This window comes from Bubalus kerabau, chromosome 15 (assembly GCF_029407905.1).
Source record: "Bubalus kerabau isolate K-KA32 ecotype Philippines breed swamp buffalo chromosome 15, PCC_UOA_SB_1v2, whole genome shotgun sequence".
In the NCBI taxonomy this organism is placed as follows: Eukaryota; Metazoa; Chordata; class Mammalia; order Artiodactyla; family Bovidae; genus Bubalus; species Bubalus kerabau.
In genome coordinates this window covers 3,232,036-3,304,124 of record NC_073638.1, presented here as the reverse complement: position 1 = coordinate 3,304,124, position 72,089 = coordinate 3,232,036, and the positions used below count along the sequence as shown (strand labels likewise).

Below are 72,089 nucleotides of genomic sequence, written 5' to 3'. Positions count from 1 at the left end.
AATGTATTTCTCCCACTTTCAGAGGCTAGAAGTAAAAGATCAGGGTGCCAGCATGGTTGGATAGTGGTGAAGTTCCTTACTCGGGTTGCAGACTGCCAACTTCTCACCATGTCCTCACATGGCAGAAAGGACAAAGTGTCTCTCTCTGATCTCTGACAGTGCACTGGTCTTGCCATGAAGGTTCTGCCCTTATGATCAATTCAACATCTAAAGATCCTGCCTCCTAATGCCATCAGCTTGGGCATTAGGTTTTGAACATGGGGATTTTGCAGATTCATTATATAGTCTCTGGAGAAGTTAAACTACTATGACCCATTCCCCCCACTCCATGGCTCTGGATTTTGTCCTGGGAGCTATGTGTCCCTATGAGCTTTTAGGAAGGAAGCTTCTTAAAAGTTCTAATGAAAGAATTTCCTACATGTTCTGCTTTTAGGAAGGAAATATTTTTCACTGGAATCAAATGTAACACTCTTCCTTTTTAAGAGCCTCTGTTTTTAGGAACACTGTAGACATAAAAGCACAAGCTCTGCACTCAGAATCTGAGACTTGACATTTTAACTCTCTGTTCTTGGGTAAGGTATTGAACTTTTTCATGCCTTATTTCCTTTATTTGTAAAATACTTTAATTAATAGGGAATGCCTACATGGCTTTGAGCATTAACTGAATGAAAGTGTGGAAACTTCATAGGACATTTCCTGACACATGATAAGCAGACAATAAGTGGTGTTATTCTTTTTAATGTAAGTATTTCACACTAGAAAAATAGCCAAGCTTAATTATCTGCAGGTTTCCCTTTTAATTTTGTCTTTTGTACATCTCACTTATTCATTCATTTAGAAAATATATATGGATGGCCTTCATATCAAACTGTTCTGGCTGCCAGAGTTGAGACAAAACAGACGATGGTCCCTTGTCCCTATGTCCTCACATTGAACATGAAACTCAACATGTGTAACCAGGGTGTTCAGAATGTTAGATGCAGTAAGTACTAAAGAGGATAAATTAATTAAGGAAGTAGGTTATGAATTTTGGAAAACTAATCAATACTGAAAACAGTGGAGTCTGGAAAGGCACAAGAAGTCATTGCTTTTGTAAACACATGTACAAATAATTATCCCAGAAATAAACTCAATGTGGCCAATTTGTTTTACACATATTTGATGAAAAAAGGGCTAGTAACAATACACAGATATTAGGCCTTCATGCTTATCACTTTACTTACTGAAAATACTTTCAGGGAATATAAATTGGTAGAACCACTATGGAGAACAGTATGGGGATTCTTTATAAAACTTAAACTAGAACTACCATATGATTTGGCATACTGTCCTGGGCATATATCCAGAGAAAACCATAATTTAAAAAGTTACCTGCACTCCAATGTTCATTGCAGTGCTATTCACAATAGCTAAGATATGTAAACAACCTAAGGGAAAAAAAAAAAAAAAAAAGGATGGATAAAGAAGATGTGATACATATAAAGACATGCAAACAACCTAAACAAGAAATGGATAAAGATGTGGTACAAAAGTGTTGAAATATTACTCAACCATAAAAGGAATGATATAATGACATTTGCAGCAACATGGATGGACCTAGAAGTTATCATACTATGTAAAGTAAATCAGACAGAGAAAGACAAATATCATTTGATACTACTTATGTGTGGAATCCTTAATGGGCCTTAGGAAGCATCGCTGCAAACAAAGCTAGTGCAGCAGATGGAATTCAGCTGAGTTATTTCAAATCCTAAAAAGATGATGCTTTAAAGTGCTGCACTCAATAAGCCAGCAAATTTGAAAAACTCAACAGATGCTGCGGGACTGGAAAAGGTCAGTTTTCATTCCAATCCCAAGAAAGGCAATGACAAAGAATGTTCAAACTACTGCACAATTGCACTCATCTCACATGCTAGCAAAATAATGCTCAAAATTCTCCAAGCCAGCCTTCAACAGTTCGTGAACCATGAGGTTCCAGATGTTCAACCTGGATTTAGAAAAGGCAGAGAATCCAGAGATCAAATTGCCAACATCCGCTGCATCATGGAAAAAGCAAGAGAGTTCCAGAAAAACATCTACTTCTGCTTTATTGACTATGCCAATGACTTTGACTGTATGAATCACAACGAACTGTGGAAAATTCTTAAAGAGATGGGAATACCATACTACCTTACCTGCCTCCTGAGAAATCTGTATGCAGGTCAGGAAGAAATAGTTAACTAGATATGGAACAACAGACTGGTTCCAAATCAGGAAAGGAGTACATCAAGGCTCTATACTGTCATCATGCTTATTTAACTTATATGCAGAGTACATCATGAGAAACTCTGGGCTGGAAGAAGCACAAGCTGGAATCAAGATTGCCAGGAGAAATATCAATAACCTCGGATATGCAGATGATAGCACCCTTATGGCAGAAAGTGAAGAAGAACTAAAGACCCTCTTGAGGAAAGTGAAAGAGGAGAGTGAAAAAGTTGGCTTAAAGCTCAACATTCAGAAAAATAAGATCATGGCACCCTGTCTCATCACTTCATGGCAAATAGATGGGGAAACAGTGGAAGACTTTATTTTTCTGGGCTTCAAAATCACTGCACATGGTGATTGCAGCCAAGAAATTAAAAGATGCTGACTCCTTGGAAGGAAACTTATGACCAACCTGGCCAGTTATTAAAAAGGAGAGACATAACTTTGCCAACAAAGGTCCATCTAGTCAAGGCTATGGTTTTTCCAGTTGTCATGTATGGATGTGAGAGTTGGACTATAAAGAAAGCTGAACGCTGAAGAATTGATGCTTTTGAACTGTGGTATTGGGGAAGACTCTTGAGAGTCCCTTGGATGCAAGGAGATCCAACCAGTCCATCCTAAAGGAGATCAGTCCTGAGTGTTCATTGGAAGGACTGATGCTGAAGCTGAAACTCTAATACTTTGGCCACCTGATGCAAAGAGCTGACTCACTTGAAAAGATCCTGATGCTGAGAAAGATTGAGGGCAGAGGGAGAAGTGGACAACAGAGGATGAGATGGTTGAATTTGGAATTACCAATGCAGAAAGCTGAACGCTGAAGAATTGATGCTTTTGAACTGTGGTATTGGAGAAGGTGCTTGAGAAGCCCTTGGACTTCAAGGAGGTCCAATCTGTCAATCCTAAAGGAAATCACTCCTGAATATACATTGTGTAGCCTGATGCTTAAGCTGAAACTCCAATATTTGGCCACCTGATGTAAAGAACTGACTCCTTGGAAAAGACCCTGATGCTGGGAAAGATTGAAGGCAGGAGGAGAAGGGGACAACAGAGGATGAGATGGTTGTTTGGCATCACCAACTCGATGCACACGAGTCTGAGTAAACCCCTTGAGTTGGTGATGGACAGGGAAGCCTAACATGCAGCAGTCCTTAGTGTTGCAAAGAGTCACACACGACTGAGCAACTGAACTGAACTGATATGTGGAATTTAAAACTGATATAAATAAACATTTCCAAAACAGAAACAGCCTTGGAAAGTAAATTTATAGTTTATCAAAGGGGAAATATGAGGTGCAAGGATAAATTAGGAATCTGCTGTTATATGTATGTGTGTGTTTGTGTGTGTGTATGTGCATGTGAAAGCTACTCAGTCGTGTCTGACTCTTTGCTACTCCATGGACTGTAGCTTCCTAGGCTCTTCTGTCCATGGAATTCTCCAGGCAAGAATACTCAAGTGGTTTGCCATCCCCTTCTCCAGGGATTCTTCCAGGCCCAGGGATTGAACCAGGTCTTCAGCAATGCTGGCAGATTTGGCAGCTTCTTTACCTTTTGAGCCACCAGGGAATCCCAGATATATGTATGCTGCTGCTGCTGCTGCTGCTGCTGCTAAGTCGCTTCAGTCGTGTCTGACTCTGTGCGACTCCACAGACGGCAGACCACCAGGCTCCCCGGTCTCTGGGATTCTCCAGGCAAGAACACTGGAGTAGGTTGCCATTTCTTTCTCCAATGCAGGAAAGTGAAAAGCGAAGTCGCTCAGTCGTGTCCCGTGTCTGACTCTTAGTGACCCCATGGATGGCAGCCTCCCAGGCTTCTCTGTCCATGGGAGTTTCCAGGCAAGGGTACTGGAGTGGGGTGTCATTGCCTTCTCCGAGATATATGTTTATGTATAACTAAATCACCTGAAACTAATGCAACATTTAAATCAACTATACTCCAATATCCACCTGGAGAGCTGCCAGAGAAAACTCGCAGGCGCCACCAAGGCCGAGGCCAAGGGGCCATCGATCCACCCAGCAGGGTAGGGCTGCGTCATGTCCCTGCACCACTGCTGAGGGCGCCAGGCCCACTCACAGCTGTAGAGCGCCTGAAAGCCACCAGGCCAGAGCACAGGAAAGAGTACAACCACCCAGCTCAGCAGCCACAAACATGGCCAGGGGCCAGGCAGGGCCTCGGCTTCAGGCTCCTGGCTAAAGCAGAATCTGAAGCAGCATATCTCCCAGGCTGCGTCCTCCTGGCCCACAAGCCTTTTTGGAGCGGCCAAGAAGAGCTATCCCACATCCGAGGTCAGGGGCAGCAGCCAAGAGGAGCAACCCCACGTCCAAGGAGTGGCAGCTGCACGGGCGCAGGAGGGCCGAGAGGAGCTACTCTACATTCAAGGTCAGTAGGGGTGACTGTGAGAGGATACCCTTGTCCAAGGTAAGGAGCAGCAACTGCGCTTTGCTAGAGCAGCCCTGAAGAGACAGCCCATGTCCAAGGTAAGAGAACCCAAGTAAGATGGTAGGTGTTGCCAGAGGCATCAGAGGGCAGACACACTGAAATCATAATCACAGAAAACTAGTCAATCTAATCACACGGACCACAGCCTTGTCTAACTCAATGTAACTAAGCCATGCCCTGTGGGGCCACCCAAGACTGGCAGGTCATGGTGGAGAGGTCTGACAGAATGTGGTCCACTGGAGAAAGGAATGGCAAACCATTTCAGTATTCTTGCCTTGAGAACCCCATGAACAGTATGAAGAGGCAAAATGATAGATACTGAAAGAGGAACTCCCCAGGTCAGTAGGTACCCAATATGCTACTGGAAATCAGTGGAGAAATAACTCCAGAAAGAATGAAGGGATGGAGTCAAAGCAAAAACAATATCCAGTTGTGGATGTGACTGGTGATAGAAGCAAGGTCCAATGCTGTAAAGAGCAATATTGCATAGGAACCTGGAATGTTAGGTCCATGAATCAAGGCAAATTGGAAGTGGTCAAGCAGGAGATGGCAAGAGTGAATGTCGACATTCTAGGAATCAGCGAACTACAATGGACTGGAATGAGTAAATTTAACTCAGATGACAATTGTATCTACTACTGTGGGCAAGAATCCCTTAGAAGAAATGGAGTAGCCTCCATGCTCAACAAAAGAGTCTGAAATGCAGTACTTGGATGCAATCTCAAAAATGACAGAATGACCTCTGTTCATTTCCAAGGCAAACCATTCAATATCACAGTAATCCAAGCCTATGCCCCAACCAGTGATGCTGAAGAAGCTGAAGTTGAATGGTTCTATGAAGACCTACAACACCTTTTAGAATTAACACCCCAAAAAGATATCATTTTCTTTATAGGGGACTGGAATGCAAAAGTAGGAAGTCAAGAAACACCTGGAGTAACAGGCAAATTTGGCCTTGGAACACAGAATGAAGCAGAGCAAAGGCTAATTGAGTTTTGCCAAGATAATGCACTGGTAATAGCAAACATCCTCTTCCAACAACACAAGAGAAGACCCTACACATGGACATCACCAGATGGTCAACACCAAAATCAGATTGATTATATTCTTTGCATCCAAAGATGGAGAAGCTCTATACAGTCAGCAAAAACAAGACCAGGAGCTGACTGTGGCTCAGATCATGAACCCCTTATTGCAAAATTCTGACTTTAATGGAAGAAAGTAAGGAAAACCATTAGAACATTCAGGTATGACCTAAATCAAATCCCTTATGATTATACAGTGAAAGTGAGAAATAGATTTAAGGGACTAGATCTTATAGATACAGTGCCTGATGAACTATGGATGGAGGTTTGTGACATTGTACAAGAGACAGGAATCAAGACCATCCCCATGGAAAAGAAATGCAAAAAAGCAAAACGGCTGTCTGGGGAGGGAGGCCTTAAAAATAGCTGTGAAAAGAAGAGAAGTGAAAAGCAAAGGAGAAAAGGAAAGATATAAACATCTGAATGCAGAGTTCCAAGAATAGCAAGGAGAGATAAGAAAGCCTTCCTCAAGGATCGATGCAAAGAAATAGAGGAAAACAACTGAAAGGGAAAGACTAGAGATCTCTTCAAGAAAATTAGAGCTACCAAAGGAGCATTTCATGTAAATATGGGCTTGATAAAGGACAGAAATGGTATGGACCTAACAGAAGCAGAATATATTAAGAAGAGGTGGCAAGAATACGCAGAATAACTGTACAAAAAAGATCTTCATGACTAAGATAATCACGATAGTGTGATCATTCATCTAGAGCCAGACATTCTGGAATGTGAAGTCAAATGGGCTTTAGAAAGCATCACTATGAACAAAGCTAGTGGAGGTGATGGAATTCCAGTTGAATTATTTCAAATCCTGGAAGATGATGCTGTGAAAGTGCTGCACTCAATATTCCAGCAAATGTGGAAAATTCACCAGTGGCCACAGGACTGGAAAAGGTCAGCTTTCATTCCAGTCCCAAAGAAAGGCAATGCCAAAGAATGCTCAAACTACTGTGCAATTGCATTCATCTCACATTCTAGTAAAGTAATGCTCATAATTCTCCAAGCCAGACTTCAGCAATACGTGAACCGTGAACTTCCAGATGTTCAAGCTGGTTTTAGAAAACACAGAGGAACCAGAGATCAAATTGCCAACATCTGCTGGATCATCAGAAAAACAAGAGAGTTCCAGAAAAACATCTATTTCTCCTCTTTTGACTATGCCAAAGCCTTTGACTGTTGTGGATCACAATAAACTGTGGAAAATCCTGAAAGAGATGGGATTACCAGACCACTTGACCTGCCTCTTGAGAAACCTATATGCAGGTCAGGAAGCAACAGTTAGAACTGGACATGGAACAACAGACTGGTTCCAAATAGGAAAAGGAGTACATCAAGGCTGTATATTGTTACCCTTCTTATTTAACTTCTATGCAGAGTACATCATGAGAAACGCTGGGCTGGAAGAAGCACAAGCTGGAATCAAGATTGCTGGGACAAATGTCAATAACCTCAGATATGCAGATGACACCACCCTTATGGCAGGAAGTGAAGAGGAATTAAAAGGCCTCTTGATGAAAGTGAAAGAGGAAAGTGAAAAAGTTGGCTTAAAACTCAACATTCAGAAAACTAAGATCATGGCATCTGGTTCCATCACTTCATGGGAAATAGATGGGGAAACAGTGGAAACAGTGTCAGACTTTATTTTTGGGGGCTCCAAAATCACTGCAGATGGTGACTGCAGCCATGAAATTAAAAGATGCTTACTCCTTGGAAGGAAAGTTATGACCAACCTAGATAGCATATCAAAAGCAGAGACATTGCTTTGCCAACAAAGGTCCATCTAGTCAAGGCTATGGTTTTTCCAGTGGTCATGTATGGATGTGAGAGTTGGACTGTGAAGAAAGCTGAGTGCAGAAGAATTGATGCTTTTGAACTGTGGTGTTGGAAAAGACTGTTGAGAGTCCCTTGGACTGCAAGGAGATCCAACAAGTCCATTCTAAAGGCAATCAGTCCTGGGTGTTCTTTGGAAGGACTGATGCGAAATCTGAAACTCCAGTACTTTGGCCACCTCATGCAAAGAGTTGACTCATTGTAAAAACTCTGATGCTGGAGGGGTTGGGGGCAGGAGGAGAAGGGGACGACAGAGAATGAGATGGCTGGATAGCATCACCGACTCTATGGAAATGAGTTTGAGTGAACTCCGGGAGTTGGTGATGGACAGGGAGATCTGGCGTACCACAATTCATGTGGTCGCAAAGAGTCAGACACAGCTGAGCGACTGAACTGAACTGAACTGAACTGATACTTCAGTATAAAATAAAATTAGATTAAAATTTAAATGAAATACTCTTGGAATTATTATCTTAATAAAATAATGACCCAGAGTTACCAAAATGTTCAGTGTGTCTGTGAATGTGCCTATGCATGTAATATCGAAAGTGAATATTGATAACTTGATCACTATTGTTTTAAAGCTCTGTACAATTAAAAACAAACTTGCTTTTTAGCATGTGGGCACCAGTTTTGCTCCCTTTAGTCTAGGCTGTATCAAACGTTTTATTAGAATAAAATTCACCATGTAGATTTTAATCCAGGGTTTCCTCAGTGTAATTTTTATTTTTTCTACTTTGCTTTCTTATTCAATCTAATTGCAGCACAATCTTGTGCTCCTTGACACAGGGAGACGTGTTGCAGAGTAGTAAGCAGAAATTGCATGAACATTTATTCTATTCAACATTTGTATTTATTTGTTTAGTTATTTCTTATTTACCTTAAGGGTTTAACATGAGGGTTTCTCCACAAGCCAGGGACACACGTCACTGAGCGGAAGCATGCTGATGTGGCATCCAAGCCACAGATACTCTTGAGAATGTAGATATTCTCAGATATGCTTGATAATGTAGAACTCTAAGAACATAATCTATTTGATGATTCCATTGATCCCCAAAGCTAAGTAGAGACTCACACAACATGGATCCACTGTTGTCTCAAAAAGGAAGATTCAAAAAACTCGAAATACCTCAAATGCCCATTATAGGAACATGTCTGAGTAAACAAATTGTATTTTATGCAAATACTGGTATACTACTCAACAATTAAAAAAATAATAAATTACTGAGTTTTATAATGAAAATAACCCTTATATAATATAATATATACCTATGATTTCAATCATATAAAGTTCTAGAATAGAGAAAACTAATTTGCTGTAATAGAAATCAAATCACTAATTGCCTGAGGAGGAGGTGGAAGGAAATTGAGTGCAAAGGCGTAAGTCGACTTTATAGGGCAATGGATGGAAATGTTTTGCATCTTGATTGGGATGGTGTTATATACTATAATATATATTTGTCATTAATAATCACACTTACAGAGTGTGATTAAAAGAGATATACTTTATTTTTATATAAATTGTATTGCAAAAAATTGAATTCTAAAAACTGAAATCAGTTGTAATGAGAGACTAGAAAACATTTTCTTTTCTTGTTTTTCTGGACATACTCTATCAAGCTCCACAAAAGTAAGAAAAAAAAAAAAAAAACTGGGAAAATAAAGAGGTTCCTATACTGACTGAATTGGAATTATCTGCAATTGGATTAGGATTTGTAGACAGAAAGGAAATAATTCATCGGAATAATTTCTAGAGACAATCAATTTAGAAACTAGGATATGTACCTAGATATTAGCAATGCTGCTGCTGCTGCTGCTAAGTCGCTTCAGTCCTGTCCGACTCTTTGCGACCCCATAGACGGCAGCCCACCAGGCTCCCCCGTCCCTGGGATTCTCCAGGCAAGAATACTAGAGTGGGTTGCCGTTTCCTTCTGCAATGCGTGAAAGTGAAAAGTGAAGGTGAAGTCGCTCAGTTGTGTCCTACTCTTCACGACCCCATGGACTGCAGCCTGCCAGGCTCCTCCGTCCATGGGATTTTCCAGGCAAGAGCACTGGAATGCATAGAATTTTAAATATATAAAATCATCTTAAAATAAATTCATATAGCAGTCCAGTTGTAAGTAGTGTTTTAAAGGAAGCATATTGATTTTAAAATTCTCCTGTGATAGCATGTGCAACAGTATCATTTTAATAAAACTAGCTAACACAAGAAGCTTCTACACAGAAGACAGAGGATCCCTGTGCTTGTGTTCTGGTTGTGCCATTTTTATCCCTTAGAAATCCATTTTCCCTCTCAGTTTATCTTTCTCTTTTCTTTATATTTCTAGGACTTTGTGATTAATACATCTTAGACCAGTAATCAACATAACATGTTATTTTATTTATTCTTTGCCTAAAACTTTCCCTTCTATACAGCTTATTGAGATTCATTAGCCTTGGGATCAACTTCTATTTATTAGCTGTCTATCTTGGATATTTATGTAATACTTTTTATCTTCGGTTTTCTCATATGTATAGAGAAGTTCATAATTATTAGTATTTTGTATGATAGCATAGTATGTGTAAAAACTATGCCACAATGCCTCCCATCTACAGTAGTCATGAACTATATATCAAAAGCAAAGTAATGTCAAAATACACTAAATTATTCACATGCTTTATATTATAGCCTGTCATAGCAACTGTATGTTAGGTTAAATAAGCATTGACTCTATTCTATAAACAAGAAAATCATGTAAACAGTTGATTCAGAGACTTGACAATAAATTGCAGAACTTGAGTGATGAGCCAGCTTTCCTTCCCATTCAATACTTGCTCTATGTGATGTATTTTGCTCTATTCTGGACTCCTTAGGAAATATGGACTATAAAAGCAGAGGATAGAACTATGACCTTATTCTTATGGGACTGAAGATAATTTGGGGAGATTAAATTATCACTGATAAGTGATAATAAATGAGGGCATAAGTTAAAATACTTGGCTGTATCAAAAAAGAGTCAATTAAATATGGCCTAGAACATTCAGGGCAGAGTGCACAGGCTGGAGAGAGAGAGTTTTCAGATTGGTAATGGAGGAGAGAGAATAAATAGCTTATTTATTAAGACATTTCTGTGTTTCAGGTACCAACATAGGTCCTTTCAAATGTTTAACAATACTGAAAAATTATTGCCAATTTTAAAGATCAGAAACTGGTGTTCTGAGTAGATAGATATCTTTGTCAATAGCAGAGCCCATGAGTAACAAGTTAATTTGATTTTTTAACTCTGAAGTCCATGATTTTTTTCAAAAAACTATAAAGAGTAGAAATGTGAAAACAGGGAAATCCAATGAGGAGAGGAATGTTAGTCATTCAGTAATGTCTGATTCTGCAACCCCATGGACTGTAGTGCACCAGTTCCCTCTGTCCATGGACTTTTCCAGGCAGGAATATTGAAGCTGGTGGTCATTCCCTTCTCCAAGGCATTTCCCCCACTCAGGGATCAAACCCGGGTCTCCTGCTTTGCAGGCAGATTCTTTACCATCTGCACCACCAGGGAAGCCCAACCCAATGAGGAGAATAACATGGATAAAATTTCAAGTCCAAAATCAAGAAAGAAGGGATTTAAAAAAAAAAAAATTGTATGAATCAAAGGGTTTTTTGTTTGTTTGTTTGTTTTATAAGCAGGAAGTGTGTTTTGAGAAATAGGCTGAATCTAGATATGATGATTTATAACACTCAGCCTCAATGGGGAATTTAAACTCATGTGATAGGCAATAGGGAGCCAATGTAACTTGCTGAGCAAGAGAGTCACATAAGCACACCTCCAAAGTAGTTATTCTGTATTGAATACTTAAGGAGAAATAAATTTGGAATGGGTACTTAATCTACATTGGTTCTGCTAGTGAAAACTCTTGAAAATACTGATATTCAAGTTTACTTCATATTATTGAATCAAAATCTCTAAGAGTGAGGCTCAGGGATATGAATATATAAAAATAATCCTAGATGATTTTGATATATATCCTCTATTGAATAGCACTACTCAATGTCTTAATCTAGTATCAAAAATAAATAGAAACTCTCTGAGATCCCCATACTTCACAGCATTGAGAATTTAGTGGTACCTGTTTTTTGAGACATTGCTGCTCACATATGAATCCGAAGATGGGCCTTGAGTAGCCAGGGCATTCATGCCATGAGTTGGGATGGGAAAACCTGGGAGTTAGGTTTGGCTGTGAAAAGAAGCTGTAAATGTGAAGTGGAGTGGAACACCAAAGTGCTTGCCTGGACTGGCAACAAACATGAGTGTGGTCTTCTTGTATCAGATTTCTATTTCAACAGTATATGAAAATACTGACTTATAGAACCTCTACAAGGTGAGAAAGTTGACCCTAGAATAACCCAAGGGCCAAATCCTTGAGGAGGAATGTATGAGGCCTTATAAATGATTTTATCACATGACAGCAAAAGTAGAAGGAATTCTTTTCCAAGTTTGGCCATCAAATTGTCTATTCAAAATAGGAAGTATATTGACAGGTAAGTTTATAAACTCACCAAAAAGCAAGTCACTGTGAGACTATATATCAACAGATACAAGAAACTGCAAATGTATGTTCATAAGGATATGAAGATGCTGGACTAATATATATAGAGTACAGAATGGAAGTGTATGAGACAAACAGATAAAGGTGGGGAAAGTGATTATTTTATAATAAGGAATAATCCGAACAACTGGTGATGCCATTCAACCTTCTCATGCTCTGTTGCCCTTTTCTCCTTCTGCCTTTAATCTTTCCCAGCATGAGGGTCTTTCCAATGACTTGACTGTTTGCATCAGGTGGCCGAAGTATTGGAGCTTCAGCTTCAGCATCTGTCATTCCAATGAGTCTTCAGGGTTGATTTACATTTAGATTTACTGGTTTGATCTCCTTGCTCTCAAGGGTCTTCTCCTGCATCACAGTTTGAAAGCATCAAAGTTCATGGACATAAACTTGGGCAAACTCCAGGAGATGGTGGGAGACAGGGAAGCCTGGCGTGCTATAGCCCACAGGGTCATGAATAGTTGGACACAACTTGGTGACTGAACAACAATAAATCAGAACAATTTCATTAAAATGAAATATATATGAGCCATGTATCAATTATAATTAATAATAGATAGTTTAAAAGGAAGACATACAAAATTCATGAAAATATAAATGATCTGGAGACACACAGTTTATTTAGAATACAATAGAAAGAGAGGAGGAGCTGGAAAATTTTAAATAAGGATTCAGAGATAAGAAGCATTGAATGAGAAATTCTTACATATATATATATGATTAAAATCCTAGAAAGTCATAATTGAATAAATGGAAGAAAGAAGAAATTTAGAAATATTTTTTTCAGAATGAAGGACAAATGAATCCACTGGATGAGGAAATGTGACATGCCTCAGACTGGATAAATCCCAAGAATAACTGTTTATGACCTTATGACAACCCTGTAAACTAGGCTTATGGGTTGAATGGTATATCAAAGAAATATATATTGCAGTTCTAACCCACAGAAGGTGGGTGCTTTCATTTGGAAAAAGTATTTCTGCCAACGTATGTAGTTAACATGAAATCATATTGGATTAAGGTGGGCATTTAATTCAATATGACTAGTGACTTTTGAAAAGAAAGGAGACTCAGGGACAGAGATAGACAGAACACATGATAGAGATACACAGAGAGGAGGCAGAAGTAACATACTGAAAGCAAAGATTAGCATCACGCACCTGTAAACCAAGGAACACCAAGGACTGTCAGAAACACCCAGAAGCTGTCAGGGAGAGCATGGCTCTTCTGAAGCTTTGGCTTCAGACAGGATCCAAAAGTGTAAGAGACTAAATCTCAGTTTTGAGCCTCCTTATTTATGATACTTTTTTAGAGCAGCCATAAAATTAATACTGGCATTGTTGATTCTATTTTACAAAAATGGTGGCTCTCACAGACTCCATCATAAGCACAGATTTTGAGATTTTCTGACTTTCACAGATATACTTTCTTTTGACATTGGTTATTTATCAGCAGTTAAAACTTAAAAGGGCTTCCCTTGTGGCTCAGATGGTAAAGAATCTGCCTGCAATGTGGAAGACCTGGGTTCTATCCCTGGGTTGAGAAGATCCCCTGGAGAAGGGAAAGGCTACCCACTCCAGTGTTCTGGCCTGGAGAATTCCATGGACTGTATAGTCCATGGGGTTGCAAAAAGTCGAACATTTGAAAACTTAAAAGATTTCAAATAAAATTGTGGAATGTAGTCCTCCCTTACCTGAATTTACACACAACAATAATTACCTGGAAGAAAGTCCATACTGTTACATTTATATGTTCTCCCATTTTCCCCATTCCCACCTAACCTGATTACCTTAATTTGTGCTTCTTGCCAAGCCCATGGCCTTGTTTCATTTGTGGCCTCTAATGTGGTGATTAAAGATGGACCAGAGTTGGGACTCAGCCATACTTAATAATATCAACACTTCACATTGATGTAGTGATCTGTGTGATAATTATTCAACTCAAGTCTAAATTCCCCTATTTGTAAACTCTGCCTTGGATAAGTTTTTAGATTAAATTTAATGTTGAAAACGAGTATTACCTGTTGAATAGCGTACACCCAGTAGTGTGATTACTACCTTAACATATTTTTGCAAGTAACCATAAGGCTAGTGGTAACTGAGAAGTGTCATAAGAGAAAGGTTCCTGCAACAGGAATGCAGTATATTTCTGCAAAGAGTTCAAGAGTGGAAAACTACATCTGTTTCAAGGGTAAAGGAGGGCAGTATGGAGAAACATGGATATTATACTGACTAAAACAGAAGAAAAAATATATTTAAGACATAAATAGTATTACATAAGTTTCATAAGCAAAGTATCCAGTACTAATTTCCACTATGAGTTTGAGGAAATAATTATCATCGTATGCCATAGCCCTTTGACTGATCTGGTCTGAATGCTGTTATGATGGAGAGTTTCTTGCATGTGACTAGTGTTCCACATCAAGCCACTGTGCATCAGTTTTTTTTTTTTTTTTTTGCTTTGCTATCTGGAGATATTCACCAAAGGACTGAGGGTTGCTCAGCTGTGAGCATGCACATTCAGGAATTTGGGTGTATATAAAAGCCTGCTCCCCCAAAACTTCAACAGATGGAGGACAGTAGTCAGTGGTAAATATCTCCAATTTTCCATCTTCTCAGATGGCAGATACTACAGGATCCCAGATGATTACCCAGGAAGAATGAAATTCAGTTGATCAGGATAGTAACTAATCCATTAATGCAAAAATTTCAGGTGATTTTTTTTTTTTTTTTTTTTACCTTTCATCTCCCTTTCCCACTCTGCTTCCAGGGGCATCCAAATTAAGAAAATACTTTTGTCATCATTGTCATCATCATCATCATCCTTGCTGTTGTTCTTACAATACTAACTGAGCATTTTCTGTGTGGAAAGCACTATTCTTAATTTTCTACATGTTTCATCTCATGTAATTCTTACTACATTGAGACTGATAGTATTGTCTCACCTTATAGACAAAAATCTGTAACTAAGGTTAGTTACACATATAATCACATATCCTATAAGTTGGACTTGTATTATATAACCAAATTATTTTAACTCCCTAAATTTAATCTAAATAGAATACAAGGTTCATTTAATTTAAATAGCCTGTGCATCAACTATTTAAATTTTAAAGCCCAAAACTATGTTCCTGATGTTTCTTATCATACCTATTTTCCACTGTTCTCCATGATATTCATTAACTAACTTTAAGCAAAGCTAGCATCACCAGATGGTCAACACCGAAATCAGATTGATTATATTCTTTGCAGCCAAAGATGGAGATGCTCTATACAATCAACAAAAACAAGACCAGGAGCTGACTATGGCTGAGATCATGAACTCCTTATTACCAAATTCAGACTTAAATTGAAGACAGTAGGGAAAACCACTAGACCATTCAGGTATGACCTAAATTAAATCTCGTATGATTATACAGTGGAAGTGAGAAATAGATTTAAGGGCCTAGATCTGATAGATAGAGTGCCTGATGAACTACGGAATGAGGTTCGTGACATTGTACAGGAGACTGGGATCAAGACCATCCCCATGGAAAGGAAATGCAAAAAAGCAAAATGGCTGTCTGGGGAGGCCTTACAAATAGCTGTGAAAAGAAGAGAAGTGAAAAGCAAAAGAGAAAAGGAACGATATAAGCATGTGAATGCAGAGTTCCAAAGAATAGCAAGAAGAGATAAGAAAGCCTTCTACAGCGATCAATGCAAAGAAAATAGAGGATAACAACAGAATGGGAAAGACTAGAGATCTCTTCAAGAAAATTAGAGATACCAAGGGAACACTTCATGCAAAGATGGGCTTGATAAAGGACAGAAAATGTATGGACCTAACAAAAGCAGAAGATATCAAGAAGAGTTGGCAAGAATAAACAGAAGAACTGTAGAAAAAGATCTTTATGACCCAGATAATCATGATGGTCTGATCACTGACATAGAGCCAGATATCCTGGAATGTGAAGTCAAGTGGGCCTTAGAAAGCATCAGTACGAACAAAGCTAGTGGAGGTGATGGAATTCCAGTTGAGCTATTTCAAATCCTGAAAGATGATGCTGTGAAAGTGCTGCCCTCAATATGCCAGCAAATTTGGAAAACTTAGCAGTGGCCACAGGACTGGAAAAGGTCAGTTTTCATTCCAGTCCCAAAGAAAGGCAATGCCAAAGAATGCTCAAACTACCGCACAATTGCACTCATCTCACATGCTAGTAAAGTAATGCTCAAAATTCTCCAAGCCAGGCTTCAGCAATATGTGAACCGTGAACTTCCTGATGTTCAAGCTGGTTTTAGAAAAGGCCCAGGAACCAGAGATCAAATTTCCAACATCCGCTGCATCATGAAAAAAGCAAGAGAGTTCCAGAAAAACATCTATTTCTGCTTGATTGACTATGCCAAAGCCTTTGACTGTGTGGATCACAATAAGCTTTGGAAAATTCTGAAAGACATGGGAATACCAGACCACCTGATCTGCCTCTTGAGAAATTTGTATGCAGGTCAGGAAGCAACAGTTAGAACTGGACATGGAACAACAGACTGGTTCCAAATAGGAAAAGGAGTACTTCAAGGCTGTATAGTGTCACCCTGCTTATTTAACTTCTATGCAGAGTGCATCATGAAAAACGCTGGACTGGAAGAAACACAAGCTGGAATCAAAATTGCCAGGAGAAATATCAATAACCTCAGATATGCAGATGACACCACCCTTATGGCAGAAGGTGAAGAGGAACTAAAAAGCCTCTTGATGAAAGTGAAAGTGGAGAATGAAAAAGTTGGCTTAAAGCTCAACATTCAGAAAACTAAGATTATTGTATCCGATCTCATAACTTCTTGGGAAATAGATTGAGAAACAGTGGAAACAGTGTCAGACTTTATTTTTTTGGGCTCTAAAATCACTGCAGATGGTGACTGCAGCCATGAGATTAAAAGACGCCTACTCCTTGGAAGGAACGTTATGACCAACCTAGATAGCATATTGAAAAGCAGAGACATTACTTTGCCAACAAAGGTTCATCTAGTCAAGGCTATGGTTTTTCCATTGGTCATGTATGGATGTGAGAGTTGGACTGTGAAGAAGGCTGAGCACCAAAGAATTGATCCTTTTGAACTGTGGTGTTGGAGAAGACTCTTGAGAGTCCCTTGGAGTGCAAGGAGATCCAACCAGTCCATTCTGAAGGAGATCAGCCCTGGGATTACTTTGGAGGGAATGATGCTGAAGTTGAAACTCCAGTAGTTTGGCCACTTCATGCGAAGAGCTGACTCATTGGAAAAGACTCTGATGCTGGGAGGGATTTCAGGCAGGGGGAAAACAGAGGATGAGATGGCTGGATGGCATCACTGACTTGATGGACATGAGTCTGAGTGAACTCCGGGAGTTTGTGATGCACAGGGAGTCCTGGCGTGCTGCGATTCATGGGGTTGCAGAGTCAAACACGACTGAGCGACTGAATTGAACTGAACTGAGCCACTAAATAATCCCTCAAGTATTTTGTCTTGTCCATTTAGTCACACTGCAAAGTTTCTGTTTTATGAGTTTTAATTTGTTTTTGTCTAAGGGATGTCTACATATTCCTCTGTTATTATTTTACTACTCTGAAGAGATCATTAAATGACAGGTAAATTGTCTGTGGTAGAAATGTATAGAATTATTTTCCATTGATAGTGAAACTGGAGATAACACAGGGAGGCATATATAAAACAATATGCAAAGCATTCTGTAAAAACTAGGCACATTTCAGCTATTAGATCACTTCAGTTCAGTTCAGTCGCTCAGTTGTGTCGCACTGTTTGCAACCACATGAACCGCACCACACCAGGCATCCCTGTCCATCACCAACTCCTGGAGCCTACCCAAACTCATGTCCATTGAGTCAGTGATGCCATCCAACCATCTCATCCTCTGTCGTCCCTTTCGCCTCCCACCTCAATCTTTCCCAGCATCAGGGTCTTTTCCAATGAGTCAGCTCTTTGCATCAAGTGGCCAAAGAACTGGAGTTTCAATTTCAATATCAGTCCTTCCAATGCACACCCAGGAATTATCTCCTTTAGGATGGGCTGGTTGGATCTCCTTGCAGCCCAAGGGACTCTCAAGAGTCTTCTCCAACACCACAGTTCAAAAGCATCAATTCTTCAGTGCTCAGCTTTCTTTATAGTCCAACTCTCACATCCATGCATGACTACTGGAAAAACCATAGCCTTGACTAGATGGACCTTTGTTGGCAAAGTAATGTCTCTGCTTTTGAATATGCTGTCTAGGTTGGTCATAACTTTCCTTCCAAGGAGTCAGCATCTTTTAATTTCATGGCTGCAATCTCCATCTGCAGTGATTTTGGAGCTCCCAAACGTATAGTCAGCCACTGTTTCCACTGTTTGCCCATCTATTTGCCATGAAGTGATGGGACCTGTTGCCATGATCTTAGTTTTCTGAATATTGAGCTTTAAGCCTCTGTGTATTGCATGACCTCCTACTCTTTTCCTCCTACTCTTTTTTGATTTATTGAAACCTTGAACTTGGTGACCTCAACTCAGAAAAACTGTCTAGAAAAGTATGTCCTTGAGATCTAAGAGTAGAAAGCAAGAAAAAACTTCCTCCCATGGACTTTGTTAGTGAAACTATTTGGGTCCAGCAAAGAAGTAATCCCAGATATTACAGTGACATTTTTCACCTGTATATGTTCTCACAGAAAAAATTGCATTTATTGCTAGTAGTAACTAAAAAAAAAAAAAAAAGAAAGAAAAGAAAGAAAATGTCATTGTAGTCATCCTTTTATCTATCTATCTATCTATCTATATATATATATAATCACATAATCTCCATTATTATACCCCACCTCTCTCTCTCTCTCTGTCTCTCTCACATATACACAAAGAACATATACATATTTGTTCATTCACAAGACACTGCCCCCACCTTCCCACTAAAAGTCAAAGCTGTCATTTGCTTCCTCTTAAAAGAAACTAATTTTGCACAATAGGATTTGAAACCAATTAAAAAAAATCTCATCATTCAGCAATAAAATATTGTATTTAACATTCACCTCCAAGTTTTTCAGTCACTTAATAGTGAGATAAAAGCGGTAAAAAGGTAAGGTTCCAAGAGTCAATTAACACATTTTCTGACCTTTGCCAGTCTGTTAAGTATCACTGAGTCCATGAAAAACATCAGATAACAAGGAAATTTGAAATTCGATATACCTTGCACTAAAGCAACATAGCACTCACTCAGTAGTAGGCCTAGATGATGATCTTCCATTTGTCTTTAAAATTAGGAATAGTTCCAGCTGTCTCATAACTGGAAGGCAGTGATGCAGCAATGCCGGAGTCCAGCCCTGGTTGGATCCAGGGATTCCCTTTGGAGGATGGCAACAGTGAAAGAATAGATAAAAGGAAAGAGAAAAGGAAAGAATTTTGCAGTTGAGAAAATAGAGGCGAGAAAAGAGGCTGATATTCCTTGGTTTACGCAGAAAGCCAATAAAGCCCCAGCACGGGACTTGCTCTGTTCACGTAGGCCGCAGGTGCCCTCTCGAATCGCGGAAGGTGCCCCACCTTAGGCACCTTCTCGAGTGGGTCTTAGAAGCCCAGGCAGGAAAGTGAATGCAGAGGGCCCTTGCACTCCAGGGGATCAGCCTGAAAAGGAAAAAGAAAGAGAAAGAACGACATGGGAAGACCAAGCTTCAGTGAGCAAGGTCTGCACTTAATTTTCCAAAGTATTTATACCTTAAGTTGTGCATAGAGGATAATGGGGGAAGGGGTAGAGTCATGCAAGGTCAGCAGTCCTTGATCCTTATCGAAGCCAGGCTTTCTTTCTGCAAACTTATCATATGCAAAAGTTTTAGGTGATTTACAGTATCTTCTGGCCAGGAGGCCTGCTAACATTTTATAACCTTTCTTCAGAAAACTTATTTTTCTCTAAATGTGATTATTCTAAAGTCAGGTGCCACCCTCCAAAAGCATTAGATAAAGTTACATTCCTATAGGGCAAAAGTTTGGTGGGCTATAACAAGAAAAGAATTAACTCAAGGGTCCAAGGTTACAAACATTAAATCTACTACTTACATTTCTATACACCAACTATATTAATCAATACATTCCCAGGGACACAGTAGGTAAGGGATATGGAAACTTGGCAGCAAGCATTAGCTCAACAAAGAAATCCTTTACTAGTTCTATTTTAACAATTTTAACTCTCTGAGAAGCTCTGCATTGTTAGGATATCTTAAGCTTCCCATGCCTCTCATGGTTGGGAGGCTGTGAATCTGAACAAACCTGTCAGGCAAGCTAGACAGTCATCAGAGTGGTTTGAATGGAAACACACCTATTATGCCCAGGAGACTTATTAACTAGAGTTTTAAGTTGATTTTCTTACAGAAAAAGGTGGTTGGGGATAGCCCCCTGTTAATGTCAGAAGAGTTGGAGAAAGTCGTGAAATAGTAAAACAGATAGATTTTGGCTTTGGGGTAGATGATCGGGCAGGTCCAGGGGGCCTCTTGAGTTCTGATTCGCCTTTGCATGTCAGATCCTCTCTGCATGACCTTTGTCATGGGTGGGAACTCCCGTGCTGGCTCCCGGCAGAGCAATATTAGAACATTCACTAGATCCTTGATAGTTAAAAGTTTGCGTTTATTCTGAAAGTACTGGGATTACCTATAGCTCATAAGAAATGCAGAATCTCAGTCCAACATAGATTTGTTGAATTCGAACTTTCCTTTTAATAAGATCACCAGGTAACCACCTTAAATGTATTTGTGCATTTAAGTTTGGAAACACTGCTCTAAGTGCATCTTCCCTTTGACACTCTCTGAGCTATTATAAAATATAAATACAAGAAGAGTTACCAGAAGCAATCCAAGGTTCTGGGCAGGCAGCAAAAATTTTAAACTAAAATCATATTTTGAAAAGATTAAAAAACCACTGAATTTGGATTCAGTTGAAGTACAGCTTAAACATTAAAGAAATTAATAGTAAATTAATCTTAAATTAGAAAATCCTTTCCTTTACCTTGAAGATTCCACTTATGTATTTTACCATTGATGATCAATTGTATTTCTCATTAAATAATTCAAAAGACAAAGAGCTAATTTGTTTTAGAGTTTATTGGGAAGCAGCAAGAAATAACAAACTTGGAGGACTGGCAAATTTTCTTCTAGTCAAGAAGGTTAAACTGTGCTATTCTCTGCAAAAATAAAAGGAGAGAAGAAGAGTTTGGCAAATGCTATTTTAAGCCATTTCCTGAAACAATAATAGCCTTATCATGTGTATTGTTAGCTTCCAATCACCAAATATGTCTTTTTTTGATCAAGAATAAAAAATTGCAAAAGGACTTTTGTAGTGGTATATGGTAATATTACTCTCAAATGACTAGGAATGATCAACAAATCTTGACCTAAGTGATAATATGTATTCTGCTAGACTGATCATTTCTGTGACTGATTGATGACAGATAATAGGAATCAAAAATTAGATGTTTAGTAATTGTGATGCTGAGTTAATTTCATAACCTAAATTTTAAGAGTGTTAATAATTCAAAGTATACTAAAATATATGTAAGTTTCTTAGATGTAATGGATATTTTGAAATTAATTAACTATTGACTGAAATTAACATACATATTCAAAAAAGATTTTGACTGCAAAGAAGTTTGGCTTAGCTTAAGAAATTGAAGAAAGTGTTTGAATAGTAGTGTAGTAGTGAGGTAATATTATATCTTGTACTCTAGTCATTTATGCAAGTTGCCAATCACAGTGATTGATACCAAAAGACTTTGTGAAATCTCTAGGCATTGCTTAAGAAGTCATAATACTCCAGATAAGTACACATTCAAGAGTAGCTACATTGAAATGGGTAAAAATTTCAATGAAATGTCGCATTTTATCCATGATAACACTTACTCAAAGCAGACACACCTCAGTGTGATTGGAAGAAAACTTGCAGCTCCCAGGTTGGATTATCTATCAAATGTGAAAGAGAAGAGTGGCAGGTATATCTAACATTATGACTTACTGAGGCACTTCCAAGGGACTGTTTTTCATCTTATTTGATTTGGAGAACTGAAAGGGAATCAGCATACTTTGGAGGCTTGAAGGCCACTGAAAATAGAAAATCTCAACACCAGAGAACTTGCAGTAGTGCAGACAGATAGCAGAAGGAAGGAGATTATGATCTCTTGAAAAAGAATCCAGTAAATTTCTCTAATTGGGAAATTATGCACTTAACCCCCAATAAAACACATCTCCAGAAAAGGTGTGAAGCCCCTAGAATTTCTAGAACAGCAACAACAAAAATCTCTAAAATTGACTCTTGAAAAAAGAAAATCTATAAATTACCTGACAAAGAATTCAAAATAACTATCTTAAAGAAGTTCAGTGAGCTAAAATAAAACAAAAATTGAAAACTAAATAAAATCAGGAAAATGATGCATGAACACAATGAGAATATTAACAGATAGAAACTATTAAAAAATTCTGAAATTAAAAAATAGAATAACTGAATTAAGAAAGTCACTAAAGGGATTTAAGACAGACTTGATGAAAGAGAAGAAAGAATCAGCAATCTCCAATACAAGTGATTTGAAATTTTCAAGTCACAGGAGCATAAAGTGGAAAAAAAAAAAAAAAAAAGATTAAGAAAGCCAAAGTTACTTATAAAAAAAACCACCAAGTAGACCAATATACAGATTATGAGTCCCAAAAGAGAGAGGCAAAGGGGCAGACCATTTATTTGAAGAAATGTGGCTGAAAATCACCCTACCTAAAGAAGGAAATGGACATCCAAATCCAAAAATTTCAATGATTCTAATTAGGATATGTCCAAAGAGAGTCACACCACCCTTATGGCAGAAAGTGAAGAGAAACTCAAAAGCCTCTTGATGAAAGTGAAAGCGGAGAGTGAAAAAGTTGGCTTAAAGCTCAACATTCAGAAAACGAAGATCATGGCATCTGGTCCCATCACTTCATGGGAAATAGATGGGGAAACAGTGGAAACCGTGTCAGACTTTATTTTCCTGGGCTCCAAAATCACTGCAGATGGTGACTGCAGCCATGAAATTAAAAGATGCCTGCTCCTTGGAAGGAAAGTTATGACCAACCTAGATAGCATATTGAAAGGCAGAGACATTACTTTGCCAACAAAGGTTTGTCTAGTCAAGGCTATGGTTTTACCTGTGGTCATGGATGGATGTGAGAGTTGGACTGTGAAGAAAGCTGAGCACCAAATAATTGATGCTTTTGAACTGTGGTGTTGGAGAAGACTCTTGAGAGTCCCGTGGACTGTAAGGAGATCCAACCAGTCCATTCTGAAGGAGATGAGCCCTGGGATTTCTTTGGAAGGAATGATGCTAAAGCTGAAACTCCAGTACTTTGGCCACCTCATGCGAAGAGTTGACTCATTGGAAAAGACTCTGATGCTGGGCATGATTGGGGGCAGGAGGAGAAGGGGAGGACAGAGGATGAGATGGCTGAATGGCATCACTGACTCGATGGATGTGGTTCTCGGTGAACTCCGGGAGTTGTTGATGGACAGGGAGGCCTGGTGTGCTGCGATTCATGGAGTTGCAAAGAGTCGGACATGACTGAGCGACTGATCTGATCTGAAAGAGAGTCACACAAAACACATTATAGTCAGATGGTCAAAAATAAAAGACAAGTAGAGGATATTGAAAGCAGCAGGATAAATTTGACTTATCATGTATGAGGGAGGCTCATAAAATTATCAGTGTATTTCTCATCACAAACTTTACAGGCAAGATGGTGGTAGAATGACATTTTCAAAGTGATGAAAGAAAAATAATTGTCAAATAAAAATACCATTTCTGGTAAAAAAAAAAAAAAAAAACGTCTTTTAAAAATGAGGGGAAAAAGAAAAAGTTTCTCAGATAAAGGAAAGAAGCTCACTGTTACTAGACCTGCCTTATAAGAAATGCTAAATGATGACCTAGGAGGTATAGTACCATGATTTTCCTCTTAGTGTTCTGAAAGTCAGAGGTTATTCTGCTCTGACAACCTACTTCACTGAACTCTGAAAGACTTTGACAGGCTGATTCCTTTAAGAACAAAAGTTGTTTATACTTATCCTATGCCCAATGTCATTCTCAGGTGACCCATACCTTCACATTCATGAAGACCAGCAACGTAATAGTGGAACGCAAGCAGGATTCCTGATTCCTCATGATCTTGACCTTTCATCTCCAAAATGCTGTGTAAGACTAAGTGAGCTCCTTTTCTTTCTCCCGCTATTCTGTTTCAACCTCAGAGCTGCTCACATAAAACTTCATCAAGCCTAGTGAGGAGTGCAGCCCTCTCTGGAATTATTCCTCCATACAACCCTTCAGACTGAGGAAGACTGAAGTCTCTTCATGTTCCCTTTGGACACGCAGTTGAAATGGGAAGTGATACAGCCCTATCTCTTTAGGCAGGACTGGTGCACATTGGAGAAGGAAATGGCAACCCACTCCAGTATTCTTGCCTGGAGAATTTCAGGGACAGGGGAGCCTGGTGGGCTGCTGAGTATAGGGTTGCACAGAGTTGGACACGACTGAAGTGACTTAGCAGCAGCAGGTGCACATTGAGAAGTAATGATTACACCATTCTGTATATGTGTTTATCATTATCATTTCCTAAATTTTTTTTAATTATTGCAACTTCCCAAGACATTCTCAGGTCAATAAACCTTGGATTATGGCATGAACTGTGCCTGTAGACACCTGTTTCACCTTTCCTTAGGGACTGAGAATATAAAACAAATGAAAAAGCACATATAGTTAAGTGTATACAATAAAAAATCTCCAACTCACTGAGGTTTAAATAGAAAGTAAAAACAGAGTAAATGGAAGTTTGGCCACCTAAATGAAATACTAAGACTTCTTCTTTCAAATTATGGTTAAAATACACATAACATACTTATTTAGCCTATATGCACAGTACATCATGAGCAACGCTGGGTTGGAGGAAGCACAAGCTGGAATCAAGATTGCCAGGAGAAATATCAATAACCTCAGATATGCAGATGACACCACCCATATGGCAGAAAGTGAAGAGGAGATAAAGAGCCTCTTGATGAAAGTGTAAGAAGAGTGTGAAAAAGTTGGCTTAAAGCTCAACATTCAGAAAACTAAGATTATTGCATCAGGTCCCATACTTCATGGGAAATAGATGGGGAAACAGTGTCAGACTTTATTTTTCTGGGCTCCAAAATCACTACAGATGGTGACTGCAGCCATGAAATTAAAAGACGCTTACTCCTTTGAAGGAAAGTTATGACCAACCTAGATAGCATATTCAAAAGCATAGACATTACTTTGCCAACAAAGGTTTGTCTAGTCAAGGCTATGGTTTTTCCAGTGGTCATGGATGGATATGAGAGTTGGACTGTGAAGAAGGCTGAGCACCGAAGAATTGATGCTTTTGAACTGTGGTGTTGGAGAAGACTCTTGAGAATCCCTTGGACTGCAAGGAGATCCAACCAGTCCATTCTGAAGGAGATCAGCCCTGGGATTTCTTTGGAAGAAATGATGCTAAGGCTGAAACTCCAGTACTTTGGCCACCTGATGTGAAAAGATGACTTATTGGAAAAGACCCTGATGCTGGGAAAGATTGAGGTGAGAGGAGAAGGGGATGATAGACGATGAGATAGTTGGATGGCATAACCACATCAATGGACATGGGTTTGGGTGGATTCCAGGAGCTGGCAATGGACAGGGAGGCCTGGCGTGCTGCAGTTCATGGGGTCGCAAAGAGTCGGACACGACTGAGCAACTGAACTGAACTGAACATAAAATTGATAATTTGAATCCGTCTTTTTGTCCATTTCAGTGACATAAACTATATATACTCATCAGATCAGATCAGATCAGTTGCTCAGTTGTGTCCGACTCTTTGCAACGCCATGAATCGCAGCACGCCAGGCCTCCATGTCCATCACCAACTCCCGGAGTTCACGGAGACTCACGTCCATCGAGTCAGCGATGCCATCCAGCCATCTCATCCTCTGTTGTCCCCTTCTGCTCCTGCCCCCAATCCCTGCAAGCATCAGAGTATTTTCCAATGAGTCAGCTCTTCGCATGAGGTGGCCAAAGTACTGGAGTTTCAACTTCAGCATCATGCCTTGCAAAGAAATCCCAAGGCTGATCTCCTTCAGAATGGACTGGTTGGAACTCCTTGCAGTCCAAGGGACTCTCAAGAGTCTTCTCCAACACCACAGTTCAAAAGCATCAATTCTTCAACGCTCAGCTTTCTTCACAGTCCAACTCTCACATCTGTACTTGACCACAGGAAAAACCATAGCCTTGACTAGATGGACTTTTGTTGGCAAAGTAATGTCTCTGCTTTTCAATATGCTACCTAGGTTGGTCATAAATTTCCTTCCAAGGAATAAGCGTCTTTTAATTTCATGGCTGCAGTCACCATGTGCAGCGATTTTGGAGCCCAGAAAAATAAAGTCTGACACTGTTAGACTTTATTTTTCTGGGCTCCAAAATACTTTCATCAAGAGGCTTTTTAGTTCCTCTTCACTTTCTGCCATACGGGTGGTGTCATCTGCATATCTGAGGTTATTGATATTTCTTCTGGCAATTTTGATTCCAGCTTGTGCTTCCTCCAACCCAGCATTTCTCATGATGTACTCTGCATAGAAGTTAAATAAGCAGGGTGATAATATACAGCCTGAAGTACTCCTTTTCCTATTTCGAAACAGTCTGTTGTTCCATGTCCAGTTCTAACTGTTGCTTCTTGACCTGCATACAGATTTCTCAAGAGGCAGATCAGGTGGTCTGGTATTCCCATGTCTTTCAGAATTTTCCAAAGCTTATTGTGATCCACACAGTCAAAGGCTTTGGCATAGTCAATCAAGCAGAAATAGATGTTTTTCTGGAACTCTCTTGCTTTTTCCATGATGCAGCAAATGTTGGCAATTTGATCTCTGGTTCCTCTGTCTTTTCTAAAACAGCTTGAACATCAGGAAGTTCATGGTTCACATATTGCTGAAGCCTGACTTGGAGAATTTTGAGCATTGATTTACTAGCGTGTGAGATGAGTGCAATTGTGCGGTAGTTTGAGCATTCTTTGGCATTGCCTTTCTTTAGGATTGGAATGAAAACTGACCTTTTCCAGTCCTTTGGCCACTGATGAGTTTTCCAAATTTGCTGGCATATTGTGTGCAGCCCTTTCACAGTATCATCTTTCAGGATTTGAAATAGCTCAACTGGAATTTCATCACCTCCACTAGCTTTGTTCCTAGTGATGCTTTCTAAGGCCCACTTGACTTCACATTCCAGGATGTTTGACTCTAGGTCAGTGATCACACCATCGTGATTATCTGGGTCATGAAGATCTTTTTTGTACAGTTCTTCTGTGTATTCTTGCCATCTCTTCTTAATATCTGCTTCTGTTAGGCCCATACCATTTCTGTCCTTTACTGAGCCCATCTTTGCATGAAATGTTCCCTTGGTATCTCTAATTTTCTTGAAGAGATCTCTAGTCTTTCCCATTCTGTTGTTTTCCTCTATTTCTTTGCATTGATCGCTGAAGAAGGCTTTCTTATCTCTTCGTGCTATTCTTTGGAACTCTGCATTCAGATGTTTATATCGTTCCTTTTCTCTTTTGCTTTTCACTTCTCTTCTTTTCACAGCTATTTGTAAACCCTCCCCAGACAGCCATTTTGTTTTTTTGCATTTCTTTTCCATGGGGATGGTCTTGATCCCTGTCTCCTGTACAATGTCACGAACCTCATTCCATAGTTCATCAGGCACTCTATCTATCAGATCTAGGCCCTTACATCTGTTTCTCACTTCCACTGTATAATCATAAGGGATTTGATTTAGGTCATACCTGAATGGTCTAGTGGTTGTCTCTACTTTCTTCAATTTAAATCTGAATTTGGCAATAAGGAGTTCATGGTTTGAGCCACAGTCAGCTCCTGGTCTTGTTTTTGCTGACTGAATAGAGCTTCTCCATCTTTGGCTGCAAAGAATATAATCAATCTGATTTCGATGTTGACCATCTGGTGATGTCCATGTATAGAGTCTTGTCTTGTGTTGTTGGAAGAGCATTTTTGTTATAACCAGTGCATTTTCTTAGCAAAACTCTATTAGTCTTTGCCCTGGCTCATTCAGTATTCCAAGGCCAAATTTGCCTGTTACTCCAGGTGTTTCTTGACTTCCTACTTTTGCATTCCAGTCCCTTATTATGAAAAGGACATCTTTTTCGAGTGTTAGTTCTAAAAGGTCTTGTAGGTCTTCATAGAGCCATTCAACTTCAGCCTCTTCAGCGTTACTGGTTGGGGCATAGACTTGGATTACTGTGATATTGAATGGTTTGCCTTGGAAACGAACAGAGATCATTCTGTCGTTTTTGAGATTGCATCCAAGTACTACATTTCGGATTCTTTTGTTGGCCATGATGGCTACTCCATTTCTTCTGAGGGATTCCTGCCCGCAGTAGTAGATATAATGGCCATCTAAGTTAAATTCACCCATTCCCTTCCATTTGAGTTCGCTGATCCCTAGAATGTCGACATTCACTCTCGCCATCTCATGTTTGACCACTTCCAGTTTGCCTTGATTCATGGACCTGACATTCCAGATTCCTATGCAATATTGCTCTTTAGAGCATCGGACCTTGCTTCTATCACCAGTTACCTCCTCAGCTGGGTATTCTTTTTGCTTTGGCTCCATCCCTTTATTCTTTCTGGAGTTATTTCTCCACTCATCTCCAGTAGCATATTGGGCACCTACTGACCTGGGGAGTTCCTCTTTCAGTATCCTATCATTTTGCCTTTTCATACTGTTCGTGGGGTTCTCAAGGCAAGAATACTGAAGTGGTTTGCCATTCCCACCTCAATTCTTGGAATCCACTAAGAGACTCCTTTAAACCTAGCCTTTGATTCATATGGTTGTCTGGCTAGTCCCTGAGAATAACAGGGTAAGTGAACTTTGCTTCATATAGGTACCTTACTCTCTTCTCCTCAGTTTGAAAAGAAAAAAGAAAGAAAAAAAAAAAGAGTTCTTGCCTCCTTTGAACAATGGAGGAAATGCTTTCTTTGTTTTTTTAATATAACTAGTGTTTTCTTACACTGAAGAGGACTAGGTGAATAACAGAACAGCATGAGGCCTGCTGACATGTTGCTGACTGGATTGAGTAAAGGAAATGTCCTTGTCAAAGATCCAGAGCTCAGAACAAGCATCAATTTCTTATAGCAAGTGTGTTGGGGATCATCAGGGAAGCACAAGAATATTCTCAAGCTGGAGAATATTGATAACCATTTCTCCATTAGCTTACTTTCTGGGGACAAGCATGTCACCCAAAAGCCACAAATGAGTTTCCACAAAGAAGGGAAAAGAACTGGACCAAACACATATTTTGACTTTACTTACTATAAACTTTGAGTCCCCTTCATGGTTTACTGCTTGTCATGGTAAAGGGGCTTGAGTAACTTAATGAAGCTATGAATCATGCCATGCAGGGCCACCAAAAGACAGATGGGTCACAGTGGAGAGTTCTGAGGGAACCTTGTCCACTGGAGTGAGAATGGCAAATCATTCTAGTATTAATGCCATGAGAACCATATGAACAGTGAAAAGTGAAAGTGAAAGTCACTCAGTTGTACCCAACTCTTTGCAATCCCACAGACTGTTAAAGTCCATGGAATTCTCCAGGCCAGAATACTGGAGTGGGTAGCCTTTCCCTTCTCCAGGGGATTTTCCCAAACCAGTGATCAAACCCAGGTCTCCCATATTGTAGGTAGATTATTTACCATCTGAACCATAAGGGAAACCCAAGAATACTGGAATGGGTAGCCTGTCCCTTCTCCAGGGGATCTTCCCAACCCAGGAATCGAACTGGGATATCCTGCATTGCAGACGAGTTCTTTACCAAGTGAGTTATTAAGTAATCAGTACACAAAGGCAAAAAGATATGACACCAAAAGATGAGCTCCCAGTTCTGATGGTGTCCAATATTCTACTAGAAAGAGCACAAGCAATTAACAATAGCTACAGAAAGAAAGAAACAGCTGAATGAAAGGAGAAATGATGCTCAGTTTTGGATATGTCTGTGGTGAAAATTAAGTCCAGTATTGTAAAAAAAAAAAAAAAAAAAAAGATATTGCATAGGAACCTGGAATGTTAGGTCCATGAATGAAGATAAATTGGACATGATCAAACAGATGGCAAGTGTGAACATCCACATCTTAGGAATCAGTGAACTAAAATGAACAGGAAGGGGTGAATTTAATTCAGATGACCATTTTATCTACTACTTTGGGCAAGAATCTCTTAGAGAAATGAAACAACCCTCATAGTCAGTCTGTAAGAGTACAAATTGCAGTACTTAATTGCAATCTCAAAAATAAAAGAATGATCTCAGTTCATTTCCAAGGCAAACCATTCAACATCAGAGTAACCCAAGTCCATGTCCCAAACACTGATGCTGAAGAAGCTGAAGTTGACTGGTTTTATGAAGACTTGTAAGATCTTCTTGAACTAACACCAAAAAGAGATATTTATTTTCATCATAAGTGATAGGAATGCAAAAGTAGGAAGTTAACATATGTAGAGAGTAACAGGCAAGTTTGGCCTTGGAGTAAAAAATGAAGCAAGACAAACTCTGACAGAGTATTTCCACAGAAAACACTGGTCATATTAAACACCCTTTTTCACCACACAAGAGATGACTCTACACATGGACATCACCAAGTGGTCAATACCAAAATAAGATTGATTATACTTTTTGCATATGAAGATGGAGAAGTTCTATATAGTCAGCAAAAACAAGACCTGGAGCTGACTGTGGCTAAGATCATCAACTCCTTGTTGCAAAATTCAGGCTTAAATTGAAGAAAGTAGGGAAAACCACTAGGCCATTCATATATGATCTAAATTAAATTTCTTATGATTATATAGTAGAGGTGGTGAATAGATTCAAGGGTTTAGATTTGGTAGACAGAGTGCCTGAAGGTCTATGGTCAGTGATTCTAACATTGTACAGGAGGAAGTGACCAAAATGATTCCCAAGAAAAACAAATACAAGAAGGAAAAGTGGTTATCTGAGGAGGTCTTACACATAGCAGAGTAAGAAGAGAAGTGAAAGGCGAAAGAGAAAGGAAAAGATACAGCCAACTGAATCCAGAGTTACAAAGAATAGCAAGGAGATATAAGAAAACCTTCTTAAATGAACAATGCAAAGATATATAGAGAGACAATAGAATAGAAATGACTAAAGATCTCTTCAAGAATATTAGAAAGATCAAGGGACTATTTCATGCAATCATGGGCACAATAAAGGACAAAAATTGTATGGACTTAACAGAAGCAGAGATATTAAGAAGAGGTGACAAAAAGACACAGAAGAACTGTACAAAAGAGGTCTTAATGACCCAGGTAACCATGATGGTATGATCACTAACTTAGAGCCAGACATCCTGGAGTGTGAAGTTAATTGGGCCTTAGGAAGCATTATTGCAAACAAAGCAAACATAAGCAAACAAAGCTAGTGGAGGTAATGGAATTCCAACTGATCTATATCAAATCTTAAAAGAAAGTGCTGCTGAAGTGCTGTGATAGATATGTAAGCAAATTTGGAATGCTCCACAGTGGCCACAGGACTAGAAAAGTCAATTTTCATTCCAATCCCAAAGAAGGACAGTGCCAAAGAATGGTAAAACTACTATATAATCGTGCTCATCTAACATGTTAGTAAGGTTACACTCAAAATTCTTCAAGCTAGTCTTCAGCAGATGTGAACCAAGAACTTCCAGTTATACACCTAGATTTAAAAAAGGCATAGGTTCCAGAGATCAAATGGCAGCATTTGTTGGATCATAGGGAAAGCAAGGGAATGTTAGAAAAAATATCTACTTCTGCTTCATTGACTACACTAAAACCTTTGACTGTGTGAGATGCAAAAAAAAAAAAAAAAAAAAAAACAAAAACAATTGTGTAAAATTCTTAAAGAGATGGAAAAACCAGACCACCTTACCTGTGTCCTAGGAAACTTTTATGTGGGTAAAGAAGCAACAGCTAGAACCTTACTTGGAACAACTGACGAGTTCAAAATTGGTAAGGAGTAGGATGAAGCTGTATATTTTCACCATTTATTTAACGTCAATGTAGAATATTTGTGCAATGAGAACCCCATGAAAAGTATAAAAGGCAAAATGATATGACATCAAAATATGAGCCTCCAAGGTTGGAAAGTGTTCAGTATGCTAGTGGGGAAAGCAGAGGGCAATTACTAATAGCTCCTGAAATAATGAAGTGGCTGGGCCAAAGTAGAAACAACCCTTAGTTGTGGACATGTCTGGTGGTGGAAGTAAAATCTGATGCTGTAAAGAACAACACTGAATAGGAACCTGGAATGTTATGTCCATGAATTAAGGTAAATTGGACATGGTCAAGCAAGAGATGATGAGTAAACATCGACATCTTAGAAATCAGCAAACTAAAATGGATAGGAATGGGGAAATTTAATTCAAATGTCAATTATGTCTACTACTGCAGGCAAGAATCCCACAAAAGAAATGGAGTAGCCCTCAAAACCAACAAAAGTGACTGAAATACAGTACTTTCTCAACAACAACAGAATGTTCTTAGTTTATTTCCAAGGCAAACTGTTCAACCTCACAGTAATCCAAATCTATGTTGCAACCACTGATCCTGAAGAAGATAAAGTTGACTAGTTCTATGAAGACCTACAAGACCTCCTAGAACTAATAACAACAGCAAAAAGATGTCTTATTAATCACAGGGGATTGGAATGCAAAAGCAGGAAATTAAGAGGTACCTGGAGTAATAGGTTAGTTTGGCCTTGGAGTACAAAATGAGGCAGGGCAAAGGCTAACAGAATTCTGCCAAGAGAATGCACTGGTCATAGCAAACACATTTTTATAACAGCACTAGAGAGGACTCTTCACATGGACATCACCAAATGGCCAATATAAAGATGCAGAGGAACTGCCCCCCCCAAAAAAAAATCAGATTTGTTACATTCTTTGCAGTTGAAGATGGAGAAACACTATACAATAAGCAAAAACAAGACCTGTAGCTGATTGTAGCACAGATCATAAGCTCCTTATTGCAAAATTTAGGCTTAAACTAAAGGAAGTGGGAAGACCACTAGGCCATTCAGGTATGACTTAAATCCCTTTTGATTATACATTGGAGGTGATGAATACATTCAAGGGATTAGATCTTGTAGACAGAGTGCCTGAAGAACTATGAACAGAGTTTCATAACATTGTACAGGAGACAGTGACCAAAACTATTCCAAGAAAAAGAAATGCAAGATGATAATGTGGCTGTCTGAGGAGTCTTTACTCACAGCCAAGGGAAGAAGAGAAGTGAAAAGCAAGAGAGAAAGGAAAAGATATACCCAATTGAATGCAGGGCTCCAGAGAATAGCAAGAAACATTAAGAGGGCCTTCTTAAATGAACAATGCAAAGACATAGCGGAAAACAATAAGATGAATTAAACTAGCTATCTCTTCAAGAAAATTAGAGATATCAAAGGAACATTTCATGCAAGGATGAACATGATAAAGGACAGAAATAGTAAGGATCTAACAAAAGCAGTAGAAATTAAGAACAGGTAGCTTCCCAGATGGTGCTGCTGGTAAAGAATCTGCCTGCCAAGGCAGGAGACACAAGAAATACAGGTTTGATCCCTGGGTCAGGAAGATCTCCTGGAGAAGGAAATGGCAACCCACTCCAGTATCCTTGCCTGGATAATTCTATGGACAGAGGAAATTGGCAGGCTATGGTCCATGGGGTCGCAAAGAGTCAGACATGACTGAGTGACTGAGCACACATATACCAAAAACGTCTTAATGAGGCAGATAACCACAATTATGTGGTCACTCACCTAGAGAAAGACATCTGGAGTGTGAAGCCAAGTGGATCTTAGGAAGCATTACTATGAACAAATCTAGTGGAGATGATGGAATTCCAGCTGAACTATTTCAAATCCTAAAAGATGATGCTGTTAAAATTGCTACAGTCAACATATCAACAAATTCGGAAGACTCAGCAGTGGCCACAGGATTGGAAAAAGTCAGTTTTCATCCCAATTCCAAGAAATGGCAGTGCTAAAGAATGTTCAAGCTATCAGACAATTTCTCTCATTTCCCATGTTAATAAGGTTATGCACAAAATCTTTAAAGCTAGGTTTCAGCAGTACTTCCAGATGTACAAGCTGGATTTAGAAAAGACAGGAACCAGAGATCAAATTGCCAACATTCGTTGGAACATACAGAAAGCAAGGGAATTCCAGAAAACATCTACTTCTGCTTCATTAACTGAGCAAAAGCCTTTCACTGTGTGGATCACAAGAAACTGTGGAAGATTCTTAAAGAGGTGGGAATACCAGATCATCTCACCTGCCTTCTGAAAAACCTTTATGTGGGCCAAGAAGCAACAGCTTGAATATTACATGGAAAAACTGACTGGTTAAAAATTAGGAAAGGAGTGCTACAAGGCTGCATATTTTAAATCAGTTTATTCAACTTATATGCAGAGCACATTGTGTGAAATGTCAGCCTGGATGAGTTACAGGCTGGAATCAAGATTGCTGGGAGAAATATCAACATCCTCAGATATGCAGATGACACCACTTTAATGGAGAAAGCAAAGAGGAACTAAAAACCTCTTGATGAAGATGATAGAGTACAACAGAAAAGCTGACTTAAAACTCAACATTCAAAAAACTAAGATCATGGCATCTGGTCCCATCACTTCATGGCAAATAGAAGGGGAAAAAGTGAAAGCAGTAACAGATATTCTATTATTGGGCTTCAAAACATTGTGCAGTCATGAAATTAGAAGATGCTTTCCTCTGTAAGGAAAGCTATGACAAACCAGGATAGTGTCATATAAATAGATGCATAATTTTTTGCATAAGTCTTTGTAGTCAAAGCTGTGGTCTTTTTAGTAGTCATGTATGGATGTGAGAGTTGGATTATAAAGAATGATGAGTGCCAAAAAATCGATGGTTTTGAATTATGATGCTTGAGGAGACTCTTGAGAGTCCCTTGGACAGCAAGGAGATCAAACCAGTCAATCTTAAAGGAAATCAACCCTGAATTTCATTAGAAGGACTGATGCTGAAGCTGAAACTCCATTACTTTGGCCACCTGATGTGAAGAGCCGACTCATTGGAAGAGACATTGATGCTGGAAAAGATTGAAGGCAAAAGAGAAGAGGGTGACAGAGGATGAGATGATTGGATAGCATCACTGATTCAATGGACATGAATTTGGGCAAACTCCAAGAGATATGAGAGACATGGAGGCCTGGTGTGCTGCAGTCCATGAAGTGGCAAAGAGTCAGACACCACTTAGTGACTCAACAACAACAACAACCCTAGAGTAAAGTAAGAAAATAATAAGATTAATGGCATACCTGATACTGAGTCAGAATTAACAGCATTCCAATAGACATCTATGCTATACATTAAGCAACTTTGGATAAATAGCTTCACTTATTCAAGAAGAATTGTAAATTTATAGTCATAAACATGAACATTGGAAGGAGGCTTGAATATTCCATTTACCATCTATTAGCCAAGTCAGCTTAATTTCTTAACATCTCTTTTCTTCAGTTTCCTTAGTTGAAATGGGAGGACAGAAATAGCACCTCCCTCATTGATTTTTGTGAGCATTCAGTGAGTTAATACATTAGAAATGTTTAGAGCAGTGCCTGCATATATTGTTTCATTTTAATGTTAGCATTATCATTATTTAGCTACTCAAATATCATGTGGACTCAGAAAACAATGGAATCATAATTAGATCTTATGTACACATGTGTGTGACTGTGAGAGCTAAGTTGCTACAGTCGTGTCTGACTGCTTGAGACACTATGGACTGTAGCCCACCGGGCTCCTCTGTCCATGGGATTCACCAGGCAAGAGTAGCAGAGTGGGTTGTCATACCCTCCTCTAGGGAATCTTACTGACCCAGGGATCAAACCCTCATTATCTCCAGCATTGTCAGGCAGATTCTTCACCCCTCTGCCACTTTGGAAGCCCATATACACATGTGTTCAGTTAGTTCATTTCAGTTCAGTCACTCAGTCATATCCAACTCTTTGCAACCCCATGATTTGCAGCACGCCAGGCCTCCCTGTCCATCACCAACTCCCAGAATTCACTCAAACTCATGTCCATCGAGTCAGTGATGCCATCCAGCCATCTCATCCTCTGTCGTCCCCTTCTCCTCCTGCTCCCAGTCCTCCCCATCATCAGGGACTTTTCCAAAGAGTCAATTCTTCACATGAGCTGGCCAAAGTATTGGAGTTTCAGCTTTACCATCAGTCCTTCCAATGAACACCCACGACTGATCTCTTTTAGAATGGACTGGTTGGACCTCCTTGCAGTCCAAGGGACTCTCAAGTGTCTTCTCCAACAGCACAGTTCAAAAGTATCAATTATTTGGCGCTCAGCTTTCTTCACAGTCCAACTCTCACATCCATACATGGCCACTGAAAAACCATACCCTTGACTAGATGGACCTCTGTAGAGTTTATATTAAATCACAAGGAACAGATATTCTTGACTTGACTCCTGCAGATTGAAATTAGTTATTTTAGTCTAGAATTCAGCACTGTCTTTAATTCTTGGGATTACTGAAACAATCCTCAATTTTTGCCATAGGCTCCCTTTGACTTTTTATTTCATTGTGACTTCATCCATTCCTATGACATTAAAATAATAGTTCCCAATTATATGTCTCCAATTGTTTTGATGTGCAGTTTTATGTAGTTCAACCATGTTTTAATCTCTGCTCTTCTATACATAATCACATCAGATCAGATAAGTCACTCAAGTCATGTCCGACTCTTTGCGACCCCATGAATCGCAGCACGCCAGGCCTCCCTGTCCATCACCAACTCCCGGAGTTCACTCAGACTCACATCCATCTAGTCGGTGATGTCATCCAGCCATCTCATCCTCTGTCATCCCCTTCTCCTCTTGCCCCCAATCCCTCCCAGCATCAGAGTCTTTTCCAATGAGTCAACACTTCGCATGAGGTGGCCAAAGTACTGGAGTTTCAGCTTTAGCATCATTCCTTCCAAAGAAATCCCAGGGCTGATCTCCTTCAGAATGGACTGGTTGGATCTCCTTGCAGTCCAAGGGACTCTCAAGAGTCTTCTCCAACACCACAGTTCAAAAGCATCAATTCTTCGGTGCTCAGCTTTCTTCATAGTCCAACTCTCACATCTATACATGACCACAGGAAAAACCATAGCCTTGACTAGATGAACCTTTGTTGGCAAAGTAATGCCTCTGCTTTTAGGCAACTTAAATTTAATGCATCAAAATTTGGATATCTTTAATAATCAGTTCAGTCACTCAGTCAGGTCTGACTCTTTGAGACCCCATGGACTTCCCATGGGGAAACACGCCAGGCTTACCCATCCATCATCAATTCCCAGAGCTTACTCAAACTCATGTCCATTGAATCAGAGATGCCATCCAGTCATCCCAACCTTTCTCATTACCTTCTTCTTGTCAATCTTTCCCAGCATCAGGGTCTTTTCCAATGAATCAATTCTTCACACAAGATGGCCAAGTATTGGAGTTTCAGCTTCAGTATTAGTCCTTCCAATGACTGTCTAGGACTGGCTTCCTTTACAATTGACTGGTTAGATCTCCTTGCAATCCAAGGGACTCACAAGAGTCTTCTCCAACAGCACAGTTCAAAAGCATCGATTCTTCAGTGCTCAGCGTTATTTATAGTCCAACTCTCATATCCATACATGACTACTGGGAAAACTATAGCTTTAACTAGATGGACCTTTTCTGGCAAAGTAATGTCTCTGCTTTTTAATATGCTGTTTAGGTTGGTCATGAGCTTCTCTGGTGACTCAGACGGTAAAGCGTCTGCCTACAATGCGGGAGACCCGGGTTCAATCCCGGGGTCAGGAAAATCTCCTGGAGAAGGAAATGGCAACCCATTCCAGTATTCTTGCCTAGAAAATCCCATGGACAGAGGAGCCTGGTGGGCTACAGTCCATGGGGTTGCAAAGAGTCAGACACGACTGAGTGACTTCACACACACACACACACACACACACAGGTTGGTCATAGCTTTTCTTCCAAGGAGCAAGTGTCTTTTAATTCCGTGACTGCAGTCACCATCTGCACAGATTTTGGAGCCCCGCCAGAAAATAAAGTCTCTCACTGTTTCCATTGTCTCCCCATCTATTTGCCATGAAGTGATGGGACTGGATGCCATGATCTTAGTTGCCTGAATGTTGAGTTTTAAGCCAACATTTTCACTCTCCTCTTTCACTTACATCAAACGGCTCTTTAGTTCTTCTTCATTTTCTGCCATAAGGGTGGTGTCATCTGCATATTTGAGGTTATTGATACTTTTCCTGGAATCTTGATTCCAGTTTGTGCTTCATCCAGTCCAGCATTTTGCATTATGTACTATGCATAGAAGTTAAGTAAGCAGGGTGACAATATACAACCTTGTACACACTCCTTTCCCAATTTGGAACCAGTCTGTTTTTCCATTGCCAGTTCTAACTGCTGCTTCTTGATCTTCATTCAGATTTCTCAATAGGTGGGTAAGGTGGTCTGGTATTCCAATCTATTTAAGAATTTTCCACAGTTTTTTGTGATCCACACAGTCAAAGGCTGTTGCATATTCAATAAAGCAGAAGTAGATGTTTTTCTGGAACTCTCTTGCTTTCTCGATGATCCAGTGGATGTTGGCAATTTGACCTCTAGTTCTTCTGCCTTTTCTAAATCCAGCTTGAATATCTGGAAGTTCATGGTTCAAGTACTGTTGAAGCTTGGCCTAGAGAATTTTGAGCATTTCTTTGCTAGCATGTGAGAAGAGTGCAATTGTGTGGTAGTTTGAGCATTCTTTGACATTGCCTTTCTTTGGGATTAGAATGAAAACTGACCTTTTCCAGTCCTGTGGCCACTGCTGAGTTTTCCAAATTTGCTGGCATACTGAGTGTAGCCCTTTTAAAAGCCTCATCTTTTAGGATTTCAAATAGCTGAACTGGAAGTCTATCACCTCCACTAGCTTTATTCATAGTGATGCTTCCTACAGCCCACTTGACTTAACATTCCAAGATGTCTCGCTCTTGGTGAGTGATCACACCATGTTGTTATCTGGGTCATGAAGATCTTTTTTGTATAGTTCTTCTGTGTATTGTTAGCAGTACTAGAGAATTTTATCTCATGTTTCTGCTTCTTAATAAATAATGCTACTCTTCACTCATTTGCCCAATTGAAAACTTAGAGGTCTTCTTTGATTTCAGTATTTCCCTCATTGTCTACTCATTTCATCCTCCTCCAACATCCATTTTATCAGCATATTCCATTAAGTCTACCATCAAAATGCATCTTATTTATCAGTTCTCCCTTCCCTACTTCTACCTTCCCATTCCCATAACCCATAGTCTCTCATACTAATCACTGAAATAGTCTGAAAACTTACCTCTCTCTATCTTTTCTTATCCTACTATTTTCAACTGCTGCAATGGTACTCAGAAAGATTTTTAAAAAGGTGTATAAGACTCACTTTCCTCAATTCTTAAGCCCATTCATAGTACTTTTGCTCTTGGTTCAATGTCTTTGAAAACAAAGATCCTACAAAACTATCAGTGTAAATGTCCTCAAGAATAAAACCTAAATGACAATCATAGATATCCATCAGACAGTTTTACATCTCCTTCTTTAAGGAGAAATCTAGGGTGTAAGAGATTTCTCTGTATTCACAATTAAATATGTCTTCTAGGCAATTATATTGACACTGAATGAAACATTCCAATAGTTTTTCATCCTACTTAAAATTATATCCATTTGACTGTAACATGCTATTTGAAGACTTACATGATAAAATCCCTGCCTAAACTGAGTTTATTTCACACTTGCTTAGCAACATGTATAATTTTTGTGTGTGTTTCGCAAACATTTCATAGTGTTTCCTTAAGATCTTTGCACTTATTGTCCTCTGTATTTATGTTTTTATTACCCTAAATCTATAAAAGCCTTAATTTTATTACTCATATAATTTTTATAACTTTGAATGCTAGTCCAGGTAGCCTTTCAGTCATTTTCTATTCTAATATATCTGCTTATCTTTTGTTTTTCCTTCATAACACTTGTCAATATCTGAAAATACTTTTTAAAATGTCTAATTGCTATCCCCTTCCCTTTACTGTGTAATATCCATATGAGTTTTATTTTAAAATTACATATGCCCAAGATGAAAAGTACTGTTTGGCACTAGTGATTCAAAGTTTTAGTTGAGAAAAAAATTAACCTGTGTTAGGTTAAGAGTTGTGGGCTTTGGCCTCAGGAAAGTGAAAGGGCAAAGTGTTTTAAGATATGGAAAGACATTTTATTGAGTACCTTATTTTGTAACTGGTACCCTATCAGCATTCCTATTTAGTATCTTTTATGAAGGAAAGCATTTGGATATCTCACAGTGAAGACTATGAGAAACACTTCTAAGATTCTAATTGTAAGAGAAAATAGTAAGAAGTATTGCAATCTGTTTATACAGAAGTGGTAGAATGTTGGTCTTGTCATTTTTTGAAAAATTTAAGTTGTATATTTTGTGGGAGTGGACATGTTGCTAGATAAGTGTCTTAAAAGCACATCCAAATCAAGTAAGCTGAGAGGAGGGGAGGGGGAAAATGCTCCCAATTTCAAGAGCTTTCATGAACATCAAGGACCAAAATAAAGGTCTTTGCCTTTAATTTATTTAGGGAGGTTAAAATAGTCTTCCACATTATTTCTGAAGGATTGAATTATTATTCTCTAATATCTTCTTCAAAGAGTAAGGTATGGTCTTAAAGCAAAACAGAGACCCTCAAAGATTTTGCAATGACAAAACAGAGGAGAACAGAGAGAGCAGGCCAACATGGGAGCAAGCCAAAGCACATGAAGGGAGCCTGAGGATAAGTAGATAAGAGGCTAAGAGCTCATGAGTCATTTATTAACTGGCAAGTGAATAAGAAAGCAGATATTGAGTACAAAGATACAAGGGCTGGTTGAGATACCCCTTAAAGAGAATTGAGGAATCTTACCTGAAGAAAATCCCAACTTTAAACAAGGGTGGAATCACTCTTGCAGATTTGGCAATAAATATTTGGCTAGCATGCAGGACACTGGAAATCACAAAGTCACTTAAGACCATCACTTAAGACATGAATCTCAGCTACAGTTATAATATTACCCATTTTCCCTGTTTCTGTCTTCTCTTGATTCAACACGTAACTTCTCAACCAGTGAGTTATTGTGTTCTCATATACTGAGTCAACAAATACTTAGATTTTCTCCATTAGTCTCTTATCTGTTGGAAACATAGAAATGTTTGGACTTATAATCATCTTAAGAAATAGCACTCTATCACCTCAGTAATTGAAATTGTTTCTTCTCCATTCCTTCTTTAATGGCTAGAGTACCAAGGAACGGTTTGTTTACTGTATCCAAGATCCCTTTCATTCTTTCTAAGCTCATCGATGGCCATATCCATAACTCTAACCCAGCTAAATCAAAAGAAGTCTGTACTTATCCAAATCATTCTCCTTGTTCTGCTTTGGTGAGTTATCAGGCGGGGCACAAGGAGCTTCACCTGTACTATTGCTTTGATGTATATAGACATGAAAATCTGAATCAATAATGCCCCTTGAGTTGGAAGCTCAGGGTCTTAACCACTAGACTGCTAGGGAAGGCCCATGTGGCTCTCTTCTTATAAGCCAGGAAAAAAAAAAAAAATCAAAGAAAAGATCCTTAAAGCAATCAGGATCTTCCTGTCAAAGCAGGAAATATTCACATCTTGGCACATAACTACTGTTTTGCACATGTGGATGACTATATATATATATATATATATACACACACACATATGTATGCATATAACATATAATTTTAAAAATGTTACTCTGTTCTCATGTCTCAGAGTTTCTTCTTATGAAAGAGCAAGGTAGCATTTCATAGGTCGCTTTTCCATTTTTGCAATTCTTTCCCTTCCCATGAAGATGTTTTTTAGTTTGTTATTGTACCACACAATTATTTTTGCCTTTGTTGTTTATGCCTTTGGTGTCATATTCACAAAATCATTCCAAATACTCATGTCAAGGAATTTTATTCCTATGTTTTCTGATAGGAATTTTAGATCTTACATTTAAGTCTATCTGTTATGAGTTAATCTGTATGAGTAGTGTAAGATAGGAGCACAATTTAATTCTTTTGTACATGAATATTCAATTTTCCCCACACTTTATTGAAGATGTTATCTTTATCCCATTGAGTATTCTTGACTCTTTTATCAAATATTATTTGACTATAAATACATGAGTTTATTTCTGGACTCTCAGTTGTATTGCATAGGCATATTGGAGAAGGAAATGGCAACCCATTCCAGTATTCTTGCCTGTATAATCCCAGGGATGGAGGAGCCTGGTGGGCTGCTGTCTATGGGGTTGCACAGAGTTGGACACAACTGAAGCAACTTAGCAGCAGCATGTCTGCTTTTATGGCCAGTGCCATACAGTTTGGGCTACTAGAACTCTGTAATATAGTTTGAAATCAAGAGGTGTAATCCCTACAGCGTGGTTTTTCTCAAGGTTGTTTTTGCTACTTGGAGTTTCTTATGGCTCCATATGAATCAAAGAGGTTAATATCTAAAATACATGAGGAACTCATACACCTAAACAGCAAAAACACAAATAATATGATTAAAAAATAGCTAAAGGACCTAAATGATTTTTCCAAAGAAGACATACAAATGGCCACAGGTGCATGAAAAGGTGCTTTAAAACACTAATGGTCATGAGAATGAAAATTAAAACTTCAATGAGGTATCACTTTTTTTCTCCTGGAATGGCTATTATCAATATAATAAGATATGACCAGAGTTTTCCAGCATGTGGAGAAAGGGAAACTTCATGCACTGTTGGTGAGAATATAAATTAGCACAGTCATTATAGAGGGGCTTCCCTGGTGGCTCAGATGATATAGCATCTATCTGAAGTGCAGGAGACCTGGGTTCAATTCCTTGGTTGGGAAGATCCCCTGGAGAAGGAAAAGGCTACCTACTCCAATATTCTAGCCAGGAGAATCCCATGGACAGAGGAGCCTGGTAGATTATATTCCATGGGGTTGCAAAGAATTGGACACAACTGAAGGACTAACACTTTCACTTTTTCACTCTATTTAGCATAGAAATATCAAAACAACTATGAAAACAACTTATAAGATGGAATATTTATAAAAACCTGCTACTCAATACCCAGAGGAATAGGAAGAGCTGTTATATTAATAGTTTTCCTCTATAGATGCAAGTTGATTCAGAGGCTCCACTTAGTACAAAGCCAAATTCAATACATTTCCCTTTTATTAATAAATTACTTCTTTTTAATCATAGCCCATGTCCTGAATGCTAAATTTCTGAGTCAATAAATTAAGGACAGTAAGAGTGTAGTAAAAAGTCATTAGTAAATGAATTATAAGATTGCTGTATTCCAGCTTTATTCTTTCTACTAACTAAATGGCCATTAACAAGTAATTTAAACTTTCTTAGTCTCATTTTCCTAATAACAAATAAGGGTATCTTATATACCACCAATTCATGGAGTTTTTGTGGAAAACCACTGAGATACTTTCCAGCTAACAATATTTAACAAATAAAAATACATGACTCACAGTTGACAACATCCCAAATATTCCATGGGGCATATTTTTCTAAATATTTGGAACTTCTTTACAGGAAAAAAAAAAAAAAAAGATTATATGTTATTTAACTGAGATTTAAATTTAAATTTTTTTCAGTTTTTATCTGGAAACACAATCACCATTTTGAGCTGGATAATTCATTGTTAGGAGGCTGCCCTGTGTATTGTACAATGTTTAGGAACATTTTTCACTTTATCCACTGGGTACCAATATCTCTCCCTTCATTGTGACAATAGAAATGTCCTTAGATATTTCCAAGTATACACTGCCATTCTTCCCTCCATGATAAGCCTCTCTAAATTTTGAGTTAAGGATAAGACCTCTGCTCTTTCCTTACAATTTATATCATCCTAGGTTTAGATACAGTTGCTTTAACTATACACTGGGGATACTGATAATATAAAGATTCCCAAAGGCAATGCCAAAGAATGCTCAAACTACCACACAATTGCACTCATCTCACATGCTAGTAAAGTAATGCTCAAAATTCTCCAAGCCAGGCTTCAGCAATATGGGAACCATGAACTTCCTGATGTTCAAGCTGGTTTTAGAAAAGGCCCAGGAACCAGAGATCAAACTGCCAACATCCACTGGATCATGGAAAAAGCAAGAGAGTTCCAGAAAAACATCTATTTCTGCTTGATTGACTATGCCAAAGCCTTTAACTGTGTGGATCACAATAAACTGTGGAAAATCCTGAAAGAGATGGGTATACCAGACCACCTGACCTGCCTCTTGAGAAATCTGTATGCAGGTCAGGAAGCAACAGTTAGAACTGGACATGGAACAACAGACTGGTTCCAAATAGGAAAAGGAGTGTGTCAAGGCTGTATATTGTCACCCTGTTTATTTAACTTATATGCAGAGCACATCATGAGAAACACTGGACTGGAAGAAACACAAGCTGGAATCAAGATTGCCAGGAGAAATATCAATAACCTCAGATATGCAGATGACACCACCCTTATGGCAGAAAGTGAAGAGGAACTAAAAAGCCTCTTGATGAAAGTGTAAGAGGAGAATTAGAAAGTTGGCTTAAAGCTCAACATTCAGAAAATGAAGATCATGGCATCCGGTCCCATCACTTCATGGGAAATAGATGGGGAAACAGTGGAAACAGTGTCAGACTTTCTTTTTCTGGGCTCCAAAATCACTGCAGATGGTGACTGCAGCCATGAAATTAAAAGACGCTTACTCCTTTGAAGGAGAGTTATGACCTACCTAGATAGCATATTGAAAAGCAGAGACATTGCTTTGCCAACAAAGGTTCATCTAGTCAAGGTTATGGTTTTTCCTGTGGTCATATATGGATGTGAGAGTTGGACTGTGAAGAAGGCTGAGCACCAAAGAATTGATGCTTTTGAACTGTGGTGTTGGAGAAGACTCTTGAGAGTCCCTTGGACTGCAAGGAGATCCAACCAGTCCATTCTGAAGGAGATGAGCCCTGGGATTTCTTTGGAAGGAATGATGCTAAAGCTGAAACTCCAGTACTTTGGCCACCTCATGCGAAGAATTGACTCATAGGAAAAGACTCTGATTCTGGGAGGGGTTGGGGGCAAGAGGAGAAGGGGACAACAGAGGATGAGATGGCTGAATGGCATCACTGACTCAATGGACATGAGTCTCAGTAATCTCTGGGAGTTCGTGATGGACAGGGAGTCCTGGTGTGCTGCGATTCATGGGGTTGCAAAGAGTCGGACACGACTGAGCGACTGATCTGATCTGATCTGATCTGATGTGGATTAAATGACAAAGTTTATTTAATGACCTTGGATAAGTGATAAGTGTTTTTACATTTCAATTAGGTGCTAATATGCATAATGATCATATAAGCTGGTCAATATTAACTCCATTTTAAAGATTACAAAATCAAGCTGATGAACAGAGAAATTAAGCAACTTGTTCAAGGTCTTACAGCAAGTAAGTGTCAGAGCCAGAATTCAAACCCAGTTGATTTGATAGCAGAATCTAGTTCTTCAATATGCGAGACTGCTTCTCAGAAACCATGTAGATAACATGGCAGACATCTGCCACTTAGTAAGAGATTAACACATTCTATTGATTGTTAGAATTTGATTTGTGTTATTCTTTTATACAACTGTGAAAGCAGGTGTTGTGCCATATGGTTTCTTTTGTACTTTTATAAATAGTGTCCTTACAACTACTTTGTACACTAGAGAGTGGGCAAGTAACAGCATCTTTATCTGATGAATAGTGAGCCCACATACTGGCCAGAGAGGTGAGATGAGCCTGAATGAGAATCCAGTTTTCTCACCCCTGGGTCAGCTTTCTCTCATATCAAAGTCACTTCTCTACTGAGCATTGTGCCAAGTCCCTTAAGAAGACAAGGAAGGTAATATTAACAGACACTCTGTTTTCAAAAGGCTTAAGACAGACTGGAGGACAACAGCCAAAAAAACCTATGTGACAACAGAAGGGAACAGCGAATCCCTAAATGGTAGGACAAACCAGGAGTGCCGTAATGGATTTAAAGTGCTGTAGCTGAAGAATTGATGCTTTTGAACTGTGGTGTTGGAGAAGACTCTTGAGAGTCCCTTGGACTTCAAGGAGATCCAATCAGTCCATTCTAAAGGAGATCAGCCCTGGGATTTCTTTGGAAGGAATGATGCTAAGGCTGAAACTCCAGTACTTTGGCCACCTTATGTGAAGAGTTGACTCATTGGAAAAGACTGTGATGCTGGGAGGGATTGGGGGCAGGAGGAGAAGCAGATGACAGAGGAGATGGCTGGATGGCATCACCAACTCGATGGACATGAGTTTGAGTGAACTCCGGGAATTGGTGATGGACAGGGAGGCCTGGCATGCTGCGATTCATGGGTTTGCGAAGAGTTGGACACAACTGAGTGACTGAACTGAACTGAAATGAAAGCTTTAAAAAAATTTGCAGAGTTTTGGATGTACAGATTTTTTTTTTAAGTCCTGTATTTAAAGAGCACCTACTAAGTATCAGACATTGTGGTGGATGCTTTATATACAGTCAGGTATTATTAACTAACAAATTTGTGGAGAAATGTTAGTGATGTATCTTAGTTATGACAGTTGGATTAAAGCTCTCATTTACAGATCACACTGTTAATATCTGTTAGAAATCAATTTAAATTCACTCTTCTAGTTTTAAAACCTGAGCTATTTCATGTGCAAACACAAGAGAGGGAAGGATATTATATACTCAGAAGAGCATAAAAGTTGAAAGCACAGACATCAGAGTGACAGACAGAAAAAAAGACAGACTTGGGGGAGGGAAATTTGTTTCATTTTAACAGAGAATGCTTGTTATACAGCAAGACAAAAACAAAATTATCTAGAAATTGTTCTCTTTAAAAAGAATTTATTTTTGTCTTTTCCAGAAGGTCATATAAATGAAATAATACAATATGAAACCAGGAGACTTTGGCTTCTTATACTTATCATAGTGCTTTTATAATGTATCTATGTTATTAGGAGCAGAAATTAGATTAGTGATTGCCAGGAGCTGGAAATGTAGGCAAGGTACTGCTTGCAAAGAAGGGTGAAGGGACTCTCTGATGTGATGGAAATGTTCTATACCTTATCTTGATTGTGACTGGTTATGGTTACCCAAACACATACAACTGTCAAAACTTGTCAAACTATTACACTTAAAAATGAAATTTATTGTATGTAAATTTATACCTCAATAAATCTGACTTAAAAATAAAAAAAAAAAAGAATTTATTAGTAACTGATACTTTGTGTTGTTTATGTATTATCTCTTTCTATACAAAAATGTCTCTTGGAAAGAGTGACCTTTTCTATCTTCTTTGTTTCTATGTCCACATCATCTAAAATAATGGTTTTACTCTAGAGGGCAATCAGTATATATTGTAAAATATGAGTGTGTTATAGACTGAAAGGAAGAATAAATGTCAGACATAGCAGATTTGTGAATCAAAATAGCTTAGAAAAATATTTCATAGTATAGGATAATAATTTAAAATATAGCATTAAACATGAATATACATGTAGGAAAGATACATATGAATTATTGAATTTAGTCATAACACATTCTTCTACTTATTTTTATTCATTAAATACATATTTATAGAATACATAATAAATATGAAGTACTAAATTAATATCTATGGATTCAATACAAAAATAAGATACTGTTCTTGTCAAATACTTTTTACTGATTACTTGAGGAATACCAATATATAAGTGATTCATAGTTTTTACAAAATTGAAATGCATACAAGGTGGGGCAGATAATACTCAGGATCAATTGCTCCACTGCTTTATGGAGAAATTTTGCAACAGCTTTTGTGTAAAATACAAGTTCTGTACTATCTTAGTCTCATAAACTTAATTCATGCTAGGACAACTCAATAGCATTTTAGGTTCTATTAATCTTAATTCACTTAAAAATATGTATTGTGACCTTACCTACCAAATATTATACACTGTTTCAGTAACAATAGCATTAATTATAGAATCTTGGCTTCATAAAACTTACATTCTAGAGGGAAGAAGACAGCTAATACATACATGAGATCTTCAGTTTGAATAAAATATATATTTCCTTGCTTTGTGGAAAAGGCCTAGAAGCCATGATAGTATCAATGACAACTGCTGGTGTCCAGATATAATTTCTAAATATTATTTTTTTTAAAAAAAAGGATGAAGAAACCTTGGAGAAATAGTTTATTCCAGGTCATGAGCAGAAAATGTACAAAATAAAGGTAGGATGTCAAGAAGAAAATGGAATCTCTCACCAAGTCATTTTAAAGACATAGGGAGCCAACTCCCACTAATGAATTTTTGTTTCAGAAATAATGTCTTTAAATCATCAAAAAGCACACAATGTATTTAAAAAAGCACTATGCTGTAATTGGAAGATGATTGCTTTACAATGTTGTGTTGGTTTCAGCCATACAAAAATGCAAATCAGTCATAAGGATACATACACACACACACATATACATATATATATATATATATATATATATATATATGCTACCTCCTCTTGAGCCTCCCTGGAGTACTAGAAACAAAGCTTTCATTGAAAGTTAAAATTGCTAGGATAGTTGTTAATTATTCTGAAATTTTATAATTAAAGAGAAATTAATTAACATTTTATCTTCTTTTTCCCATATGTATTATATTTTATGATAGCCAAATTATGCTTAATACATGAGGGGAAACTCATACTAGGAAGAATTCACAGACAGGTGGAATCAAGATGGAGTAGTAGGAGAGCAGTTAGCTCATCTCCCTTCATGAATACATCAAAATTACAACTACACATAGATCCCCTGGAGAACTGAATGGCTAGGGACTGGAATGTAAAATAGGAAGTCAGAGATACCAGGTGTGACAGGCAAGTTTGGTGATGGAGACCAAATGAAACTGGGAAAAGGTTAACATAGTTCTGCCAAAAGAGTGGACTGATCATAGAAAACACACTCTTTGAACAACAGAAGAGATGACTCTACACATGGACATCACCAGATGGCCAATATCAAAATCATATTGATTATATTCTTTGCAGCTGCAGATGGAGAAGCTCTATATAGTCAGCAAAAACAAGACTGAAAGTTGACTGTGGCTCAGATCATGAACTCCTTATTGCAAAATTCATACTTAAATTGAAAAAAGTAGGGAAAACCAGTAGACCATTCAGGTATGACCTAAATGAAATCACTTATGATTATACAGTGGAAGTGAGAAACAGATTAAAGGGATTAGATCTGATAGACAGAGTGCCTGAAGAACTAAGGATGGAGATCCAGGGCTGTACAGGAGACAGTGATCAAAACCATTCCCAAGAAAATAAATTCAAGAAGCAAAATGGATGTCTGAGGAGGCCTTACAAATAGCTGAGAAAAGAAGACAAGCTAAAGGCAAAGGAGAAAAGGAAAGATATATCCATTTGAACGCAGAGTTCCAAAGAATAGCAAGGAGAGATAAAAAAGCCTTCCTCAGTGATTACTGCAAAGAAATAGAGGAATACAATAGAATCGGAAAGACTAGTGATGTCTTTGGAGAAGACAATGACACCCCACTCCAATACTCTTGCCTCGAAAATCCCATGGACGGAGGAGGTTGGTAGGCTCCAGTCCATGGGGTCACTGAGAGTCAGATATAACTGAGCGACTTCACTTTCACTTTTCACTTCCATGTATTGGAGAAGGAAATGGCAACCCACTCCAGTGTTTTTGCCTGGAGACTCTCAGGGACAGAGGAGCCTAGTGGGCTGCTGTCTATGGGGTCGCACAGAGTCAGACACAACTGAAGTGACTTAGCAGCAGCAGAGCAGCAGAGATCTCTTCAAGAAAATTAGAGCTACCAAGGGAACATTTCATGCCAAGATGGGCACAATTAAGGACAGAAACAGTATGGACCTAAAGGAACAGAAGATATTAAGAAGAGGTGGTAAGAATACCCAGAAGAACTATACAAAAAAGATCTTAATGACACAGATAACCACAATAGTGGTTATTTATCACTAACCTAGAGTTAGGCATCCAAGAATGTGAAATCAGTGGGCCTTAAGAAGTATCACTATGAAAACGCTAGTGGAGGTGATGGAATTCCAGTTGACCTATTTCAAATCCTAAAAGATGATGCTGTTAAAGTGCTAGAATCAATATGACAGCAAATTTGGAAAACTGAACAGTGGCCACAGAGCTGAGAAATGCCAGTTTTCACTCCAATCCCAAAGGAGGGTAATGCCAAAGGATGTTCAAGCTATTGCACAATTGTATTCATTTCAGCCATTGCCAGCACATGCATTAGTGCACCCACACTGGAGGAAGCAAAACTAGCTTCAGGCAGAGGGTTCCATTACTGACTTGCAGGTCCATGCAGAAACTTGGGAAGGAGTGGAAGCAGCACCAGGGAAGAGCTTACCATTGCAGACACACATGTTCATGTCCTCATGTGGAAAATGGCAGAACTAGTTCAGCTGTATGGATCCACATCTCTGGCCCCAATATAGCCTCTACCCAAGGTGTGTACATGGGGTAGCAAAAAACTGGACATAACTGAGCAACTAACACATATACATACCAGTTGTGTATTCAAGGGAAACAGTGAGACAAACTAAGAAGTGCAGCCCCAAGACCACAGACCTGGCCATGATCTGAATCGAAGCAGACATCATCATCAGTTCAGTTCAGTCGCTCAGTCATGTCCGACTCTTTGTGACCCCATGAATCACAGCATGCCAAGCCTCCCTGCCCATCACGAACTCCGGAAGTTCACTCCTGCCATCTCATCCTCTGTCATCCCCTTCTCCTCCTGCCCCCAATTTCTCCCAGCGTCAGAGTCTTTTCCAATGAGTCAACTCTTCGCATAAGGTGGCCAAAGTACTGGAGTTTCAGCTTTAGCCTCATTCCTTCCAAAGAACACCCAGGACTGATCTCCTTCAGAATGGACTGGTTGGATCTCCTTGCAGTCCAAGGGACTCTCAAGAGTCTTCTCCAACACCACAGTTCAAAAGCATCAATTCCGTGCTCAGCTTTCTTCACAGTCCAATTCTCACATCCACACATGACTACTGGAAAAACCATAGTCTTGGCTAGATGGACCTTTGTTGGAAAAGTAATGTCTCTGCTTTTGAATATGCTGTCTAGGTTGGTCATAACTTTCCTTCCAAGGAGTAAGCATCTTTTAATTTCATGGCTGCAATCACCATATGCAGGGATTTTGGAGCCCCCAAAAATAAAGTCTGACACTGTTTCCACTGTTTCCCCATCTATTTCCCATGAAGTGGTGGGACCAGATGCCATGATCTTAGTTTTCTGAATGTTGAGCTTTAAGCCAACTTTTTCACTCTCCTCTTTCACTTTCATCAAGGGACGTTTTAGTTCCTCTTCATTTACTGCCATAAGTGTGGTGTCACTGCATATCTGAGGTTATTGATATTTCTCCCGGCAATTTTGATTCCAACTTGTGCTTCTTCCAGCCCAGAGTTTCTCATAATGTACTCTGCATATAAGTTAAATAAGCAGGGTGACGGTACCACAATATACTCAAAAAACTGAACTTCTTCAGAGATCCTGTTCTAGTACCTTGGGACCAATCTGTACACCCAATAAGCCAATGAGCATAGGATAAGCCTTCACTACCACTGGCTCTGTCTACAGTTTCTCCAAACCCTGCCCTCCATCAAAAGGAGGGTATCCATCATCCATGGGAAAGATGCAGGCCATGCTCACTTTAGAGTCAACTCTCACATCAATCCATAAGGCACACACAGATCACCTAGGGACACTCCAAGGCAAACCTTCAAGACTAGCATAAGTAGCTATTCACCTAATTTCGTAGAGACAGAGAAAATTAAACAAAATGAGAAGACAGAGAAACATGTTTTAAAAGAAAGAACAAGAAAAAACCCTAAGGAAACAGAGATAATTTGCCTAGTGGAGATTTAATAATAATAATAAGACTGCCAACTGATTTAGAGAAAAGGATAGATAAACACAGGGTTAAAAGACAGAACTAGAAAATATAAAATAGATGCATTCAGAGCTGAATAACACAATAACTAAAGCAAAAAAATAAAACAGAAGAAAATAACAGCCTTAATAATACACATGTGCTCATAAGAGATCTGGAAGAAAAAATAGTGGCATACACCTAATAAAAATAACAAAAATAAATATTTTTTATAAAGATAATAGTTTATGGAACCACTGGGATAACATCAAACATACTAATACATATTGTAGAGTCCCGAGAGAGAGAAGGACATTGAAAATATGCTTGATAAAATTATAGCGGAAAACTTTCTGATCCTGAAGAATTAAATAAAATGACTCTTAGTTTAAAACAAGTATAGTTACAGATGAACATTTATGAACTCCAATGTAACCACAAGTCAAAAAGCTATAATATATACACAAAAATTGATATAAACATATTCTAGTAATAACATAATAGTAATATAAACATAACATACTATTAATATAAACATAATATTAAAGAAAATAAACTACAAGGGAATGGATTAAAATAAGAAGAAAAATACAAAGAAGTGTTACATAAATAATCAACAAAAAAGTAGTAAAATGTCAATAAGTGCATATTTATTAAAAACTGTTTTAAATGTCAATGGAATAAATGCTCCAAACAAGAACACAGGTGATTGACAAGGAAAAACAAAAAGCAAACAAAAGCATTTTCTACATTTTACCTACAAAAGACTCAAATAAGATCAAAAGAAACAGAGAGATTGTTAGTGAGGGAACAGAAAATGTATTCCATCCAAATGGAAATTAAAACAAAGCAGTTTTTAAATCAGAAAATGTAGACTTTAAAACAAAGTATAAAAATTCAAATAGAATATTATAGGTGTTATCTGACAGTAAGCTTTCATGCCTTGGTTCTTCTCCATAAGACCTTTAAATTTACTAGAGACTCAATGTAGAGAGGTAAGATATGATGGCAGGGAGTAAGACCCTGAGATCACTTTTCCTCATGGGCACACCAAAATCACAATTATCTGCAAAATAACCATTCATGAAAAGGAACAGAACCTACCAAAAATATCTAGACATTGTGATATAAAGAAGCTACCATAAAATGGATAGGAGGCATACACTTGCAAAAGTCCTATATATCCAGGGAGTAAGTGAAAGTGAAGTCACTCAGTCCTGTCCAACCCTTTGCGACTGTTTCTTTTATTAAAGAAAATAAACTACAAGGGAATAGATTAAAATAAGAAGAAAAATACAAAGAAGTGTTACATAAATAATCAGCAAAAAAGTAGTAAAATGTCAATAAGTGCATATTTATTAAAAATTGTTTTAAATGTCAATGGAATAAATGCTCCAAACAAAAACACAGGTGATTGAAAAAACATAGTTGATTGCGTCAACTGTAGCCTACCAGGCTCCACTGTCCATGGGATTGTCCAGGCAAGAATACTGGAGTGGGTTGCCATTTCCTTCTCCAGGGGATCTCCCCTGACCCAAGGATGGAACCCAGGTCTCCTGCATTGGAGGCAGATGCTTTACCTCTGAGACACCAGGGAAGTGATATATCCAGAGAAGTGACCCACAAAAAGGAGAAAAACTACACTGTAGAGCTTCTCCAAAATGTGTTAGAAATCTGAACCCCAGGTTGGGGTTGGTTGGGGGTCCTGCATTCGGAAGATGAGCTGCCAGAGTGTTTACCTTTGAAGGCAAACAGGCTTAATTTTGAGAGTCCCAGTTGGCTCAGGGAAATAGAGATTTCACTTAAAGGATGCACACAAAATCTCACATACTTTGGGAAACAGAACAGAAAGAGTAATCTGAGAGGTACCCAATCAGACCTACCTCTTGATCTTCAAGAGTCATCTGGAAAAGCAGGAGTTGACTGCAGCTCACTGTGAAATTAGACATTGGTAGACATTATTTCTGGCAGCACCTTCTACCAAGTGAACACTGGAGCTAAAAAGTGCCATTGCATAATCCTCCCTCTAGCTTATTAACAACATCTGGCCCCACCCAACAGCCTGTAGGTGCAAGTGCTAGAATGTCTCAGCATAAAAATTTAACTGTGCAAGGATACAGCCCCACTGAATCATTAAGCAGGATGACTTAAGACCCCAGAGTCAACTGTTGCCTCTGCTTACCAGAGGGCTCAGGACCCAGTTCCACTCACTGTTGGGCAGGCACCAGTCTCAGAGTCTCGTGAGCCGTAGGTCCTGCGCGGCCTTCCCAGGGAACATGCTATAGCTTCTAGATGAGCCTCACCCAACAGAGGCAAACAACAAACTCAAGAAAACCACAAACCTGCAGGCTGCTGACTCAGCCTGACATTTAGCAGGTCAGATTCTGCCTTGGGATGAGTTGGGCCCTGGCCCTGACAACTAGCAGAACAACACAAGTTTTGGGACACCCCAGACCATTTATCCTATACTGATAAAGGCAAACATATAGTAAATGTAGAAAATCATTCACAAAAATCTATTATGCCAAAAGTAGCTAAATCATTGATATCCAGAGTAAGAAATTAAGAGAGACAAAAAACAATTAAATGTAAAATATGTTACGAAAAATAGTAATCATGAGTGGAGAAGAGTACAAACGCAGGACTGTTAAAATGTGTTATAAAGTAAGAGAACAACAACTTAAAAGAAACTATGTATGTGGTATATATTATATACCAATAATCTAAAATAGATACCCACACAAAAATGAAAAAGAAATCTAAATATAACCCAAAAGATTCATCAAATTACAAGATAAGAAAACAAAAGAACAAAAAATAGCTAGGAAAACAACCCCCAAACAATTATCAAAATAACAATAAAAGGATACATATCAATGATTACCTCAAATGTAGAGGGACCAAATGAACCAATCAAAAAATACAAAGTGACTCAATGGATACAAAAACATCTATGTATTCACTGCCTACAAGAGACTCACTTCAGATCTAAAAACATAGGCAAACTGAGAGAAAAAGAAGGAAAAAGGATATTTCATGCAGATTGAAATTGAAAGAAAGCTGGAGTAGCAATACTTATCCCAAAGAAAATAGACATTAAAAAAAATACTGTTACAAGAGATAAAGAAGGGCATTATACAACAATCAAGGGATCAGTTCAAGAAGATGATAGAACTAATATAAATGTATATGCAGCAAACAAAGAAACACTAAAATACATAAAACAAATATTAATAGACATAAAGGAAGAAGCTAACAGTAATGCAATAATATTAGTGGAATTTAACAATCTACTTTCATCAATAGATAGATCAACAATACAGAAATTCAGTTAAAAAAAGAAAAAAAATAAGAACATCAAAAGTTACATTAAACCAGATGAATTTAGTACATATATATAGAATACTCAATGCAAAAGCACCAGAATACATATTTTTATAATATGCACATAGAGCATCCTCCATGATAAATCATGTTAGGCTGCAAAACAAGCCTTGACAAATTTAAGATTTAATCAGATCAAGTACTTTCCCAACTATAATGCTATAAGACTAGAAATTGATTACAAGAAAAGTAATTCAAAAATCACAAATATGTGGAGGCTAAACAATATGCTACTTAAACTATCAATAGATCACTGAAAAAACTAAAGGGGAGATAAAACCTGGAGAAAAATGAAAAGAAAACAATCCAAGATCTATGGAGCATAGGAAAACAGTGTCTCCTAAGAGGAAACTTTATAGTGACCTAAGCATACCTCAGGAAGCAAGATAATATTGAACAAATGACCTAACCTTACATCTAAACAACAGTATCCAAAGTTAGAAGGAAAAGGTGAAAATGAAGTCTCTCACTTGTGTCTGACTATTTGCAACCCCATGGACTGTAGCCTGCCAGGCTCCTCTGTCCATGGGATTTTCCAAGCAAGAGTACTGAAGTAGGTTGTCATTTCCTTCTCCAGGGGATCTTCCCTACCCAGGGAGTGGAACCAGGTCTCCTGCATTATAGATGGATGCTTTACCTTCTGAGTCACCAGGGAATCTGGTAGAAGAAAAGAAATAAAAATCAGAGGAGAAATATATGAAAAGGAAACTAAAAACAATAGAAATGATCAGTGAAACTGTCATTTGACAAAATAAACAAAATAGATGAACATTTAGCCCGAAAAATGAAGAAAGAAAGAGAGGGGGTTCACAGCAATAAAATCAGAAATATAAAAGAAGAAGTTTCATCCAACACCCTAGAAATTGATTTAAGAGACTATTCTGAACACCTATCTGCCAATAAAATGAAAACCAAAAATAAATGGAAAAGTTTTTAGAAATGTTCACTTTCCCAAGAGTGAATCAAGGAGAAATAGAAAATATGAAATAAAAACAAACAAAACAATTACCAGTAATGGTATTGAATCAGTAATTTAAAAACTTCCAAAAAACAAAAATCTAGGACCAGATGGCTTCACAGTTGAATTCTATTAAACAATTAGAGATAAATTAACATCTATTCTTCTCAAGTTATTCCAAAATATTGTTGAATAATGAACACTTTCAAATTCATTCAACTATGTCAGCATTACCCTGATACCAAAACCAGACAAAGATATCATAAAAAAAAAAAAAAAACAGGCCAATATATTTGAAGAATATAGATGCAAAATCCTCAACAAGTTATTACCAAACCAAATCTAACAATACATTAGAAGAATCATATACCTTAATCAAGTGAGGTTTATCCCAGCAATGGAAGAATTTTGCAATATTTATAAATGAATTTATATGATATATCACATTAATAAATTAGATAATTCACATTATATGATCAATTCAATAAATACAGGAAAAGCTTTAGACAAAGTTCAATATCCATTTATATTAAAACTCTATCTAAAGAGGGTACTTTAAAAGGAGAGGGGCTGTTCTAAATCAAAGAAGAATTTATAAAAAATTTAGATATATCCAGATACAAAGAGTATGCCTGATTTAGATTCTAATTTATATAAACCAGTTATAAAAATGCACTTTTCAAAATAAATAATGAACTGACTATAACTTAAAGAATTAAATAAATATTTTTGAACTATAATGGCATAAATGATTAACTTTATACATTTATATAAATGTATAAACTTTACATCTACCTTCTTTGAAAACTTCTATGGACTTTTAGACATTTACATACCTTGAAGGTTTACATTTGAATAACTGTAATTATTGTTTGGACTATTTGTGCTTGTGTGTGTGTGTTAATGATAACACACTGACAATTAGCAACCTAATATACATATATATTTTTTTTTTTCTTTTATATAGTTTTGCTAACTATCTCTAAAATGTCTTGGATAGAAAATATTTTTTAAAAATAAAGATTTTCCTGGATGATACTTATTTTCCCTACCTCAAACATGGAAGTAGCCAACCTGCAAGGAGCTTTGATTTCTTTATGTAGAGACTAGTATTAGAAGCAAAAATATTGCAGCTGTGGATTTATTATCAAATACCTGTTCAGATATTTGTTACAATGTTTTACATGATATTCAGGGTAGAATGAAGTATGCTATATCAACTATTCCTGAGATTAAATTTTCTTTTTCTTCAAAAGAGCCAGAATTTCACATTCCTGTTCCAATTTAATCCTATTTCTTTTGATCTTGTTCTAATGTAAGAAGTAATTTCCTCTTTTTTGCTTTCTTTGATATATCAAGTTACACTGATATATCATATTAAAGCATATATTTATGCTGGTGCCTTCTCCCAAATTTAAGAGTATTGATTTATTTATTCACTGATTTCCTTATTTACTATTTTATATCTGGCTTAACCATCTCAGAAAATGCTAACAAATTTTACATATCCAGGTGATATTTTTCCCCTCATGATTGCTTAAATACTAATGCTTAAAAATAAAAATAGATCTTAACCTCCCTCTAAGCTTAAAAAAATTTTCCAGAAACAGAAATCACCTAAATTGCTACAATTTCCAAAAACTTAAACCAAATCAATGGATAAGATGAAACAATCAAATACAAGCTTTGAGATTTTGTAGAAAACAGTCTTTTTTTTTTAAAAATTTATTTTATTTTTAAACTTTACATAATTGTATTAGTTTTGCCAAATATCAAAATGAATCTGCCACAGGTATACATGTGTTCCCCATCCTGAACCCTCCTCCCTCCTCCCTCCCCATTCCATCCCTCTGGGTCGTCCCAGTCTTTTAAATGAGTGCAACTTTCTGACTTTCTAGCTAGTTTGCCTGAATATTTCACTCCACTAAAATCAATTGGGTAAATGTATTTATATTTTATTTTATTATGTTTTCCATATATTAAAATATAATTAATAATGACATAATGTATACCTAATGATCATAAAAACAAGAAGGAAAACCATTTTAATCTTCTCAAATTTGACTAAAAAATTTCAACAAAATACTTTCTGTGATCTGAATATTCCGTAAGGTCCAGTTCAAAAAAGAGAGCGTTATACATGGAAATAACATATTGATAGGGAATCCAGTATGCCTTGCTCTCTGCCTGAGTCTATGTTGGGGAATGATCAGTTATCCTCTTCAACTAAGAATACAGTATTTGGAAGTACTTCTCACCTGGTATTTCTTATCTGGTATCATCTCTGTTGGGACTCATGCTTCCCTATCCTTCTGGAAGTCAGCAGCACAATATCTATCAGTTGTGAATGATACTTTATCCAATTCCTCAATGCTTTCTCTTAGCTTGATTGTATCTGGACTGTCTGGGCAGAGTTTGGCCTAAGGGCTTCATCACCTTGACTCTAAGATCCACTCTCCTTATTTTCCCAATGCCAAAAGTATTCATATCACATTAAGTAATCTTGATATTTTATAAATAAATTTATGTATATAACTGAACATCTATTGTGCCATTTGGGTTTTCTGTCTTCAACTCTCATTAGAGATTATCAGTTTCCCCACTCATTGTGCTAGTCAAATTATTAATAGCAGCCAAGACATTGTGCTTGGGTTTGCTTGTCTTGGCTAAGCCATTTTCATTTGTCCAAGGAGATCAACTGAATGGTATGTGTGAGCAGTTGTCAAATTCTGCTGATCCACTAATAACACTCCTTCAGAAACAACTTTCAGGTTCTCAGGTCTCCCTCTGAACATCTTATTCTTCTTTTCACAGACTTTCAACAGCACTTCTAAAGTGAATACTAAATAGATTCTAAAGGGAGTGGCTTCATTATTATTACACTGCTAGGGGCAATCTGTAGTGTTGCTTTCTGAGAAAACTGTTCTAGATGAATGGAGAGAGATAAAACATGGGCTCTAGATATGAGGCCCATGAACTGAGTCAGAACTCATTGGAAGCAGGGAGCTACACAGAGCAGTCTTAATGCAGTATATCTATGTGAATCATTCTTGTACCTCTTATCTGTGAATTTTCCCATGACAGTCTCTTCCAAATGTCCTGTCAAGAGGTAAGAGAGACACTAAATTCCTATTACACCACTGCCCCTCTTTCTTCAACCTTACATTACCAAGTGTGAAGACTTTAAGCTGATAATCTAGAGACTTTTGTTGAAGGAATAATAAGACTGTGTAGGTAGACAGGATTCACTGGAAAACTAAAGGCAGCACAATTGTTCAGTGTCCAAGCAAGGCTTCAGCAATACATGAACTGTGAACTTCCTGATGTTCAAGCTGGTTTTAGAAAAGGCAGAGGAACCAGAAATCAAATTGCCAATATCCGCTGGATCATGGAAAAATCAAGAGAGTTCCAGAAAAACATCTATTTCTGCTTGATTGACTATGCCAAAGCCTTTGACTGTGTGGATCACAATAAAATGTGGAAACTTCTGAAAGTGATGGGAATACCAGACCACCTGACCTGCCTCTTGAGAAATCTGTATGCAGGTCAGGAAACAACAGGTAGAACTGGACATGGAACAACAGACTGGTTCCAAATAGGAAAAGGAGTACGTCGAAGCTGTGCATTGTCACCCTGCTTATTTAACTTCTATGCACAGTACATCATGAGAAACGCTGGACTGGAAGAAACACAAGCTGGAATCAAGATTGCCGGGAGAAATATCAATAACCTCAGATATGCAGATGACACTACCCTTATGGCAGAAAGTGAAGAGGAACTAAAAAGCCTCTTGATGAAAGTGAAACTGGAGAGTGAAAAAGTTGGCTTAAAGCTCAACATTCAGAAAACGAAGATCATGGCATCTGGTCCCATCACTTCATGGGAAATAGATGGGGAAACAGTGGAAACAGTGTCAGACTTTATTTTTGGGGGCTCCAAAATCACTGCAGATGGTGACTGCAGCCATGAAATTAAAAGATGCTTACTCCTTGGAAGGAAAGTTATGACCAACCTAGATAGCATATTAAAAAGCAGAGACATTACTTTGCCAACAAAGGTCTGTCTAGTCAAGGCTATGGTTTTTCCTGTGGTCATGTATGGATGTGAGAGTTGGACTGTGAAGAAAGCTGAGCGCCAAAGAATTGATGCTTTTGAACTGTGGTGTTGGAGAAGACTCTTGAGAGTCCCTTGGACTGTAAGGAGATCCAACCAGTCCATTCTGAAGGAGATCAGCCCTGGGTGTTCTTTGGAAGGAATGATGCTAAAACTGAAACTCCAGTACTTTGCCCACCTCATGCGAAGAGCTGACTCATTGGAAAAGACTCTGATGCTGGGCAGGATTAGGGGCAGGAGGAGAAGGGGATGACAGAGGATGAGATGGCCAGATGGCATCCCTGACTCGATGGACATGACTCTAGGTGAACTCTGGGAGTTGGTGATGGACAGGGAGGCCTGGGGTGCTGCGATTCATGGTGTCACAAAGATTCGGACATGACAGAGCGACTGAACTGAACTTAACCTGCCCTTGGCTTTGCTCTCTTATCCAGATTAAAGTTTAATTCAAACTAGCAAGTACTTTTCTTGTCTTTGCCATTGATTCCTGAGTGTATGTCTCCTTTGAACAATCTCAGGAGAAGAAGATGCGTGGGAATCGTCAACTTCATTCAGAGTCTTGCTTCTTCTCTATTGACATATTGCTGTCTTAAAATTGCAAAGAGAATTACAATGCATACTAAAAGATAGGTATTAACAACAACCTCTTTTTAAAAATCTAGTTAAATATTTTTATTATTAATATTGTTTTCAGATCAGTACTTTCCGAGAGGAATACCAGGATGATTCTGATGCAGCCCTCTGTTTTGGAAACAGTCTATGCCTGGAAACTTAACACTTCAGAAGTAGAATTATCTATTGTTAAAATCTAATTGTAAGAAAGATACAAGTCTGCATTCCAGGTCTGTTTAGTTCGGTTTAGTCGCTTAGTAGTGTCTGACTCTTTGCGACCCCATGAATCGCAGCATGCAAGGCCTCTCTGTCCATCACCAACTCCTAGAGTTCACTCAGACTCATGTCTATCGAGTCAGTGATGCCATCCAGCCATCTCATCCTCTGTCATCCCCGTCTCCTCCTGCCCCCAATCCCTCCCAGCATCAGTCTTTTCCAATGAGTCAACTTTTCGCATGAGGTGACCAAAGTACTGGAGTTTCAGCTTTAGCCTCAGTCTTTCCAATGAACAACCAACACTGATTTCTTTTAGAATGGACTGGTTGGATCTCCTTGCAGTCCAAGGACTCTCGAGCGTCTTCTCCAACACCACAGTTCAAAAACATCAATTCTTTGGCGCTCAGCTTTCTTCCCAGTCGAACTCTCACATCCATACATGACCACTAGAAAAACCATAGCCTTGACTAGACAGACCTTTGTTGGCAAAGTAATGTCTCTGCTTTTGAATATGCTATCTAGGTTGGTCATAACTTTCCTTCCAAGGAGTAAGTGTCTTTTAATTTCATGGCTGCAATCACCAGCTGCAGTGATTTTGGAGCCCCAGAAAATAAAGTCTGACACTGTTTCCACTGTTTCCCCATCTATTTCCCATGAAGTGATGGGACCAGATGCCATGATCTTCGTTTTCTGAATGTTGAGCTTTAAGCCAACTTTTTCACTCTCCAGTTTCACTTTCATCAAGAGGCTTTTTAGTTCCTCTTCAGTTTCTGCCATAAGAGTGGTGTCATCTGCATATCTGATGTTATTGACATTTCTCCTGGCAATCTTGATTCCAGCTTGTGCTTCTTCTAGCCCAGTGTTTCTCATGACTGTTAGCTTCTTAATTTCCATGTTTTTCAAGTTGATACCCTAATTCACAAATAATGTGTATGTTATGTATTATCTTCAGGTGTACTTAAAATATTTCAGATAACTAATTTCTTTTTAGGCATTCTCTGTATTAAGTAATCTGTCATGTTCAAGTCCACATAGTAAGTAAGATGTGAAAACAAAAGGAGAAACAATGGTCATCTAACTCCTGGTCAGTGTTTTTTCTACGATTCTGAGGTTTCCTTTAAAACTCCTAGCCTCCCCATTTGCTAGTTTAGTAAAGATGCTCAGGTTTAAAAGGATTCTCTTGTAAGAGCCACCATTATTTTTCAAGGATAAGTCACAGCTAAGACTATTATTTCTTGGGACTGAGAGCAAGAGAAGTACTAGGGGAGCTGGCCTTTGACATGCTGGAACTCAGTTCTTGGTGACAATATTCAAGTTGTGACAATTTTGCTGTTTTCTCACTTCAAACTCAGCCCTGAGGTATAAACTAAACCTGAAAGTTATTGAGTAAACAGTTCTTAAATCAGTTGGATTTGAATTATAAATGGCCACAAATGGTTCTTTATTATTATTTTTTCTAGAAACTTAGAGTACAATTCAGAAAATGATCAGTAGCCTCTAATGAAGTATGCTTTCTGTTGGCTAATGAGCTGCTATTGGCTGACTCCTCTCAGTTAATCCAGTAAGTACAGAAGGGAAGGAATTAGGTCAGAGTTCTACCTCTCTCTGAGAGATGACTAAAGCAAATGCACCCTGAATCAATCAGAATACACACTGAGTGCATGGATGAAGTCCAAATATCAGTGGCTTGAACAAGCTAGAGTTTTATTTCTCTCTCAGTTAAGAGGCTAAGCAGTTTCAGATTAAGTATTCCAAAGCTGATACATCAGGGTGTTCGGGATCCAGGCTAGCTCCATCTTGTCATGGTTGAAAATGATTGTTTCAGCTTATGTCAACTTACCTTCATTCCATTCTGAAGGAACAAGACAAGGTAAAGGGGAGAGTATATTTCATTCTTTTTAAGTATACGAAGAAGAACTAGCTCACATAAATTTCACCAACTTCCGTTTGTATAAAACCTAATCATCTGGCCAAAGCTGGCTGCAAGAGAGCTGGCAAGAAAACTAAACAAACAAAAAATACAAAGTTTAGTTGGACTGTCATTTGCTCAATTGAAAATTCCATTATTATTAAAGGATGAGAGATGGATATTGGAATGATCATCACAGTCTCTTTCATGGCCTCTAAAAGTGCCTAAAAACTTACCCTTCACAATTTTAAGGGGTAGTAAGCTATAAAGCAGCCTTTAATCCAAAGAAATCTTCCTATGTACTCTCATTATATCGGTTCTGGTCCCATTCCCATATTCTGTATGAACTAATAACCGTGTCCTGATTCACCCATTATTCTGATGTCCTCCTAGAAAAGCATGAATTTTTCACTATCAAAAGTATCTCAGTTTGGCAGATAAATAATATATTTACTTTATCAGGGGCCCTTGTACAACATCCTGCCTTATATTCCTCCCCTTCCTCCCCAGAACCCAAGCTGTGAAAGAAAACTAGATTAGCCATCTACAGAAAAAATAAAAAATGAGGCAAAAACTCCAGCTCCTACCAGAGAAGCATGACCTTTTTTGTCAATAAAAATCTCCTTTTATAGTTCTGGAATTAGCAGAAGCCCTTGCACACATTAGTAGGCATCACAGGCCCCATCTTTAATTTTTTTTTTAATTTTTTTCTTGAGGTATAAAAATTGCCGAGTTTTAAGAAGGTAAGGCTTACATTAAAACTTTTATTGTATTTCTTCTTTCAAGTTAAATAGCTGGTGTACTACATTTCTTTCTGACATCTACATTCAGTGTTAAACCTGTGAACTGTCACCCATTTGATGAAATATTCTTTAAATAACACCAGACCAAAAGATTCTATATATGCCATTTATAACTGGCACTTTATTTTATTATAATCTTGTCATTATTGCTGTACCACCATAGGAAGCTTTTGAGCTACCAAAGTTAGTCTGTGAACATCATCATCACTGAAACATTTTCTCATATAATGTTGGGAATCAATGTCAAAATAAAAGCCAACACACATAACAGAAAAATTGGAAGGAAAAGATATATCCATCTTCCTGACCTCAGTTCTCAGCTTAGGAAAGTAACCAATGTAAAAATTGATGTGTTTATCTTTTCAAGTAGGGCTATTGAAGACAACCAAGATTAAGCCTTTGAGATATTCCCAAGACTTTGAAAAGGGAGATATTCTGGACAGAAAATAAATATTGAGCTATAAAACAAGAGAAAGAGATCTTAGAGGAATGTAACAGGACAAAACCCCTGCATAGATCACTGCCTTGTCTGGACAAAAGGGCTTGCACACTGTAATGAAGCTATGAGACATGAAGTGCAGGGCCACCCAACGCGGATGGGTCATAGTAGAGAGTTCTGACAAAATGTGGTCCAGTGAAGGAAGGAATGCCTATCCATTTCAGTATTCTTGCTCCAACAAGCTCATGAATAGTATGAAGATGAGCCTCCTAGGTCAGAAGGTGTCCTATATGCTACTGGAGCAGAAGGAAATTACTAATAGCTCCAGAAATAAGGAAGCAGATGAACCAAGGCAGAAACAATGTTCAGGGTGGGTCTGTCTAGTGGTGAAAGTAAAGGCCAATGTTGTAAAAAACGATACTGCATAGAAACTTGGAACGTTAGTTCCATGAATCAGGGTAAATTAGATGTGATCAAACAGATAGCAAGAGTGAACATCAACATCATCAGTTCAGTTCAGTCGCTCAGTCGTGACCGACTCTTTGCGACCCCATGAATCGCAGCAGGCCAGGCCTCCCTATCCATCACCAACTCCTGGAGTTCATTCAGACTCACATCCATCGAGTCAGTGATGCCATCCAGCCATCTCATCCTCTGTCGTCCCCTTCTCCTCCTACCCCCAATCTCTCCCAGTGTCAGAGTCTTTGCCAATGAGTCAACTCTTCGCATGAGGTGGCCATAGTACTGGACTTTCACCTTTAGCATCATTCCTTGCAAAGAAATCCCAGGGCTGATCTCCTTCAGAATGGACTGGTTGGAACTCCTTGCAGTCCAAGGGACTCTCAAGAGTCTTCTCCAACACCACAGTTCAAAAGCATCAATTCTTTGGCGCTCAGCTTTCTTCACAGTCCAACTCTCACATCCATACATGACCACAGGAAAAACCATAGCCTTGACTAGACGGACCTCTGTTGGCAAAGTAATGTCTCTGCTTTTCAATATGCTATCTAGATTGGTCATAACTTTCCTTCCAAGGAGTAGGAAGGAAGGCATTCCTTCCTTCATCTTTTAATTTCATGGCTGCAGTCACCATCTGCAGTGATTTTGGAGCTCCCCAAAAAATAAAGTCTGACACTGTTTCCACTGTTTCCCCATCTGTTTCCCATGAAGTGATGGGACCAGATGCCATGATCTTCGTTTTCTGAATGTTGAGTTTTAAGCCAACTTTTTCACTCTCCAGTTTCACTTTCATCAAGAGGCTTTTTAGTTCCTCTTCACTTTCTGCCATAAGGGTAGTGTCATCTGCATATCTGAGGTTATTGATATTTCTCCCGGCAGTCTTGATTCTAGCTTGTGTTTCTTCCAGTCCAGCGTTTCTCATGATGTACTGTGCATAGAAGTTAAATAAGCAGCGTGACAATACACAGCCTTGACGTACTCCTTTTCCTATTTGGAACCAGTCTGTTGTTCCATGTTCAGTTCTAACTGTTGCTTCCTGACCTGCATACAGATTTCTCAAGAGGCAGGTCAGGTGGTCTGGTATTCCAATCTCTTGAAGAATTTTCCACAGTTTATTGTGATCCACACAGTCAAAGGCTTTGGCATAGTCAATCAAGCAGAAATAGATGTTTTTCTGGAACTCTCTTGCTTTTTCCATGATCCAGTGGATATTGGCAGTTTGATCTCTGGTTCCTCTGCCTTTTCTAGAACCAGCTGGAATATCAGGATGTGCATGGTTCACATATTGCTGAAGCCTGGCTTGGAGAATTTTGAGCATTACTTTACTAGTATGTGAGATGAGTGCAATTGTGTGGTAGTTTGAGCATTCTTTGGCACTGCCTTTCTTTGGGATTGGAATGAAAACTGACCTTTGCCAGTGCTGTGGCCACTGCTGAGTTTTTCAAATTTGCTGGCATATTGAGTGCAGTACTTTCACAGCATCATCTTTCAGGATTTGAAATAGCTCAACTGGAATTCCATCACTTCCACTAGCTTTGTTCGTAGTGATGCTTTCTAAGGCCCACTTGACTTCACATTCCAGGATGTCTGGCTCTAGATGAGTGATCACACCATCGTGATCATCTGGGTCTTGAAGATCTTTTCTGTACAGTTCTTCTGTGTATTCTTGCCACCTCTTCTTGATATCTTCTGCTTCTGTTAGGTCCCATCTTTGCATGAAATGTTCCCTTGGTAACTCCAATTTTCTTGAAGAGATCACTAGTCTTTCCCATTCTGTTGTTTTCCTCTATTTCTTTGCATTGATAGCTGAGGAAGTCTTTCTTATCTCTTCTTGCTATTCTTTGGAACTCTGCATTCATATGCTTATATCTTTTCTTTCCTCCTTTGCTTTTCACTTCTCTTCTTTTCACAGCTATTTGTAAGGCCTCCTCAGGCAGCCATTTTGCTTTTTTGCAGTTCTTTTCCATGGGGATGGTCTTCATCCCTGTCTCCTGTACAATGTCACAAACCTCTTTCCATAGTTCATCAGGCACTCTATCTATAAGATCTAGGCCCTTAAAACTATTTCTCCCTTCCACTGTATAATCATAAGGGATTTGATTTAGGTCATACCTGAATGGTCTAGTGGTTTTCTCTACTTTCTTCAATTTAAGTCTACATTTGGTAATAAGGAGTTCATGATCTGAGCCACAGTCAGCTCCTGGTCTTGTTTTTGTTGACTGTATAGAGCTTCTCCATCTTTGGCTGCAAAGGACATAATCAGTCTGATGTTGGTGTTGACCATCTGGTGATGTCCATGTGTAGAGTCTTCTCTTGTGTTGTTGGAAGAGGGTGTTTGCTATGAGCGGTGCATTTTCTTGGCAGAACTCTATTAGTCATTCTCTTGGTTTATTCCCTATTCCAAGGCCAAATTTGCCTGTTACTCCAGGTGTTTCTTGACTTCCTACTTTTGCATTCCAGTCCCCTATAATGAAAGGACATATTTTTTGGGTGTTAGTTCTAAAAGGTTTGTAGGTCTTCATAGAACCATTCAACTTCAGCTTCTTCAGCGTTATTGGTTGGGGTATAGACTTGGATTACCGTGATATTGAATGGTTTGCCTTAGAAATGAACAGAGATCATTCTGTCATTTTTGAGATTGCATCCAAGTACTGCATTTCGGACTCTTTTGTTGACCATGATGGCTACTCCATTTCTTCTGAGGGATTCCTGCCCTCAGTAGTAGATATAATGGCCATCTGAGTTAAATTCACTTATTCCAGTCCACTTTAGTTCATTGATTCCTAGAATGTCGATGTTCACTCTTGCCATCTCTTGTTTGACCACTTCCAATTTGCCTTGATTCATGGACCTAACATTCCAGGTTCCTCTGCAATATTGCTCTTTACAGCATCGGACCTTGCTTCTATCACCAGTCACGTCCAGAGCTGGGTATTGTTTTTTTCTTGGCTTCATCCCTTCATTCTTTCTGGAGTTATTTCTCCACTGATCTCCAGTAGCATATTGGGCACCTATTGGCCTGGCGAGTTTCTTTCAATATCCTATCATTTTGCCTTTTCATACTGTTCATGGGGTTCTCAAGGCAAGAATACTGAAGTGATTTGCCATTCCCTTCTCCAGTGGAAATAAAATGGACAGGAATGGGAATGGGCAAATTTAATTCAGATAATATTCTTTCTACTGCTTTGGGCAAGAATCCCTTAGAAGAAATGGAGTAGCCTTCATAGTCCAAAATGCAGTACTTAAGTGTAATCTCTAAAATGACAGAATGATATCAGTTTGTTTTCAAGGCAAGCCATTCACTATCACAGCAATCCAAGTCCATGCCCAAACTTCTGATGCCAAAGACGCTGCAATAGACAAATTCCATGAAGAATTACAAGATTTCCTGGAACAAACATGAGAAAGATGTCATTTTCATCATTGGGGATTGGAATGCAAAAGTAGGAAGTCAAGATATACCTAGAGTAACAGACAAGTTTGGTCTTGGAGTACAAAATGAAGCAGGGCAAATGCTAACAGAATTTTTTTTGTTGTTGTTATTGGTTTTTCAAGAGGACACACTGGTCATAGCAAACACCATTTTCCAACAACAAAAGAGATGACTTTACATATGAATATCACCAAATGGTCAATACTGAAATCGGATGGATTATATTCTTTGTAGCCAAAGTGGATAAGTTCTATGTAGTTGGCAAAAAACAAGAACTGTAGCTGGCTGTGGCTCAGATAATCAGTTCCTTGTTGCAAAATTCAGGCTTAAATAGAAGAAAGTAGGGAAAACCACTGGCCGTGCAGGTATGGTCTAAATCAAATCCATTATGATTATACAGTGGAGATGATGAAAAATTCAAGGGACTAAATGGAGTAGACACACGGCCTGAAAAATTGTATACAGAGGTTCCTAACACTGTATAGGAAATAGTGATCAAAACCATTCCTAAGAAAAAGAAATGCAAAAAGGAAAAGTGGTTGTCTGAGGAGGCTTTACAAATAGCTGCAGAAAGAAGAGAAGTGAAAAGCAAGGGAGAAAGGAAAAAATACAAACAACTGAAAGTAGAGTTCCAGAGAATAGCAAGGAGAGATAAGAAGGCCTTCTTAAATGAACAATATAAAATAGAGGAAAACAGTAGATTGGAAAGACTAGTGATCTCTGAGAAAATTGGAGATACCAAGGGAATATTTTAAGCAAGGATGGGCATGATAAAGCACAGAAACAGTAAGGGTCTAACAGAAGCAGAAGAGATTAAAAAGAGTTGACAAGAATATACAGAAGAAATATACATAAAGATATCAATGACCTAGATAACCAAGATGTTGAGGTAACTCACTTGTATCCAGACATCCAGGAGAGTGAAGTCAAGTGGGCCTCAGGAAGCATTATTGCAAACAAAGACAGTAGAGATAATGGAATTCCAGCTGATCTATATGAAATGCTAAAATATGATGCTGCTAAAGTGCTGCATTCAACATGTGAGCAAATTTGGAAAACTCAGCAGTGGCCACAGGACTGGAAAAGATGAGTTTTAGTTCCAATCCCAAAGAAGGTCAATGCCAAGAATGTTCAAACTATTGTATTATTGTATTCATCTCACATGCTAGTGAGGTTATGCTCAAAATCCTTTAAGCTAGGCTTCAATAGTATTTGAACTGAGAACTTCCAGGTATACAAGGTGGATTTGGAAAAGCCATAAAAAACAGAAATCAAATTGCAAACATTTGTTGGATCATGAAGAAAGCAAGGGGTTTCAGAAAAACATCTAATTATCTTCATTGACTGTTTGAATCACAATAAATTGTGAAAATTCTTAGACAGATAGAAAAAGCAGATCACCTTACCTGTCTCCTGAGAAACTTGTATGTGGGTCAAGAAGCAAGAATTAAAATATTACATGGAACAGCTGAGTGGTTCAAAATTGGTAAGGAGTAGGACAAGGCTGTATATATTCACCATGTGTATTTAACTTCTATGCAGAGTACATCATACAAAATGTCAGGTTGGATGAATCATAAGCTGGAATCAAGATTGCCAGGAGAAATATCTACAACTTCAGATATGCAGATGACACCACTGTACTGGTGGAAAGTGAAGATGAACAAAAGAGACTCTTGGTGAAGATGAAAGAGGAGAATGAAAAAAGCTGGTTTAAAAATCAAAATTTAAAAACTAAGATCATGGCATCCAGTCCAATCACTTCACGGCAAATTTAAGGGGAAAAACTGGAAGCAGTGACAAATTTTCTTTTCTCGGGTTCCCAAATCACTGCTGATGGTCTGCAACCATGAAATTAAAAGTCACTTGTTCCTTGGAAGGAAAGCTATGACAAACCTAGACAGCATATAAGAGACAGCAAAAGAGACACTGATGTATAGAACAGTCTTTTGGACTCAGTGGGAGAGGGAGAGGGTGGGATGATTTGGAAGAATGACATTGAAACATGTATAATATCATATATGAAAAAAAATAAAAAAAAATAAAACAAAAAAATAATAAAAATTAAAAAAATTAAAAAATAAACAGGAGAGGTATTACTTTCCCGACAAAGGTAGTAATTGTCAAAGTTATGGTTTTTCCAGTAGTCATGTATGGATGTGAGAGTTGGACCATAAGGCAGGCTGAGCACCAAAAAATTGATGCTTTTGAGGTTTGGGGAAGACTCTTGAGAGTCGCTTGGACAACAAGGAGATCAAACCAGTTAATCCTAAGGGGAATCAACCCCGAATATTAATTGGAAGCACTGATGCTGAAGCTGAAGCTTCAATACTTTGGCTGCCTGATTCAAAGAGGCTTGTTGTTGTTGTTGTTGTTCAGTCACCTGTCACATCACTCTGTGAATCCACGAATTGCAGCATGCCAGGCTTCCCTGTCCTTCATCATCTCCTGGAGCTTGTTCAAACTCAAGTTCATTGAGTTAGTGATGCCATTCAGCCAACTCAGCCTCTGTCATCCTCTTCTCCTCCTGCCTTCAATCTTTCCCAGCATAAGGGTCTTTTCTAATGAGTTGACTCTTTGTATAAGGTGGCCAAACTATTGGAGCTTCAACTTCAGCATAGGTCCTTCTAATGATTATTCAGGATTGATTTCCTTTAGGATTGATTGGTTTGATCTCCTTCTCAAGAGTCTTCTCAATACCACAGTTCAATGCATCATCCTTTGACACTCAGACTTCTTTATGGTCCAACTTTCACATACATACATGACTACTCTAAAAACCTTAGCATTGACTGGACAGAACTTTGTTGGCAAAGTAATGTCTCTGATTTTAATATGTTGTCAAGTTTGCCATAGCTTTTCTTCCAAAAGACAAATGTCTTTTAATTTCATGGCTGCAATTACCATCTGCAGTGATTTTGGAGCCCAAGAAAGTAAAGTCTGTCACTGTTTCCATTGTTCCCCCATCTATTTATCATGAAATGATGGGATTGGATGCCATGATCTTAGTTTATTGAATGCTGAGTTTTAAGACAGCTTTTTCACTCTTCTCTTTCACCTTCATTAAGAGGCTCTTTAGTCTTGCTTTGCTTTCTGCCATTAGGGTGTCATCTGCATATCTGAAGTTATTGATATTTCACCCTGCAATCTTGATTCCAACTTATGTTTTTCCAACTCAGCATTTCACTGATATACTTTATATATATGTTACATAAGTAGGGTGAAAATGTACAGCCTTTACATACTCCTTTCCCAATTTGGAATCTGTCTGTTCCTCCATGTCTGGTTCTAACTGTTGTTTCTTGACCTGCATGCAGGTTTCTCAGGAGGCAGGTAAAGTCTGGTATTCACATCTCTTGAGAAATTGTTCACAGTTTGTTGTAATCCCCACAAAGGCTTTAACATAGTCAATGAAGTAAAAGTAGATGTTTTCTGAATTCATTTGCTTTCTCTATGATCTAACGGATGCTGGCAATTTGATCTCTAGTTTTTCTGGCTTTT

The 72,089-nt window shown here is 38.4% G+C and overlaps 1 long non-coding RNA gene across 1 annotated transcript; it reads right to left on the bottom strand.

Annotated features, from left to right (window-relative positions):
• Positions 1–21,236: 21,236 nt before the first annotated feature.
• Positions 21,237–58,976, bottom strand: LOC129628858 (uncharacterized). Its single transcript, XR_008702949.1, has 5 exons — positions 58,863–58,976; positions 54,146–54,195; positions 23,316–23,743; positions 22,047–22,106; positions 21,237–21,331 (listed from the first exon to the last, which is right to left on the bottom strand). It is a non-coding gene; the product is annotated as an uncharacterized LOC129628858 (long non-coding RNA).
• Positions 58,977–72,089: the final 13,113 nt, after the last annotated feature.